General features: G+C 44.8%; 6 protein-coding genes across 6 annotated transcripts; 2 read left to right on the forward strand and 4 right to left on the reverse strand.

The window, feature by feature from the left end:
• Positions 1 to 11,981: 11,981 nt before the first annotated feature.
• On the reverse strand, positions 11,982 to 14,255 carry LOC117855643 (uncharacterized). Its single transcript, XM_034738029.2, has 3 exons — positions 13,531 to 14,255; positions 13,277 to 13,406; positions 11,982 to 13,148 (listed from the first exon to the last, which is right to left on the reverse strand). Exons 1-3 carry the CDS (start codon positions 13,712 to 13,714, stop codon positions 12,365 to 12,367), a joined length of 1,098 nt encoding a protein of 365 aa, XP_034593920.1. The 5' UTR covers positions 13,715 to 14,255; the 3' UTR covers positions 11,982 to 12,364.
• A 9,369-nt stretch (positions 14,256 to 23,624) lies between these two features.
• LOC117855997 (endonuclease 2) lies at positions 23,625 to 26,063 on the reverse strand. Its single transcript, XM_034738401.2, has 9 exons — positions 25,553 to 26,063; positions 25,294 to 25,468; positions 25,064 to 25,168; positions 24,900 to 24,955; positions 24,709 to 24,792; positions 24,530 to 24,622; positions 24,381 to 24,448; positions 24,133 to 24,206; positions 23,625 to 24,006 (listed from the first exon to the last, which is right to left on the reverse strand). The coding sequence occupies exons 1-9, from the start codon at positions 25,667 to 25,669 to the stop codon at positions 23,912 to 23,914; spliced, it is 867 nt and encodes a 288-aa protein (XP_034594292.1). The 5' UTR covers positions 25,670 to 26,063; the 3' UTR covers positions 23,625 to 23,911.
• Positions 26,064 to 26,250: 187 nt separating this feature from the next.
• Positions 26,251 to 30,041, forward strand: LOC117855995 (endonuclease 2). The gene is made up of 8 exons (XM_034738400.2): positions 26,251 to 26,487; positions 26,602 to 26,773; positions 28,755 to 28,853; positions 28,960 to 29,099; positions 29,194 to 29,286; positions 29,382 to 29,449; positions 29,535 to 29,608; positions 29,714 to 30,041. Exons 1-8 carry the CDS (start codon positions 26,356 to 26,358, stop codon positions 29,842 to 29,844), a joined length of 909 nt encoding a protein of 302 aa, XP_034594291.1. The 5' UTR covers positions 26,251 to 26,355; the 3' UTR covers positions 29,845 to 30,041.
• Positions 30,042 to 30,329: 288 nt separating this feature from the next.
• On the reverse strand, positions 30,330 to 32,534 carry LOC117855994 (protein MAO HUZI 4, chloroplastic). The gene is made up of 6 exons (XM_034738399.2): positions 31,595 to 32,534; positions 31,305 to 31,500; positions 31,084 to 31,184; positions 30,862 to 30,990; positions 30,650 to 30,738; positions 30,330 to 30,569 (listed from the first exon to the last, which is right to left on the reverse strand). The coding sequence occupies exons 1-6, from the start codon at positions 32,057 to 32,059 to the stop codon at positions 30,431 to 30,433; spliced, it is 1,119 nt and encodes a 372-aa protein (XP_034594290.1). The 5' UTR covers positions 32,060 to 32,534; the 3' UTR covers positions 30,330 to 30,430.
• Positions 32,535 to 32,677: 143 nt separating this feature from the next.
• Positions 32,678 to 37,623, reverse strand: LOC117855993 (uncharacterized). The gene is made up of 10 exons (XM_034738398.2): positions 37,030 to 37,623; positions 36,530 to 36,667; positions 35,583 to 35,768; positions 34,692 to 34,829; positions 34,470 to 34,591; positions 34,227 to 34,359; positions 34,016 to 34,145; positions 33,839 to 33,918; positions 33,626 to 33,757; positions 32,678 to 33,281 (listed from the first exon to the last, which is right to left on the reverse strand). Exons 1-10 carry the CDS (start codon positions 37,492 to 37,494, stop codon positions 33,045 to 33,047), a joined length of 1,761 nt encoding a protein of 586 aa, XP_034594289.1. The 5' UTR covers positions 37,495 to 37,623; the 3' UTR covers positions 32,678 to 33,044.
• Positions 37,624 to 61,048: 23,425 nt separating this feature from the next.
• LOC117857300 (uncharacterized) lies at positions 61,049 to 69,027 on the forward strand. Its single transcript, XM_034739896.2, has 15 exons — positions 61,049 to 61,515; positions 61,973 to 62,357; positions 62,672 to 62,746; positions 62,820 to 62,927; positions 63,614 to 63,646; positions 63,733 to 63,822; positions 64,255 to 64,380; positions 64,854 to 64,997; positions 65,177 to 65,575; positions 65,690 to 65,821; positions 66,872 to 67,093; positions 67,179 to 67,454; positions 67,629 to 67,766; positions 68,137 to 68,442; positions 68,561 to 69,027. The coding sequence occupies exons 2-15, from the start codon at positions 62,169 to 62,171 to the stop codon at positions 68,777 to 68,779; spliced, it is 2,457 nt and encodes an 818-aa protein (XP_034595787.1). The 5' UTR covers positions 61,049 to 61,515; positions 61,973 to 62,168; the 3' UTR covers positions 68,780 to 69,027.
• The last annotated feature ends 260 nt before the right edge of the window (positions 69,028 to 69,287 follow it).

A 69,287-nucleotide genomic window follows, 5' to 3' on the forward strand; every position in this document is an offset into this window, starting at 1 on the left:
TACCGGTACCACAGGATAAATCGTCGTGCCGAGTTTGCATCCTTCCTAACCCACTCCTTTACTTTTACGCATTTCTTACTTGCAACTTGAGTGCCTTTACATTCTAGAGTAGTGTATTGTTAGGATTGACTCTAGGTTGCAAAGCTCTTTGTGGGTAGGAAGTTTCACTAGATCAACCATATATGCATATCTAAATACTATGATCTAGTCTATGTTTTGATGTATGGTAGTTGAAGCTATAGATTAATGTTTTAAGTTGCCTAATTCGTCCCTCCACCTCTTAGACTACGAGTACCAATTCCTTTTTCTATCAAACCTATCAACTCTAGTTTGCACGAGCCATCTTGCTAGTATCATATAAGGAATGTGTCGTTGCCAAGAATTACGAGTCAAGACAACGGTGAGTGAATTTGTTTTATGCGCGTAAGGCTCGGATGGTTTGCATGAGAGGATAGGGTTAGACTGGTTTGGGCAGGAATAGCCCTACGTCCAGTATGAGAGGCAGCTCGTGTTACTCGCGCAAGGTCTGTAGTAGGGGTTACAAACGAGCGAGAGAGGGAAGCTGTCTCAAGTCTCTTGGGTGTGCACTGATGCTCGTGAGGAGAGGGTGTGAGTTGAGGGGTGTTCGGTTGGCTTGAGAGCTGTCCCCTGCTCGGTCCCCCTGGTCTTCCTTTTATAGCGCAAGGAAGAGATGGGGGTTACAGTTGAGCCAGGAGCTAGGAGAAGTAAAAGAGATAAGCAAAGTAAAGCACAGGGGGAAGGACCGAGTCCTCGGGGTCGCCGCCTTCCCTTCCGGTCTCTCTCTCGTCAGCGTGACCGCCGGGGGGGGGGGGGCTGTCGTTGGGCCCTGTCGGCGACCCTCCGGTCGACCGTCGTGGCCGAGCGTGCGAGATGTGTGTGTGGTGTCTGACTGTTGTAGCCATGCATGGTGATGATGATGTCCAGCCGCCGCAGCCGTGCGCGTCGTGGAGGACGGCTGACCTCTGTAGCCCCGCGTGCTGACTGGGAGGCGCGGCCAACATGTCTCTGCCGCCGGACCGAGCGCGAAACCGAGCGGCACTTCCTCCTGTGCTAGGGGGCGTGGGTAATGAGTGCCCTACTACGAGCAGGGGAGGCAGCGGATTAGGACGGTGCCGCTGTAGCCTGCGCGGTCGTGGCTACAGTGTACTGCCCGAATACTGTGGCGGGTCACGTCGAGGAGCGCGGGCGCCTTTCTGCACGTCAGAGCCGCATCGCATTTATGGCGAGGTTGGAGGGGGGCCCACGAGACCTGCGCTCACGTCCGCTGATCCGCGCCCGCCCTCGGGCGATGCGAGGCCCTGTCTGGTGGGCCCGGATGCGTCCGACCCCCTGCGCCCGGGGTCGGGCGAGGCGGAGCCTTGCGGCGAGGGGTCGGGCGTATCCGACCCTAGGACCGTGGGTCGGGCGAGGCGGAGCCTTGCAACGAGGGGTCGGGCGTATCCGATCCTAGGACCATGGGTCGGGCGAGGTAAAGCGGAATTCTCCGTGTCCATGCCAAGTCAGCGAAGGTCAATGTCACCGCATGTGGGCCCGAGCCCTCGTGACCGTTGTTTAAGGAGCACAAGGAAGTTGTTAATATTTCCCCCTAACAGTATGCACGAAGTAATTTGGTTCCATTATAAACTTCCGAACTAGTTTTTGTCATTTCCAAATACATAACAAGATATTCCCTCTTTTTTTAGATAAAGGTAAAAACCGACCTAGTATATCCACATACATACAAGCAAATGTTACAAGAGTTCTTAAACTCAAATCCACAAAATTGAAGGGAAAAACGCAAGAAAGAAAACTTTAAAACAAACAAAGAAAGTTAGAAGACTAAGCTTCAATCTTCTTCATTGTCCATGTTTCAATGTTGCATTATCTTTATGCACCACCAATCAATTACATCTCTTGTCTTCTTAGAAACTTGATGTGTCTTCTATTACTTGTCCAGCAGATAGACTCCGCTAGGTAATGAATGTCGGTCTAGAGAATCTTCAAGGCAACGCCTCCAAAGAGGACATGGCGTGAAGAAGCCATCCAACAAGCCGGATTTATGCCTCAAGGAAGGGAACGACGCCCAAACAACACCGCCGTTGCTGACCCAACACAACAGTCAGGTAGAGATTTCGCCCAGCTCCTGCACGACAACATCAGCAAAGGCGAGCCATACCCAGGTGAGGAAACGGAGGAGATAAAGCTGCACCGGCATAGCCAGCACTGCCCATCGCCTGAATAGGGCATAGCCACTGCGCCCATTCACTGCGCCACCACCAGGTGCATCCAACACTCTGCAAGTGATATCGGTGGCGGCTCCAGAACTAGTAGCAAACACACGACGGAAGCGGTCCCTGGAGCTTGTGCCAGAGCAGCATCACGCTATCCATGTCATCGGCAACCTCCCGCTCCTCCACCGAGCAGGGCCACGCACAGGGCCTACGCCGGCCGCCGTCAAGGCTAGCGTCGGCCACCGCCGGACCCAGCCCGAGGCACCACCGGGCCGGGGCCGCTCGTCGACCACAGGTGCCAGCCGCCGCCTAGACTCGCCGTCCACGCAGATCCGGTGGGTAGCAACCCGGATCCGAGCCGCCACTGCCGGGATCTACACAGCCACCGACGGAGCCGGCAACCACCAACGCTGAGCACATGAGGATGCCGAGCAACTGAGAAAGAAGAAAATGGAGAAAGGAGGTGGGGGGAGGAAAGGGGGCCGCCGCGGCGGCGGCATCGGCGGCAATGGTGGCCGGCTGGGTCGCTGGTTTGGGGCCGAGCGGCGGCGGGATGTGTCGCCCCCGAGCCGTCTCTCTGAGAGGATGCGAGGGCCTCTCTAGACTTTTCCAACCGGGACATACAGATGTTCAGCAAGATATTCCCTCTATTTTTAAATATACGAAGTAATCTGATTTTCATGTCTATCGAAACTTGCCAATGGCTTTGGAGGTTTGTTCAACCCACTGTTTGTTCTATCTAGTGCATGTCAACTTCTAATTGTCCTGCTGCTATCTCTCTTGTTTCATTGTTTGCCAGTGTCGCTGACTCTGGTTGTTCGAGCTACTAAGCAAGTGCACGTCGATTTGCGCTGTCCTATTGCTATTTTCCTTCCTCGTTAGTGCGTTACTGTCAACGGCAAAGGCTACTTGGTTCTGTGGTAGTGCGCGGCCCAGTGGGCTTTGTTCCCAGGAAGCGACCACATCCTCCTGGGATGATTTTGGACATTGAAGGAGGAGAGTTCATCTTTGTTTTTTCCATTCTTCCTACCTCGTTCTGACGGCCCGATTCCGGATAACGAAAACGCCACCTTTCCATATCATGGCGTTGAAACAGTGCGCATTTTGGCACGAGGCTATTTAGCCCCATCGGCGTGGCCGCCCCTGGACCCACGCACAGGGTGAGAGAGCCAAAAGGTCTCTTTGTCACTGGTCGTGTCGTCAAATCTTAGCCCCAGTCACCCCCTTGTCTTGCACTGCTCTGACCGGTTGAGTCACCGTTGCGTAATCCCGTTGCAGTCTTGCAGCGAGCTGTGAGCTGAGCTGCCGGCGTGCTCATGCAGCATGCTCGGTCTCGTCAAAGGACAGCAGCGACAAACAAGCTCTCCCGGCGAACCAGCTCGCTGCCTCGCCGCCGCCCGTGTGGACGTGCGCTTTGTTTATGGCGTCCAAATGCCCTGCCGTCGCGGCTAATGCCATGCTTTACGAGAGAGATTACCTCTTCCAAAGGTAACGTCTGCTTCGTGATCCGTTGCTAAAGCAAAACGTGGGGAATAATTCCGGCCGTCGTCAGAGCTGTGGTCAAGACTGGACTTGAGATCAGAGAGAGAGTTTCACGGGCTCAAGCAAACATAATTAAGCTAGTGTGAGCTAACCTAGCTAGCTTTCACATCACTTTTAGTTTCTTCCAGTCCACTGCACTTCACTCCTGAACTAACGCTGAGACGTACTTGAACACATGGTTGGTGGTGAAGGCCGGCCAGGGGAAAGTAAGGGTAGTCTTCCTCTTCTACTACTTCTTCTTCTTTTTTGATTTTTTTGCGTAATGTATCGAGATAAATGATATTAGTTACCTAGCACATCAGGGAGAAGAAAGCTTGGAAATTTCGATCTCTGCTGTGTGGTCATGTCAGGCTGGAGTGCTGGACTCCTGCTGTGGCTTTTCTGCAGGTTCGTGTGTCTTGTTCCTTTTGCGTTGATGCATATTGATGGGAAAGATCGATCGGGTGAATTGAACCAGCCTATTGTTTTCCAGTGTGGAAAGAAAATTGCTTATGGGAAAGAAGATTTGGGCCATGTTTAGTTGCTCCAAAACTCCCAACTTTGACACTATGCAAAAAGAAGATTCCCCATCACATCAAACTTGCGGTACATGCATGGAGTAATAAATGTAGATGAAATTAAAAACTAATTGCACAGTTTTGTTGTACTTTGCGAGACGAATCTTTTGAGGCTAATTAGTCAATGTTTGGACAATAATTCACAAATACAAACGAAACGCTACAGTGTGCTACAGTGTTGTAACAGTAATTTGGCACCTCCAAACTTTGGGCAACTAAACAAAGCCTTGTTGTAGTGAGATTAGTGGGTCGCTACTCACTGCCAGACATGGACTATTCTCAGGCAGAGTCTACCAGAGAGATCAGTTCAGTGGTGTCCAAATTATTCAAGGTTTAACTATCCTTTTGATGAGGAAAAGAATATCCATACCAGTACTAAGTTTTGGAGTGGTCGTCACTGGCTTAGTTACTGCGTCAGGTTATTCCTGAAAAGCTTTTGAAAATAAAGAGCTTCAAATTGGAGAGGAGATGATGGAATGGAAGTCAGTTCTTGATCCATAGCTTGGCCTACAAGCATGCTCCAAACCAATGAACTGTGTTGAAGAGAAGTACCCTTAAAAGTCCGGTGCATTGTTGCCTATTATGATTATTATGCACGTTCAAAGTTAGGCAAGCAGTCAAGATTCACCTTTAAGGGTCAGGGCAAACGTGCAGAAATATCAGAATGGAAGCTAACATCGTAAACCTAGTATAAGTAGCATGTTCCCATGTAACCGCTGTGCTAGCACAAGTAGCTAGGGCAATGCTCTTGTTTCCACAGGTTCAATGAACATACTCAGCACGACAATTTGACTAAGACATGACAAGGATGACTTCTGTTTTTTCTTGCATTGACTCTTATCCTGAAGAATGTAAAGGCTACTTAAAAGTTGACACGCTTATCTTGAAAGACTCCGATCACCAAGTTGGTATGGTAGCAACAAGCTAGCACAATAGATTACTATGGAGCGGAGCTAGCTTCTATGCTGTTTTTTTCTTTTAATTTTTTTGGGGCAAAGTGGTTGTATTACGCGAAGTTACCTACGCCTTTGGTTGTTGTCTTAGATTTTATGATTTTCTTAGAAATAAGAACAATCTGCGACAAGTGACATGTAGTAAACTATCTGTGAAAAGACATTTAACTAACAGTCTAACTATTGCACTTATTATTGTTTAGTGTCCTTACATTTTTCTCATGCATTTTCTGATTTGAGCACCGTACCTAACCTGAAAATCTTGTATGCTTAATTTCGCCATCATATATACTCTTTGCGATTTTGTACAGGATTATATATGCTCTCTCTCGCCTATTCTTTTTCTTCTGCAAGCTAACACAACACAAAAGCTAGTAATATGCAACTATGCAAGTTGTTAGCAAAAGCCAAAAGCTAAGGAGGCCCCTGGCCGTGTGGCCCTACTACCGGTGGACACCTTTCTTGTTTCGAAGAGTTGAGTTCAGTCGCTTCAAATGAGTGCACCAGGGGTGGGTCAGAACAAGATGACAATGAGCGGTCGATTTCGGATATGATCCTGACTTGATTGAATGGGATGGTTTCCCTGTTGATGCGATGCGTGCATGATGGAGAAATTCGTCCTGACGGAATAATAACGCCGTTTTGTCACGTACTATAAGAGCTATAACTATAAAGTCCAGTTAAACCCGTTAGCTATAACTATTGCCTAGCGCTAGATAGCTAATTATTCCGTTCTGTTGGAGCCTTTGGTGAACCAGCAGCGTGGGGGGTTAAAAAATGTTGGATAAGAATTGTTGAATCAACATTTTTTAGAGAAATGTTGAATCAACATTTTTTCAGAAAAAATGAACCAACATTTTTGAAAGAAAAGTTGAACCAACATTTTATTGAGAAAGTTTAGCCAACATTTTTTTTAAAAGTTGAACCAATATTTTTCGGAACCTTCTTCTCTGGCGCCGTGGCAGGGCCAGGCTGCAGGGGGCGAAGGTGCACGAGGTCACGATGGCGGTGGTGGTGGTTGGGGGGGGGGGGGGGTGGCGAGGTGACGACCAGCGGCAGCAGGGGCGCGCGACGGTCGGCGCGGGGGTGGAGAAGGCACGGGCGACGCGCGGGAGTGGAGGAGGCACGGGGTCGGGTGATGTGTGTTAGGATTTGTGGGATCCAGCGGTGTGAGATGTTTTGCACAAATCTCAAACACTAGAAGGTGAGGGAGAAAAAAATCTTCCGGAAGATGGATAGGATTTCTGAGGCCGGACACACGTAGAGGAAAATAATACAATGCCCATTCAAAAGCATCGCCAAATTCATTTAGGACCAATATAAAATCAATTCTCTCTTTCAAAAAATAATCAATTCTCTCTCTTTTTTTTGCTATTAGTTTTGGCATTATGCTTTCCGTAAAGAGGTATTTTAGGTAGGTTTCAAATTAATATCAATAATTTGTAGCTAGTACTCAGGTGTGTATAAATGTTGAACATTGGGATTTGAACTAGACCTAAGCAAAATAGGCCCGGACTGACAGCCCAGCCTGAACCCGAAGAGCTAAGCTCAGCCCAACACTCATTTAGGGCTGGGCGTGGCGCTGATTTTGTGGCCCGAAAAAATGGTGGGCCCAAGCCCAACCCAAATAATAAAATGAATTAAATTACACTAGAAAATGATGGCGGCTTAGCCCGAGCCCAGCCCGAATTAGTCCCAATTTTGTTGGTCTGGTGGAGTTAATAGACGGGCTTGGGAGGAGATTTTGGGTCGAAAAAAACCAAACTTTTTGTCGGCCTGACCCGAGGTTTACGCAGGTCTAATTTGAACTCTGGTGGTGGACGCCTCTCGTGACCCCACCGTAAGATTATGACGTGTGCATGACATGAATGGCTCACTTCAACCGCATAGAGTTTAAAACCTTATGAATTTAAAGGGGACATCCAAACTCATTTCCAACACGTTGTGAAATGTATGCTGCACGTAGGTACGGACTGACCCGTTGGAAGAGAAGGCACAGGGGCAGTCGAAGTCAATGGTAAACTCTTCATTTTTGTTTGGAGGCTCTAATTAACTGACTGGATTGGTACAGGCGGCCTATATCCAACTTGGCGTTTTGCGTACGAAGACGATGTTAATGGCTGTCTATTTTGTCTGTTTAATTGGACTACTTGAAGTTTGTCTATTTTGTAAAATGATATATTTTTAGTACAAGCATAACGTATATGAACAATCATATTATCAAAATAACTCGATCACTCAAAGATCAAACTAAATCTAAGGGAGTAATGGTGTGGGAATTCAGTTGACAAATAATATAAAAAATAAAAAATCAGGCAAAAGTTATGAATATAATACTATATAGTAGAACTGTTATGGTGTGTTTGGTTTGAGGAATCAACTCATCCTAGATGAGATTGTCTATCATGAGTTAATCCTATAAAATTTAGTGGGATGACCCCATTCTTCATGGTTATACTATTTATTAGTTTGTGAGGGATGAGGTGGTGAGGGATCAACTTATTCCATTCCACAAACCAAACAAAAAAAAGAGGAGTGAGAAGATGAGGGATGACTCCATTCCTCAGACCAAACACCCCATTTGGATAACCCCATTAGTTATCCAAGCATGACTATGCACAACAAATTGCAGGAAGATGAATGTTTAACATGGCTGTTTTCATAAGAGTGCAATACAATTTGTTGACCATTTCTATATTTAGTAAGTCTCCTAGACAGCATATGATATATAGAGCACTAGCTACCTCCTACTTGCCCTTGCTTGCAGGCATGTGCTAAGTGGAAATGATGACTTTATTGGGTCAGATGGATTTGATATGAAAAGGACTCGGAAACAATTCTCCTCCACACATAGCAGAGACCAGAGAACAAGAAACTGAAACCTGCTTATTTGTCAAAAATGAGTTAATTTCCTTTCCTACTTTTGATTTGGGCGTCACAGATGTCTACCTGTCGATCGACATCCTGCAATATAAGCATGCTGCTACTGTAGCATAACAGCGTACAATATAATCAATCACTGTATTCAGAAACTGCTCAAGTGCATAATTTTGGTCGTGCATGGAACTATGGAAGCATTTGTGGAGTAATACTTTGGAATAACAGGGATGCATAAGCATAAATCCGCTATGGAGTTATCAGCAGTGCCCTGCAAAGTTTGGACATGTGTGCTTGTCCCCGGTGGTCAAGATGAACAAGCTGGCATGGCCGCCTGGCCGGCGGGCTAGGCTTGCATGATGCGTGTAGCTGTAGCGTCTCCGTCCATTCCGTGAACAGGGAGAATTGATGGATGCGCGGAATATTTCTGTGTTTGTGTCAGATCGGTCCATGCATCTAGTAGCTCGGACAGTCCCTGTTTCTCGCGACGCTTGTCTGTTGCTGTACTTGCTGTCGGTTCTCGAATTAGCACAGCTTCGAAGACGCACTTCAATTCTTGATCCTGCCCTGAATTCGCAGCGAGTCGATCGACGGACTTCAAACGCGGAAGCAACAGGTGGGCTCGGCGGGCAACAGGCTCACCTGTCAGCAACCGGACTCCCTCTGCTGTTACTGCAGAGGAGTCTCGTAGCGGCCACGGAAGTCCGATCCTGTGTCACAGTGTCAGCACGCTGCTGCTCCGATCCTGTACGAGTATTTTTCTTTTTCGGCTTTTAGGGCCAAAAACTTTTTTTTTAAAGTTCGACCAGTTGTTTAAAAATTTTTGTCTGTCATTAAAATATTTTTTATAATAATATAGTTTAGGGTCCAAATGTTGATTGAATATAGTATAAAAAATGAAATACGCACGTTGAACTTCTTAAAAATAGAGATATTCCACAAAAGTTGACTAGTTGCACTAGCTAAAATAATGTCCCAAGCCAACCAAGAGCTATATATGTAACTTAACTTATTCCTTATCTGTATCCAAAATTTTGCGCATCATGAAATTTATCGTTTCTTTCACTTACAAGTGTTGTTTTGGTTATTCAACGTATCCTGAAATCTTATTTACTGAATGTGTATTCAAGTTTTGTTGTTCCTGAAAGTTCTTTCCCGTTACTTCATATTCAGGAAAGGAACTTGCACTGGTTCTCCAGAGAGCAAGAAAGTAATTTAGCTTCTAGAATACAATCGTTCCAAGACAATTTTGTGTAGTTTCTTTTTCCTGCTCTTTTTTGGGTTTCCTCTTGCACATACACTCCTCTAATTTTATAAAATAGCTTCCACTGTGTGGGGGCACTCTCCCACAGGTTTTCGAGCAAAAAAAAAAGTTAAAGGGGAGGAAAAGGAATCCATCTTAACTTATCATTCTCTCCAATCAAGGCCTTCCCTTTTCCATCTGATCACAACACTTTTATTTCCTTTCATTCTCTTTCATATACCATGTCCCACCCCCTTTAAGAGGAAGTCTACTAGTACAGTGTGCTTGAAAGCTCCATGGGTCTTATCAAGTCATTTTTCAAGTTGGAATCAACTATAGTCTATAGGTACGATTTTCTTTTCTGCCTTTCCCCATCCATACAAATAAATAATGAAGAAAGGAAATCTGTAGCCATTAATGCAAAATTATTTGCCCTCTCATTAGATTTGATGTGTTGATATGTTACATCATTTTCTTCATCATGGTACAATTGGCATTTTCTTGATAAGGACTGTATGACTGCTACTGAAAGGCAAATTTGTTCCTATGATAATGAGTAAAAGTACGAAATAATTAATTTCAGTATAGTTTATAATTAGCTAATAATACAAAATAATACTACCTCCGGTTCGTTTTACTTGACGTTGAGGACAGAAATTTTGGCCTGATCCTAGGTCTGTTCCCTTGTCTGAAACGACAAATAAAATGAATCGGAGGTAGTACTGGTTAGAGCTAATGGAAATGTAGAAAATATGAATCTTCACATTATACTAACAGGCCTGGTTTGTCTCAAAAGTGGACGTTGCTAGAGCATTATACCATCTGAATATGATTATCCAAAAAAACGTATCCCTGGGAAGATTATAATCCTTGTCCTAACAAGCTCGCATCGAGCAACTGAGACATGGCTGACGCCTGACGGTAGGTCCAATTATAATAATGATGCACCATTCATGAAAGTTGAAGTATCTGATAGCTTATTTATTTCAATTTGAAAGTTCAAACTCTCATTCCCATCCAAGAAACTGAACACTTATGGTCACGTGGCGGTCTTCTCTGTGACATGTGTTGCCCGACACATCACCTGCCAGCATGGATGAAGCCACGTCATGTACCAACGTGGCCGACGCCACGTCACTTGCCAGCATGAACGATGCCACGTCATTTGCCACCGTGGACGATGCCACGTGGATTTGGAAGTTCTGTGACGAAATTCTCGATTTGTCATAAACGGATACGGTTCTATGATGAAAGTCGGTTCTATGATGAAAGTGTGTTCGTCACTAATGGAAACAGTTATGTGACTTTTTTACCAATTCATCACGGTAGTACAAACATGATGCTCCGTCTTTAAAAGAACTCAATTTTTTACTAATTCGTCACATAACTTCCTTTGTGATGAATTTGACCTTCACAATATCAAAAGTTGTTTGTCGCCAAAGAAACTATTTCCACTAGTGAACCCTGCCATGCCATGGACATCTGACGGTCTTCCTTAACTCACGGCTAATAACATCCTCTGGCCATCATATCCTCTGCACCCGCATCCATGTCCACTACCACAGCTGGGTTGTCTTGCCACCTGGCGACATCCCTTTAAGCCCGGCGATGAAAAATTCTCTTTGAAGAAAATCTCACCGGCCTTTGCGCATTCTTGCATCATTAATTGAAGGATCCATTGAAGCATATGAGGTGTGGAATATCATCCTATGATGAGAAAAAATCGGCGCAAAGTAGGCTTAGCTATGGCTATGAAATAAAGATAATTCAATTTCGAGTAAAAATGGGTGTGAAGTAGTCTTAACTACTGCCATGAAAAAAAACCATTCAACTTGGAGAAAAATGGGTGCAAAGTATAGTAGGCTTAGCTAGGGGTGTGAAAAAGAATAGCTCTAGTTGAGGAAGAAAAGGGGTCCTCCCAGTTTAGTGTGTGGAGTGTTCAAAAACCTAGAACCCGCTGCTCATGCATGATTACACTCTAAATCCACGGACAGATGCAGTCCAAAGCTGGGGTGAGCTTGATCGATCCCTCCAAAAAGCAGTTGCCACCGGCTGTATACTGTTGGGGAAAGCCCCATCATAACCGGTGTACTAATATACAACCTTTAGTACCAGTTGTAACCCCCAATCGGTATTAAACGTGGTTACGGGAGGCTCTTGAGGAACGAGGTACTAATGCTCCCATTAGTACTGGATTCAGTTGTAACCAGGTACTAATGCAGTGGACGAAAGGTCGATTCTTCAGCAGTGGTAGTTTGGCAACCACACGAGGATGGAGAGAATCCATCTCGAAGCGACATGTCATTGCCGACTTTCCCTGGCGAGCACGCAGGTACGATCGAGACCATCTCGATCGCTCACGTACGTATCCGATCGATCCGACGATGCCATTGCACCACCACTCACCACGTACACAAGCCCCATCAACGCACAAGACCACATCGATCGATCTCTCTCATCTCTCCATCGATCACTTGGGGACAACGACCTCTCGGTCGTCGCTCCCAGATGAACACCAGCACGTATATAGTACGAGCTTTCAACAACGAAGCGGATCACATGATGATGATGAAGCCAATGGAAGCAAAGCAGCAACGCACACGAACCTGGATTACGACTCCAAAATGGAATTGAAATCACGCGCCATTGAAAAGTGACAACACGTGTACACAACTACACACACATATGCGTACGTGCACCATCAACTACAGCTTCTACACAAACCATGAAACGATCAAATTAACAGCTGAGAATCTCGATCAATCAATCGATGGATCGGTCCGGGACGTCTTGATGATCGCCACCAATGCATCTAGGTAGCTGCTAGCTTAGCTCCACTAGTTAACTAGTGTGACATCCCGATCGTCGCTTTAGGAGAGAGAGACGTCGCAAGAAGCAACCTGATGCACCCATCGTGCTTCTGGCTAGCTAGCTAGCTAGGCTTTAACCTCTCGATTGCTTCTAGATTCCTCCTCCCCACTGGTGATCGCCGAGCTTCCTCGCCGCCGCCTGGCAGATGTCGTCCGCCCGCCACGACGACCCGTAGTCTCCGTCCTGGCCGCCCATGGCGCCGCCGCAGCTGCTGTGGGCGGCGTTGACGCCGCTCATCATCGTCGTCATCATGGCGCCGCCGCCGGTGCAGCAGGTCGAGTTGAGGTAGTCCAGCAGCGTCGAGTCCGAGTAGAAGTCAGAGTCGGCCGGGCCCAGGTCCAGCCCGTCGAGGCCGAGGCCCCCCAGCGCCGCGGCGTCGAACGCGCCGCCGTCGAGGTCGGCGTAGGGGCTGTACTGGTCGACCCAGCTCAGCTCGGAGAAGCAGGGCACCGGCGGGAGCGCGGCGGCCGACGTCGAGCCGGAGCCGCCGGACGTCGACGTGCTCGGGCTCGGGTCGACGGGGTAGCGCTGGGGGCCGTGGTGGCCGTACCCGCCGCTGCCCGGCGCGTTAGTAGCCGCGTCCTGGTGGCCGCCGACGTGGACCGGCGAGGAGGCGTCGGCGGAGGCCATGCCGCCGGCGATGTGCGCGGCTGGGTGCAGCAGCGCCGGATCCACCTGGTGCGCGCTCGTGGCGGTGGCGGCGGCCATCTTCTCGAGCAGGCGCGGCATCCAGTAGCAGCGGACGGCGTCGCGGAAGACGGCGCTGTTGGCGTCGACGCGGAGCTGCCGCGCCTGCTTCTGCACCCGCGTCCGCCAGTAGTTCTTGATCTCGTTGTCCGTCCGCCCCGGCAAGTGCTGCGCTATCCTCGACCACCTGCACACATATGCATATACATGTTATTTTTTTCAAAGAAAAAGAAATCATATGAACTGAATGATCCAAATCAATGTTTTACATGCTCATACTACAAATATAAAACTCTATGCTTATTGATCAGTTACCTGTTTCCCCACTTGGAATGGAGCTCAAGGATTAGGAGCTGCTCCTCCGGCGTGAGATTGCCGCTCTTGATGTCAGGCTTGAGGTAGTTGAGCCACCGGAGCCGGCAGCTCTTGCCGGTCCTCTTCAACCCTAAACCAAGCAGAAAATCAAGATCAGATGGCTTGCGAGAGAGAGAGATGCAAGTAATTGCTGAGAAATAGAACAAGCAAGCAGTGTGCGCATGGATGCAAAGAAGAAAGAACAAAGAACTCACCGGAGCAGCGGGCGAGGAGATTCCAGCGGCCCTCGCCATGGCAAGCAATGTAGTTCATGAGGAGGTTGTCCTCCTCCAGCGTCCATGGGCCTCTCCTGAGCTCCATCATCTCCTCCTCATGCTTGCTGGTCGCCACTGCAGCCATGGCGGCCCCTTTCCTCTGAGACATGATTGTGGCCTGCATGCCTCCCTGCACCTTGTAAGGTGATGGATGGTGATCCCCTGGGAGGGTGCAACCTACTTATAGATGCTTATATATAGCCATGCACTAGCACTAGCAGCTACCTTAAAGTTGTGGGTGGGTGTGTAGGTGTAGGGGATTTGGAAAAGAAAAGGTGGGGGGTGATCAGCTAGAAGAAGAAGAAGAACACCAACTAGTTGAGGAGGATCGAGGGGCCTAGCTGCATGCAGAGACAGAGGGAACTTATTGGTCGCTTCCCTTTTATAATGACTTGTGGCAATCATATGCAGGGATCGATGTCTGATCAGGGGGCAGCTTCTGATCCCAAGTCCTAAGACTTGAGGACTGGGTAGGAGAGGGTGGAGGGTTGTTTGGTGGCTTGCTTGGCTACCTTTGCTTCTTGTGCTTGGAGAAGAGAAGGGGAAGAAGGCCAAGTGTAGTGCTAGTGCAGTTACACACCAAAAGGGCCAAAGCTTCCGACTCTGTCTATGAGAGAGAAACCAACTCTGAGAGAGAGAGAGAGAGAGAGAGAGAGAGAGAGAGAGAGAGAGAGAGAGAGAGAGAGCTTTGTTGAAATAGTGCCCACTCTTTAGATTCCTCTACATGAAGCGTGTTTGACTGAACAATTTGTCACCCTTGCACTATTGGGATTAGACGAGAGAGGGGAGTGACATGGAGAGATGGGCAAATTGTTGGATGTACACACATGCTGGAGGTGAACCGCACCTCCTTCCTTTTGCACTGAATGACTGGGATAAAGAAATCGCGAAAAAAAAAAACAAACTGGCTAAATACTATTCCTCTTTTTCTTTGAGGGTTCATTACTACTCTTTGTGATAAGATCAAATCTAAGACTTACACGTACACATGCATGCTACAATCACATTTTATTTTTATTTCTGCCTCATATCATTGGTATGTTAATTTGTCCAAAGCAGACACACATACACTTCCATGTCCATAGTATGAAATGCAGATGTTTCTTCACTCAAGCAGCCGCCTACGAGCCTATGATCGACACTGAACTGTCTTGAATCAGAACAACGTGGTGCGTAATAATTTACCGATTTGGACACGAATTATCTGGCCAGAGACAGTCTACTTCAAGCAAAGAATAAGCAATCAATCAGCAGGGAGACTTCTGCTGGCAAAGCATATAGCTTTTGCAGCTCTGTTTTCTCAAAAAGCTAATGAAACACTGAACTTTGGAGACAGCACCCTGGGGAGTAAGCAAAGATTAGGTAGGAATGCTACATGTTTCCCGGATAATGATATAAAATATTCGTAGAACCTAATGATTCTTGACCTAACTGTCAGGCACGCTGGTAAAAAAAATCTATTCAAAGGTTTAGCAGCTTGAACACAGTTCGTCCATATGATGTTGCCACAGTTGCATGAATGACATGGGGTGTGGCGGTCAAATCCTTGTGCTGCACCTAATGTGTCGTCCGAAGTGGTTGTTTTGCGGCTTCGCAATTTGCAGCATCCTTGACTGAATTTTCTGTGCAACAAATCACTCTAAAGTCTGAAGAGAAGTTCTACTTGGAGCATGCGTGAACGTACTTCAAAATTTAGTCAAATGAGAGGCCACTGCGCGCGTCATGCATGAACATCCCGATAAAGAATATTGATTTTAAGCAGCAAGGGGCATATATTATATCATTAACCATTTAACCCAAAGAGCAATAAATTATACAAAAAATGTTCGATAAAAAATCATAACAAGTCAACAAGTAACACACATAGCTGCAGTTGATTGGAAGTGAACATTTGACCATAAGGGTTCGTCAGAATGGGCCAAGAAATTAGCTCTAAACCATTTGGGTTGGGTCTAATCCCCACCTACTAAAACAACCCCTAATTTTGCAAGACAACCTAGTTGCTAAACTGTTTGTGTACCAAATTTGATTTTGTTGCTACTACTTTGTTTAGACGGTTGATTTCACATGTATATGAGACATCAAATAAATCATATAATCTTATACTACCGCTGTATCAAAATATTTGTCGCAGTTAATTTTTTATCGTGATATTTGACCATCCGTCTTATTTAAAAAAAGTATGCAAGTACTACCTCCGAATCAAAATATTTGTGATTGTTGACTTTTGGTCATGACGTTTGACTATTCAGTCTTTTAAAAAAATTTATGTAAGTATCATTTATTTTATTTGTGACTTACTTTACCATCAATTATATTTTAATCATTACTTATCTTTTTTATATTTGCAATAAATTTTTGAATAAGAGGAATGGTCAAAACTTGCGAGGAAAAATCAATATTAACAAATATTTTGATGGAGGGAATATCATTTATTTATTTGTAACTTACTTTATGATGAAGGATACTTTAATCATAACTTATTTTTATATATTTATAATAATTTTTTAAATAAAACGAATGGTCAAATCTTGTGAGGAAAATTCAACAGCAACGTATATTTCAAGGAAGTATATACCTAAGTTGTCGCGGGCCTTGCGATCCATGAATGTTTCAAAGCCCAGCCAGCACTTGGAACAAATCACACGTGTGTGGCACTGGCACCACACCTTGCTTGAAAACTTTTGTACTCCTTTCATCTCAAAAAGGGTCACGAGTAATGCCTTTTAGTCTAACAGGTATTCTATGAAAATAAGCATCATTAATGTAAACTAGGAAACGCAGGACTAAGGATAATCATGCGTGTGAGTTCGCAAAAAAAAAAGGATAATCATGCCTGTGCTACAGTATAAACCTACCCCAGCAGTTTTGTCTAGAAACACAGCGTACCCAGGTGGTATGATCAGTGCTAATTTGCGGTGACCCATTGCCTTAGTTCAATCAATTATCAGTTGCAAAACCTGCTTCTTTAACAACTGTCCATAATCAATAAACTAGAACATGCGTGATGGTACAGATCATCTGTGTGTACATAGCTGTAAAATGGACCAGCCTAGGTTGCTGATGGATCGAGTACTCTAGCTAGGAATACTCGCGATAATTCTAGCCAGCTGAAAGTAACAAACAACAACTAGCTCGAAAGGAAAAGAAAAAAAATTACAATTGGTGGTCCAAAATTTTACACTTGCTTATATTGTGTGCCAGCAAACTTATGCAATGGACCACGCACTACCGTGACCAAGGAGTTATCATCCGTGTGCATCACGAAACGCTCACTCCATAATAGGCTATAGTTAACTCTATTGCAAACTACTACAAAGCAATGTGAAAATTAAATAAACATGTCCATCAGCATGCACAGGAGTCTGGATACAGGCCAGCTTACAGCTTTTTTTTAGACTCTGGAAAAAATTATTTTTAAGGGATAGCTAGGACACGTGAATTGTTACTTTTTTTTCTTTGGCGTTATACATAGGTGTGTGTACAGTAGTTTTACGTGCAGAAATACATTTGTGATCATCTGTCTCATCAGAATGCGTCCAATTGCAAGTTTTGTTCTGGCTCGTGCGTACGTGGTGCTTTTTTTTCGAATGGTCCATGGTTAGTTTTACGTCCTAACTAAGCCATGATGCCCCTTCAATTGACATGCAAGTTGCATGTCACATTCGAAGTTAGCAGCTGCAGCTCAAGAATCAGTTCTCTAGCTCTTAAGCCCGTTAAGACACTGACATGGTCTCCAACATCACACTTTGACTAGAAATATCTATAAAAAATGTAGAGTTTATATTATGAAAGTTTTTTAATAATGAATCTAATTAATAGTGCAATTCTTGTGTTGTCAATATATATATATATATATATGTATATAATTTTATATATTGATAGTCAAAATTAGTAGACTAGTTCTTGATGGTTTAAATTTTAATGGTTGTAGACATACGGCAAAAACTTCAAGATTATTATACATGACTCGATATCTAATCTCGTTCATAAATGATTGGCACATCTTGTACTCCAACATATTCTGCATGCAATGTTTAAACAAGTTTATAGAGCTGATAAATTATACTCCCTTCGTACCAAAATGTAGGTCGTTTTAGCTTTTTTACATGCATAGATTTTGCTATGCACCTAAATATAGAGTTATGTCTAAATACATAGTAAAGTCAAAACGACCTACATTTCGAAATGGGGGAAGTATATATCCAATGCTACAGATCAAGCAGGTCTGGGATGACCATGAGACATTACAGATCCAATGTCACAGATCAAGCAGGTCTGGGATGACCATGAGACATTAACTTAGTTTTAGTAACATGTCCTTCTTGAAAAGGAATGTCTCCGGTCACCACAACCAAGTTCTCACATCATTTCTAGCTCAAATGCTGATAAAACTAATAGGAAAAATAGTGCACAAAGGAGAGGAAAAAATCATAAGCAAAGTCTATTGTTGCTTCACCATCCGTTTTTAGCGAAAATATCAAAGCAACGACTTGCTTTGCTCGCCAAGCGGACTGTCTCCTTTATATCAGTGTTCAAAATGGTAGCTAATATGTCCCTCGAAAAGTAGTCGCCTAACATGTTTAGAGGTTCGAAAAGGATTTCCACACCATACTAGTATATGATGCCCTATTATTCGTTAGATTATATTCACTACTCCACATTCCTGTATCACCGCCGGTCCTAAACCAAGCATCACTGCCGGTTTTGGGTACAGTTGGATTAGGGTCGGCGGTGATAGGGATTGCTATCACCAACGGACTGGGAACCGGCGGTGATGCCTTTTCTCCAAAACAAAAAAACATTATGCACCCCCCGCCGGCCCCTCGCGCTACCGGCCGCCCTCACAGAGAGAGAGAGGGGCCCCGCACCTCGTGCTACTGCGCCGTGCTTTGCCCCACGGGCTGCTGCTCGTCATCCGCCACTGCTCCTCGCCCCGCCGCTACTCCTCACGGCCCTATGCGAGTGAGGGGTGAGCGGAGGGGGGAAGGGCGGGGATTGCGGGGAGGGAGGTAGAGGGACGGGTGGGGAGGGAGACGGGCGGATAGGAGTGGATAAGAGGAGGATGGGCAGACGTGTGTTGTGCAGAGTAGATCGCAATTCACTGAAATTTCAGGTTTGCGGGCTTGAGTTTCACCGTCAACTCTTTTTACACACCAGTGGTGATACGTAATACAAACTGACTCCCAAATAGTGGCAAATGGTTCCCAAACTAGATTCTGGGAGGATATATGGGTAGGCTCTACACCACTCAAAGAGCAATTTCCCACTCTATATAATATAGTATACTATCCCCACGTAACAGTGGCAAATGTTATGAACCAAATGCCGCTAAATATATCATTTCGAAGAGCTTTAGTCGGAGATAAACTGACTGCCCGGTATAATCTTGTAGCTAAAGTAGCCACTCACCAGCTTTCTGATGGGAGGGATAATTTTTCCTGGGATTTGCATAGACAAGGTAAATTTACTGTTCAGACTATGTATCAATATCTCATTAACTAGGGTACTCCTTTCATCAATAAATTTATATGGAAGTTAAATATTCCTCTAAAAATAAAGATCTTCCTTTGGTATCTCCGACGTGGTGTTATGTTAACAAAGGATAACTAAGCTAAGAGGAATTGGACTGGAGTCAAAAATATTGTTTCTGTGATTGTAACGAAACAATTAAGTATCTCTTCTTTGATTGTCAACATGCTAAGATAATTTGGAGGGTTGTAACTATAGCTACTAGGTTAACCCCACCAAGATCAATACAACACATGCTTGGAAATCGGTAGACATGCATGAATAAAAAAGATAGAAATTTGATTTTCGTTGGGGTTGCAGCTTTGATGTGGGAAAATTTGGTTTACGTGTAACGATATGGTTTTTGAAAAAAATTATTAACCTCTTTTATACAGGCTATTTTTAGGGGAGCATATTGGCTGCGATATTGATCTCTATTGCAGCCTAAGGAAGCAAGGGAGATGCCTGAGGAAGCAAGGGAGACCATCTGTTTGGCAAGAAAGGCGTTGGAGATCATCGCCCTGGATATCTTTGCCAAGAATGGATGGAGAAGCAATAATAAACTTTGCTTTTGATTCTTCCTGTCGTTTGCGTACTATTACACTTACTTGTGTGATTAGATGATGTTCTGAGAATTGAATATTGTAAAACTTGGCTGTGTGCGGTTGCAGAGACCGGATATTTATCCATTTTCTAAAGAAAACGTAATACAAACCAGTGGTGATACCTTTTCACTGCCAGGTCCAATTGTAATTTGACCCGGCAGTGAAAAGGCATCACCTTCAGTCACCTAAAACTGGCGGTGATGCCTATTTCTGTAGTGGTCAGGAGCGGACCCACAGGGTATGCCGGGTGGGCACAGCATACCCTGGGGCCCAGCTATACCCCACCCTCGCTTTGATTATCCATGCAGGGATGCCGTCATTGTCTTCTCACAAATCACGGACTGTGGCTGTCCCTCAACATCCGTTGGCACACAAATATTGCATCGATCAGTCTCTCATATATCGCCTCCCTGCCGATCGGACCTTCTCCACATCACTCTCTGCGCCGCCACCCCTTCGTATGCCACTCTACCACTAGCCCGCCGATCGGATCTCCTCGCGCCTGAGCTCGTATCGTCCTTACAGAGATCCAATTCCAATCTTCCTCGACCGGGTGCTACAACTGCAAGCCGCGTCGCAACCCCGGATCCCATCGCTCCTCCCGTTGTATAGTTAAATTCATATCTTGTGAGGCTGTGATTTGTAAGTTTTCTACCCGAAAGTTTAAAACATGATTCTATCATTACATGTTTGTTTGGTTGAATTTTATCCTAAGGACTTCTCCAACAATGATTTGCTAAAACTTGAATTGTAATTTGATAATTATATTGATGACATGCGACGAGATGATAGCCTCAAGGGTCTAGACAACATCGTTGATCTCTCAGTTAAGCTTGTTCAAATATGGAGGCACAAAGTGTATGATATGGTTTACTTGCTTCTCAAATTGATATTGCTTTTACCAGTTGGCAACAACGAGTGTTGAAAGGGTATTTTCTGCAATGGTTAAAGTGAAAACAAAGTCAAGGAATAAGCTAGGTGATAGTGTTTTGGACGATTATCTAGTCACATTCATTGAGCGGGATATTTTCTTCCAAATGAATGAAGATGATATAATCAAGACATTCATGTCATTCAAAAAGCGATGGGTAAACAAAGCATACAAGTAATATTGTAAGTTTCTTTTATGCTATATTTCGAGCTATTTGTATTTCATTTGAACTATTTATATTGTGATTTGTTGTTTCTAACTTAATCTTTGAATTTAAGACTTATCATTTTATTTAGTGCACATGGTTTACCGAATTAGAATATGGTTTTACCAAATTGTAAAAGGTTTTATTGAATTGCATCAGATTTTTTTTTTCCGGCATGCACTGTGGTAAAATTCTAGTGGTGGTGATTGTTTTCTTCAAACTACTGTGCGAAATACTACTGTTACAACACCACTTGCTTGTCACCATACGTGTACACATCTTTACGTTGATTTGACCTCACCTGCAGGTCCTTGAAACCAACACTTGGTTGCGTTCCACGGTCGACAAATGGCAGCCAGGTTTGCGCTCCGAATGCTGCTGGTTTGCTTCCTCCAATCCCCTCCGAAAGCGATCGCCATTTCCCTGATCTCTTTTTCACTGGTGCAACATGATGATAAAAGGAGAAGAGAGGTCTATCGCCACCATTGAACCTTTCTTCAACTCCTTTTCCATCCCCCCATGCACGGATCGGATGATATACCAACGTCTTTTCCACTTGCCTTTCGCTCAAGTGGTTCTGATCCCAAGAGTCTAAGCCTATGCCATTAGGGTAGGTTACCTACACGCGCACCTCGCGCGGACGACGCCGACGACGACCGTGACGCCGACGAGGGCGACGGCGACCACCGTCGTTCATCGGCATGTGATCGCCTAAACGTGGCAGGAGCTGAAGTGACAAGTCCATGGACGACCGTAACTTGAACACGCTACTTCTTGCTTATGTTCCACGGCCAGCCTTATTCCAGCGAATATGTGTCGTCGATGATGACTATGCGCGCTTGTACAGCGATTAAAGCCTAAATTTGATCGTGCTGCACTTGCACCGGCCCATCTCTTGACTGATGATCATGACCACTCCTTAGTTAATCTCATGCATGCTTTTCCATCACGCATCCAAGAATTCTGCACGTTTCCATACAATGTTCCTGATGCTTGGAGAAACCAATATGTAACATGACATATTCAATTCACACGTACTGAACCGGATCAGGGGTTAGTGGAATCACAGCTAGGTAAATAGCTAGGTGCTAGGAAAAAGAAGTCTGCGCAGCATCCAAATCTCAACGAGAACCAAAAAGAGAGAACCGAAGTAGCTGGAAAAGACGCCCCTACACATTTGCTGCTAGCAGCTAGAGGAGCTAGTAGCTTATTCATATTCGGACGCATCAAAAGGACCTTTCCTCTCGCCACGTTTATTGGGTGTTCATCAATTAAAATAGCCAGGCCAGCGACCCTGTTGCATACACTAAAATCGCCCAGCAGCTACTAGCAACAAGTAATCTTACCGGCCCAATCCATGGACGTAACAACAAACTGCAACGCAGAGGACAACCGCCCATGAGTAAAAATGAAAGTGATTATCCAGGTAGATCGCCATCACCCTGGCCGCATTCCAATCATGCATTGCAGCATTTTCAAAGCTCAAATCTATCCAAAGATGGCGGGGTGTTGTGCGACAATTATGAGAAGCAAGAACATGTAGATGCATGCATGTACAATCTCTTGGACACATGCATTTTGTTTTGACCTGCGGGCAACATGGTATATATGTTCAATTGGATGGATCCGTTTGGGATTACTGACGATTAGTTCCAAGTTCCCATCAGGGCAACCGTCTGTACGTGTACGATGGGAATGTGTGCCTAGGTTAAGTGCCAGTTGGGACGGAGTTGCTGGTCAGGTACATGCATGCATGAACATGTCATATTGTCACGTACGCAAGTTACAAGTTTAGTAGGAAAGTAGGGGACACCGAACTCCTGATTTTCAAACTCTCATCGTCCGTACTGCATGTTGCCAAGAAAAAGCATTCGTTACTTCGTTGAAGGAGGGTACGGTATACGAAACTGAGGTTAACTAATGCCGCCCTTTCCATATGGAGCTGAGCTCTGAACACCCATTTGGGGTGTTTAGCTTGGCACGAAGCGGATACTTTTTTTAATCCAGCTTCGATCGGCCTATGTTATGTTGTGTCGCTCCTAAATTATATCCATTTCCTTCCCTCCTAGGTAGGGTTTGACCCCGGAGTCAGATTGCTTTCTTCTTAACGTTCTCTAAAAAATCATTAATGCTATTGGTAAATTTAAAAAACCGGCCATAGTACTATTCTTTTGCGGGTTAGTATGCTACTCTCTCAGTTCAAAAATTCTCCAAAAGTATAGAGATGCAATTAAATTCTGATTTTTTAGCTTAAATTTTTTTTCTTAAAAATGTTAGTAATGCGTATGGTCTACTTCACCAATTTGAAATCTGCATGCGTTTTTAACTCCTTGCCCCGTTGTCATCGAAACAGACACACAGCAGCCCACAGGGCACAGGCCGAAACTAACATTTAGCACCCATCACGATGAAGCCCGTGCGTGTCCGTGTGGTGGGTTGGGCTGCCCGTTCGTTATCGATCTCCGTTGTCCTCCGGCCCAAGGCGGCCGCAACGCAGCAGCAGCAGGCCAGTAGCAGATTCGGGACTGAAGAGAGATGGGCTAGCACTGAATGACAGAGTCAGGGAAGGTCGCTGCGATGGATTTAGTTTTTTTTTAAAGGGTTAAGGTCCAAATTACCTCCTCAAGTATAGAAAAAGGTAGGAATAACCTTAGATCTATTTTTACTACAACAATTATATTGATTTTCATCTAATTTACCCCTTAAGAAGATTTTCCTTTTTCGTTTCTTCATGCACACGTACAATTTTAAGTTAAATTTTCACAGGTGACAATAGACATCATGTTAAAAATATATATTATAATTTTTCAATATTATTTTTTTAGAAAATTTGTACCAAACAATTAATTAAGTATTAGAAGTCCTAACCTATGAAAATAGAAATGTACATCATTGTTCCTTCGCATTTTGCTCGTCATTCTGTGCTTGTTGTTTTCAGCACATGCACATGCACCCGTAAATACCTTTTTTTTTTTTGGAAACATCATAGTAGTGTATAACTCAAAACATTGTGACACAAACTTGAGAAACAAAAATTAAATTTATCCTCTTGTACAGAAACGTCCATCGTTAACCAAATATCCTGTTCAAAGTAGCAGCTAATCGAACGCCGCCCTGCGCTAGCCTCAAGTTGACGACCGGCAGCCTGGTGGAGAAATAGGCATCTGCAGTGCACCAACAGCACAATTACAATGCAATTAGGATACTCTTACCCCCCTAAACAGTGTCTTTTCGTTAAAAAAAAGTGTCTTGAAACAATTTCAATCAGACGATAACAGCATTCCTAGTACCTTCAAGGGTCGAGTCTTGATCCACACCCTTGTACGCCCAGTCACATGCTGCGGTGATGCTCTCAGATGCATATCTTGCAGCATTTACAACAAGAAACCCAGTCATAAGTCACGAGAAGAATTTGAAACATAAAGAAAGATCTAGACGATTACTGAATTGATGCACGAAATGTCAAGCTGTCGCGACAGCGTACAAAAATAAACTGAATACCCAAGTAAATTCTGAATTTGAAGAAAGGCATACATACATGTCCGGGCATGCAGTCCGGTTCTTGCCGCATTCTTCCCAGCTAGGCACTTGCTCCGACCATTCTCCCTGCAGCATGAATGAAGGTCTCAGTGATCCAATCACTTGGCAGGTGTAAAAAAAGATCAACACATAATCCTAGCTTCACACCGTTATGTTTTTCGTCAGCGTGTCGACATAATCCGCCACACCGTCGCCGTAGAAGTCGTCCTCAGCCGTCTGGATGATGTTGGCGTCCCAAACCTGATAATGGTGCAGAAAACAAGCTCCAGCTCGAAGGTTTCTTCAGAGTCATGGCGGTGTTTGATTAGCATGAACAGTAGGCTTACATGGTGAAGGACAGTCTTCCTTGTGTACCAGTGGACGTCGATGGTGTTCCCTCCTCTGTCAGAGGTAAACCCCACATGAAGTGGCTGTAAAATACAGTAGCAGTTGAGTGTTACAGTCAATAGCTTTTAGTGATAAACTACAGTTCAGGTCACAGGGAGCAGAGCACAGTAGTCTTGTTTCTACTTTCTACCTGGTGTATGTCTCCAATGAAGTGTGAAAGGAACAGGAGCGCTTGCGTCAGGTTATCTGAACTCCAATAGAAAGTTTTTTAAATCACTGTCACGGGAGTACGGGACTATGCAACAACTGAAATTGTTCAGAAGATTGCAGGAGTCGAACATTAGAGAACATTACATTGGGGAGCAGAAGATCTTCCGTATGTGAGGAGCTGCGTGGTGTAGTTGTTGATGGCGCCGGCGACGCACCGGCCCTTGACGCCGTCCTCGTTCTTGCAGTCTCCTAAAAGAAACGGGGAAGAGAAAACGACGCGGGATTGAATCAGATTCGGTGCCGTTTGCGTGCGCGTCAGTTTCAGAGAGAGTTTCAGAAACTCGGAATAATGAGCGGCGCGCTTGGTTGCTTACTGTCGTAGCTGTAGTTGCAGAGGCCGTCGGGGGTGTCGATGTAGTGGAGCGGCGACGACCAGGGGTACCGGAACTTGACGTCGTCGGCCCAGGAGCAGAGGCTGCTCAGGTTGTTGCCGGCGTAGGAGGGCAACAGGTCCCTCACCGCCGCCGCCGCCGCGCCGCTCAGACGGCCCTGGACAGCATTCCCCGTGACTGTTTCAGAAGAATACAGGGTGGATTCGCAGGCTAGGAGTAAATAAGAAATAAGCACGCGTACCTGTGCGATCTGGCAGACCATGAGATGGCCGTCGACTCCCCAGCCGTGCGACGGAGCCGGCAGCGCCGCAGCCAGGAGCAGCAGAAGAAGAAGCGGAAGCGTCGCGGCCGCCTCCATCCTGGGCCAGGAACGAAGTGAGAAGCGAAGGTGGAGAAGACGACGGAGATGGACACGGTGTGAGGGATCGATCTGGGCAGCAAAGCGGGGGTTTAAAACGGGAATGCCATGAGGACTGGTCGGCTGGATGGAGATACGGCACAAATCACAAATGTCGGATATCCCTGTCGGATTACGGGCGATGAACGCTCATCGGCACATCGCGCTCACACCTCGTTGAAATCTGCAGACCGTGTTCAGACTGCTCTCCACTTCTAGCCAGCATTAAAGAACCGGAGCTGCACGCCGCTGCCGGCCTGCTGCATCCATGGGAGCGTTTCCTCTTTATTCCCTGTCATGCTGTCATGCTGCCGCCTGTGCATAAGCGCTCGAGCATTCACACTCCGGAAACTTTGAAAAAAGAAAAAGGAAGACATCCATCAGATAAGGCCATAAAGGCGACCATTGCTACTGGGCCTGAATCCGCATTGACGCTATTCGGCCTTCATCCGGGCCGGGCCCGGCCCTACGCCCACGTACGACGTTTCTTCCGCCCAAAATATTCTCGACCGTCGATAAATACCAGCCCAACTCCATCCTTTCCATCCACGAAGAAAAGGACAGCGGCGTTCTGTCCGTCGTCTCGTCAGCGGCAACGCAACAGAGGAGGTAGGCAGGACAGGAGAGCCGAGAGCTGAGGGAGAGAGATGGCGCCCCCGCCCCACCAGCGGGCGCTGCTCCTGTTCCCGCTCATCTTCCTCCTCCTCCTCCTCCTCGCCCCGCCCCGCGCCGACGCCTGGGGCAAGGAGGGCCACATCATGGTCTGCAAGATCGCCGAGGTCGCGCCCGATTCCACCCTGGGATAGCCAGATCGAAACCGCAGCGCAGAGCAGGGCAGAGTTGCTTATTTCGTTCCTGAATTCTGATGGGGGTGCCTCTCCCGTGGCGTGCAGAAGTACCTGTCGGAGAAGGCGGCGGCGGCGGTGCAGGCGCTGCTGCCGGAGTCGGCGGGCGGGGAGCTGTCGACGGTGTGCCCGTGGGCGGACGAGGTGCGCTGGCACTACCATTGGTCCAGCCCACTCCACTACGCCAACACCCCGCAAGTCTGCAACTTCAAGTACTCTCGTATGTCCCCTCCTCCTCCTCCGCTTCCCTTCCATCTTGCCCCCAGCTTCGTGCACACTGTAAACGGCTCGAGGTTTCATTGCCATCCATTAATTGCTCTAACACAATTCACTAGCCAGAAGCGAGCGTTGTTAAAAAAAATGTTTGGTACCCTTGTTATTTTTAGGGGCCATTCTCCTGAAGTGCAGTAAGCAGGGCCAGCAGTTTAGTTGCATGATCTTTTTTTTATGGTTAGTTGAACGAACTACGTGCGGCCAAAAAGAAAAAAAAAATGCATTCTCTTCAAAAAATAAGAGTAGGCATAAAAGTGCAGCGTGTCAATGGAATTTAGTATCTCCGTGAGTAAAGCCAAGCGGTATCTAGTGTAGTGGAGCCAGGCGTAGTTCCGGGACAAAATTCCTTATTTGCCATTAAAATTTATGTCGCTTTCTTATTTGCCATCGAAAAAGTTTGACTTCCTTATTTGCCATCAGCTCAAAATTTGTTCCCTATAGGCCATCAACAGTGCTAAGTTGGACATGAAAAGATGTTTTTACCCTTATAACATAAGGGCACATCCATTGTAAAATTCGTATCCAATTGATTTTGCGTTCTTCATACCAGCCAAATGTTTATTAAAGATGTGTTGATGACACCATGCATATGCAGCTAGTTAAATTTTACAACAATATGTCCCTATATTATAAGGGTAAAACCGTCTTTTTTTTCAACTTAACTACGTTGATGGCAAATAGGGAATGCAATTTTGAGCCAATGGCAAATAAGGAAGGCAAACTTTTTCGGTGGCAAATAAGGAAGTGATGTAAATTTCGATGGCAAATAAGGAATTTTCTCTAGATCCGGAGCATAATTTAGCCAAGTAGTTGTGCTTTTTTAATAAGACTACAAATTGCCAGATAGATATTTCATCGAAGTGGGACATCTGTTGGACTATCTGACGTTGAAGGAAGTATAACTTCAAACTAAGAGAGCAAATTTCCGTGTGGTTTTGAATTCCCTTAGGTTCATAGAACAGGTTGGCCGCATGTTCTAGTCATTGGCGCATGTCCATCGTAGCATTTTCCCACCTCTTGGTTGCTTGTCTTGCGAGCAATGCAAGGTTCGCTAATGGACATCGCCCGTGGGAGAAGTTGAGTTAAAATTGGTGATTTATGATGGAGATGCAGCGCATGTCCAATCTGAAAACCTGTGCCTTGCCGATTGGCTCATGCACGCTGAGGCATCTTCAAGTTCCATGGCCAGCCAAAAGACTGTTGCTTCTTGGAGAGGACAAGGGGTTGAGTGAAGATGCAGATCTCTAAGCTGCTTTTGCTTCACGCATCACCACATGCCTGGCCTCATTGTTAAGCTCATATCTTATTCAAACAGCCGCTTTCATCATAAATAACACTACTTTTTGCTACCAATCTTAACCCCTCTCAAATTTCCTCTTCTTGGTCCAGTGAAATGCCGGTGGGAAAAAATAATTTTAAAACAAAACAAAAAAGGGGGTGAACTAATAATTGCACGTGGACAAGTGAGACAGCGAGACAGTTGTGTCTTTCGTCCCGGTTCAGAACAGGATATTGTTCGTGCCCTGATATCTTTGGCCCACGTTCTTACGGGACCAGGAATGTGACCACCGGCGAGCACGTCGCCGGCAACCGGCAGCCACATGTGCACGCATAATCTCTTGTAGTCTTGTTATAGTTGGATACGCTACATGTGATGCTAAATGGCCTGGAAAATCCGATTGGCAGTGCAAGAGGATACTCGCTGAATGGCTGAATCACTTGTTTTAGCAAGTAATTATCTGTTACTTGAGGTAATATTCATGTGGCAAATCAAAGAGACGTATCTGGCAACCCAGAAACTTAACCAGACACAGACAGTGATAGACTGACGGAGATGTTGAAAAGATCCAGGCGCAAGGTTAAAAGAGATAAGCGATGGTGTGAAGCAGCGATAAGCATGTAATAAGGCAGTTAAATGTACCTTTCAGGTGATTGCCACAATTCTCGTGGCGAGAAAGGGATGTGCGTCGTCGGGGCCATCAACAACTACACCGAACAGCTCTACAGCTATGGCCAGAAGACTTCGTGTAAGTGTGTGCCGAACTCTTTTCAAGCACGTGTCAAAACTGTGTCCATTCTAGCACGCTGAAAGAGAACTGATTCTGATTCCTGAACGTTCATATGCATAATCAGATAACCTGACAGAGAGCCTGATGTTCCTGGCACACTTCGTCGGCGACGTGCACCAGCCGCTCCATGTTGGTTATGAGGAAGACGAAGGCGGGAACACGATCATCGTGCACTGGTACCGGAGGAAAACAAACCTGCACCACGTCTGTTCTTTCACCTCTCATAGAAATTAAATTTACCTGCATATGTACTCTGCTAGATATTCAGTCTGATAGTCAGACCCTTGTGTTTTTCTAGGTGTGGGATGTCAGCATCATAGACACCGCAATCAAGGACTTCTACAACAGAAGCATGGATACCATGGTAGAGGCTCTCAAGATGAACCTTACAGTGAGTATACTAGAGCACTTCTATGCCGATATCTTGGTTTCTTTTTCATGGATAAGCTAGGATGCTTTTCTAGTTTCTAAGGCTGTAAGTTGTAGGGTGGATGGTCTGACGACATTACACATTGGGAAAATTGCAAGAACAAATGGGCAACCTGCGCAAACGAGTAGGGACTCAATTCCGAAATTTCCAATATGGTCATGAGTACTACAGTTATAGACAGGAACTGACATTATGAACATATCATGCAGCTATGCGATTGAGAGCATTCATTATTCCTGCAACTATGCCTATAAAGATGTGGAGCAAGACATTACTCTAGGAGGTAAGCAACGCATACATCGCACACTGATATGAATGGAATCACGCGGCCATCTCGTGTTTATGTTTTGGGTAACAATACTTAGAAATTCTGCATTCTGGGTTGCAGATGATTATTTCTTCACTCGATATCCGGTTGTGGAGAAGAGGCTAGCACAGGCTGGCATCAGATTGGCGTTGATACTTAACCGGATCTTTGATGGGGATAAAGCAGATGATAGACTATTGCAAGTACAGTAATAGTTATAATCAACAGAAATATAGGGCTGATTATCCTTTGTTGCCTCTATTACAAGGATGGGTCCATTACTACTTTAGTAATCAGCATGAACTCTGATAAGTAAGCATATCATCCAGAGAAGTGATGCATTTCTCTGCATTTGTAATTATAAACCTTATTTTATGTATTATTAATTTATACGTAGGCATTGTCCTTCTGTTGTTCTGTCAAGGTTAAGTGCAGTAGTTTTTTTAAAAAAAAGTTAAGTGCAGTTCAATAATGTAATTCTTTCCACTCATTTCCTGGCTTATTGGTATCTTAAATTTTTTGGTTTGTCTGAGATCACATGAATTTACTACAGTATATGTAATCAGTAGCTATTGAGAAAGTATAGACTATTACCTGCAAAAAAAGGGAAAAAAACATAGACTATCATGAACTGCTAGGAGACCCTAACGTAACGATAAGTAAATTCAGTTGGCGATAATTGCTATGAGCCTGTATATGAAAAGAATCGGCACACTGAATCAATTTTATTGATATTCAAATCACAAAATCCACCAGCTAAACAATGGAATCCTACATACAACCACCCAATTCCAATCATCAATGTGAGCGGCCAACTGCCCCTGCCAGTACCTTGGTAGCCACATGAACCAGGATCCCAACCGGGCAGAAGAGCAGGCAGAGCGAGACCGAGTGCCTGGTCTCGATGTTGTTCTTGAGGCCGTCGTGGTACACCTGCCTGCATTACAAACACAGAAACACAGATGTTAACAAGTTCTTCAGTGTTTTGCGATGACATGATTCAGTGGCGTGCCTGACCTTGCCGCGAAGAGGTCGACGGCGAGGAGGTGGATCCACGCAGAGGCGACAGTCATCTCGCTCGCGAACATCCTGACGATGCTCGGCAACTGCAGAATGCACGAGATGAAAGTGACTCATTTCTCTAAGCAGCAGCTAACAGCAGCAGAACATTCAGACAATTCGTAGTTCAGTTTTCAGTGATGCTGTTGTAGCAGTGGTAGTACTAGTACCTCAGGGAGCCAGTACTTGCTTGCGAACATGGCGCGCAGGGTGTCCGGTGTCCATGACAGGTAGAGAAGGTAGGCGTAGAGGAGGCCGAGCGCGACGTAGGGGGCGCTGCTCTCCACGGTGCGTTTGGTCTGCGCGCAAAAGAGCAGGGAGATGAGGTGACAGCGAGCATGGAGGCCGCCATGGTGTGTGCTGTTAAGTTAGGAAGGAAGATAGTGACTTACGATGTTGGCGTTGGGGGCGACGACCATGAGGGTGTAGAAGGGGAGGACGGCGACGGTGCCCCATGTGAAGGCGGCACTAGCAATCTGGGACGTCGTCATCACTGTTGTTGGAAAAGGGAACGATTCATTTCACCCAGGGAAATTCAAGCAAATAATTCCAAGCTTTTAAGCTCGCGCTAGCAAAATCGAACTGTTGAAGTCCGGCGAGGAAAAATGCGTACACGCGCGAGGCCGGAACAGCGGCGGCGCCCTGCCAGCGCCGCGGCGGGTGCCGGCACGAGGGGACACCGCGGCGAGCTCGGGCAGCAGGGGGCGCGACCACGAGGAACACGCGGCGGCGGTCGACGAGTGGAGCCTCGCGCGCGGGCCACGCGACTCCGGCCGCGGCCGCAGCGCCAGCGCCAGCGGGAGGCTGACCTGCAGCGAACCAGAGCCAGAGCTATTCAACTAATTGCATACCCCGGATTGAGACTGTAAAACAGGCGAATTCAGTCTTGAGTCGGCTACGTACCCGCGTGCCGGAGGTGAGCGCGAGGGCGGACGGGGACGCCCAGGAGGGCGCCATGTCGTCTCGGGAGGAAGCCGAAGAGGAGCGGGCGCGGGGGAGGACGTCTCGGGAGGAAGCCGAAGCGGAGCGGGCGCGGGGGAGGACAGGTGGGGGAGGTGGTGAGCTGCCATTCGAGCCGGGCGCTGGTGAGTGGCCTTTGTAGTTGTAGCTTGTAACCGCTGCGACAGTGCCGAGCACACTCAGGCGACCCGGGCTCGGCGTGCCGCAGCACTCATCTACTAGGCCACTCGCGCGCGCTGCCTTGCCATGCTGGGCGGGGCGGTGGAGGGGGCCCCGCCGGAGGAGGTCGGCCGGGGCGGTGGCGGCCGACGCGTGGGCAGGGCGCACCGGCCGCACCAACCCAACCCAGCATCTTGCTGGCGCTGACTCCATTGCATCACGAGTCAAGCAAAAGCAACGCACAGCCATGTGAGGGGGCGGGGGCTACCCCCTGCCCCCTGTCCGATCTCCGTCCCCGTCCGGCCATCCCTCGCCGCCGGCACGGCGCCTCCGCCTCGACACGTCGCTGCCCAGGGGTAAATGATTTCCCACAAGGAAAGAATGTCTGGGTTCACGGTATCTGAATCCAAACTTGTCCGTATGGTCATTCTACTTTTAACCACAAAAAAATCCAGAGCTGGTCACTGGCCTCAAAAAAATGGGAGATCACGGGCAAATCCGTGATATTTGGTCCAATTTCAGATAAATTGCAGATAAATAGTCATTAAGTAAACTTTATCATCTACATCAAGAAATACTGGACCGACAGGGCCATAGCCCATAGACAGGTCCTTGAGATTCAGTCCAATTCATCGAGATCCCAGAAATCCACCAGACAATCTTTATCTTCCTCGTCCAAACACCATCTGGAAATGTAAGATATTGGACAAGTCACTAGACACCGTGACGATCCATCCAACATCACACCCCTGCAAAAAGGAAAATCTCGGGCAAAAAAAGCACACCAAACATGGGCACAGCATCACACGCAATTTAACCGGATATCAACACCAACAGATACATTTTAGCCGACCAGAACACAGCACATGGAATACGATTCAAGATTCTAGATTTAAAAAAGCAAAACTGTTTGCCATCATCATCTCGTATGCAGAACGAGACAAGCAAAGTGTTAGTCCTCTGGTTGAGCCCATTTGACCGAACCTTCTTCGCACTCATCAGTCTACCGATTACCCCAACTCTCTGCAAAGTGACTGCATCTCCTCCCAGGCTCTGATGCTGTTGGGAGGAGATGCGGGAAAAAAAACAGGCAACTCACGAAACTATATCCCCTTTTGGTTCTAGCATCTATCCCCTCTTATTATGTCACACCCCCTGAGCTCTCTTCACTGCTGAGCGAGCCATCCCATTTGGACGGCTTGTATAACTTTGATGGACATCTGGACGGGTATGTTTAGAACGACAGGTGCGACGAGACCATCGCCTGGAGCTTCTCCAACTCAGACTGGAGGTCCATGTCAGGAGATAGCATGAAGCCAGCAGCAACAGCAAGGGCGATCACCACCAGGCTGCTCTTCAGACAGGTGGCACCACGCGTCAGCCTTCCAAGGACCACCTTGCAGTGCTTGTCTGCTTCTTTGATAGATGCCTGTTTTCCAGCATCTGTTGCTGTCTCTAGCGCTGCATCATTCTGCAATAGCAACGATGAACAAAGTAGAACACATGAATATCTGGAGATATAAATATACTGAGAGTTCAAATTAATAATATCGTTTGCATCAATCAAACTAAACCTGGCTTTGCATAAGGTTCAAAGTGGAAAGTTCCTGACAGTCACAGATATGCATCTCATTTTGACATCATAAAGCCTTTAGGTACTTCGAAGTGACTTAAACTTAACATTCATCGAACTACTCCTGAAGTTTCAGATTTCAGTGGGCAACATAAAGTTGCACACAAAGCAAAACTTGGATGACGCAAACATCTAAACTGTACAAGGTTAATAGTCGAACAAAGCAACTTATTTTGTCTTACCTTAGCCTTTAAGTTCTTCACAGTTGCCTTAAGAGCTTCACCATTGAGCTTAGGAGACACATCCTTCCAATCAATCACAATCTTGCTCAGGACAGCAACACTGGCTTCAATATTTTCAGCATAAATTCTTTCCTGAAAATCAAGATTATTCAGTCACAACTTTCTTTCATGGGGCTGGCAAAAATACAAGACCAAACAGGTTAGACTACTCACCCACTGCTTGTAGGACTCTGTATTTTGAGTCAAGCACCAAACAAATACATCAACAGCCTCCCTGGTGAGCTCTGCATTTTCTGAATATGATATCACAAAAGGCTAATTAGATGTGTATCAAAACAAGGCAAACAGACTATATGTTGCAAAGCAAGTTAATAAAACACTGTCACTCACTATCTTGCATTGCCTTTGTACACAAAGGCAAAAGCTGTTGCGATGCTTGTTTCACAGTTTTAGAGCCAGGAGGACCAGCAAGAGCCAACTCCTTGACTGTTGGGTAGGCCGCTTCAAACCTTTCTGTAGCCTACAGGATTGCTTTAGGAGTTCAGGACAAGAATCATTTGAAAGTTTAGTAAACAGGAGCATAGAAAATAGCAGAACAAACCTTGATCCGAGCGTTAGAAACAGGAAATGTGGCTCTCATGAACAAATCAAATGAAACAGGGGGAACCAGGCGCTCCCCCTTTCTAACAGCTCCATTCAATAAGATTGATCGAGCTTTGGGGACAGACAAAATTCTACACACAAATATTTTTGAAGTGTATTAAGATATAACAAGAATGTGCAATATAGCAGAGAATATAGCAACAGCACAATGCAATTAATCAGATTTTACATTAAGCAATACCTTTCAAGCAACTGCAAAACCAAATCTCTTGCCTGGGGATTACCACTTGACTTCGCACATAATGTGGGAAATAGGGAATGAGCCCAGCAAAACATGCCAGTTACTAGGTCACCTTGAGATGCCTGTGGTATATCAGAAAAGAATGGTGCAACAAAATTACAAAATGGTAAAATTTACGGCAGTGTAAGTAACTAGCATAAGTGGTACCACGCAAAAGTGTACCTGAGCAATAACCCAGACAATGATGGGAAGCTTTTCCTGTCCAAGATATTTATTGTTTCCCATTATCTTTGGCATAATGTTTGTTAGTACCTCAGGCTTCCTTCTTAAAGTCATGGCAAGAACAACGAAGATTGCAACCTGTCAAAAGTAACATTCAGTAAAAAATTACCAGCCAAAAAGAAAGATGAATCTGTGCATCGTTACAGACGAAAGGCCAATATAATTCAGTGAGTTTTGTCAAAATACAAAAACAACAATTTAAGATTTAATCATATAACACATACGACTGATGCAATCTTGGAAGACCTTACAACAAATATTTTGTAACTGTTAATAATTCAAAACCACAAGTCGTGAACACAATTATCGCTAAAATTTCAGGATAAGATGATGAAGAAAAGCACACTAGATTAAACATTGGAACAGTCCTAGTGAATAGTGATCATCTGATCGAATAACTATAATAACATCCAGTTATTTACTCATACAAAAAGGAGGTCTAAAAAGAACCACAGCAGGCTATTTGTAACTGTTAATACACAATCAGAAACCTGATGTACATGCCACTACAAAGCGTATACTCCTAGCTATCCAAGTCTATAAATACACTAGCACAATAGATTACTGCTGGACCTCAGTAACAGGGATCCAGTTTAACATATGATTAAAACAAATGGCATGCCATGTCCATCTATCCATTTTCTTATATTAAGTAGCAGATGAATAAAGTTAATTAAATCAGATGTACATTTCATCTTTTCCCCCAAGATGCTGAGAATAGCGCAGTACAGTAATATCAAACAAAAAGAATATGATTCTAAATAGAATATTATTTACACTTAATCACATCTACATTATACCTCGTATGTGAGACTCTAAATTTATAATTACCTGAGCCCTTGGAGACTGTTGGACAGCCTTCTTCGAACCCTTAGTTCCTGCTGCTGGGCCTGACAATTCAGACATGATGCTATCGATACACCACAAGACAAAGTCTCCCAGGGCATCAGAAGACCTTTGACTGATCCAATCACTAGCCGTCTTGATGACTGGCTCAGGAATATGGCACAATGGGATCTGCTCAGTACAGCAACTAGTTAGGTGCAGACCAAAAATAAACAACGAACAGAAATCAAAGGCATTACCATGCTTAAATATTTTCAGTGCAAGGTACAAATACAACCATGCTACCCAAGCCAAAAACAGCAGTGTCCACCACCATCAGTATACGGAAACATTAATTGCACGCATAGCTACCCATTTAGCGACATAGAAGGCACATAGTAGCAGATCAATGAGATCAATGAAAGACTATTAACTCCATCCTAATATGAAGCATGTGGCGTAAATAATAGTTGTTAAATGACCTGATCCAGCTGTATACTGTGATACAATTAATTACACATCCCAAAACACCCAAAATTGGAGTAATCAAGCCGATATTCTTGACATGCACGCTACAATCATCACGTTGATGGCCAATCAGGACTCAATCACACATAATCAGGGTGCCTACCTGCATACTGGTACTGCCACCATGCAGGGAACAGACCCGTGACTGTAATAGTCTAGGGGCTTTGGTTACTTCTTATGGTAGGCTATCTCAGTTTGTTAATGATACGGAGGTTACGACAAAAATACCATAACAGTTTCCCAAACCAGAGCTGCTGGTGCATGGATTTTCTAAATTTTGGCGCGAAAACATAATTTCCAAATACATCAGTATGTATGGCTACACAATAATAATCTACAGCGAAAGCATAATAACCATCCTACAAACAGCAATCGCATCACATGCATAAACAGATCGCTGAATCTCTAGGGAAACGATAACTCACATCAACCATCTTGGACACGGGAGATTCCTTGAACATCTTCGCCCATGGAAACTGGGCTGCGCTTACAGTTACAAATGCCCGGCCAAAGTAGTCAGCAAACCTCATGAGTTGAATGTCCTGTTGATTCTCGTACGATCCCTGCACACAGAACACATGATCAGAATCTGTGTATACATAAAAAAAGAAGAAGGTTCCAACCTTTTGCAGGATCTAATCCTTGAGCCAAAACCCAAAGCTCCCACCGAGATCCCAACTTTACACACTAAGATCCAACTCTCTGTAAAAGCTTGTTTTCACTATAGGAGCTAGATAGAATTTTGAATCGTGTTGATCCGAAACCCCGTCGGACCTAGCATTTGGTCGGAATTCCATCAAACCCCGCGAGATCCAACACTAAACCCTACCCAGATCCGACCCCCAGCAAACGGACAAAACCTTGATCCGTACCGTCCCACCCGAGATCTGACCGCAATTTCAAGGGGACGACAGGAGAGCGTTACCGAGATCTCGATGAGGTGCGCGGCGAGGCTCTCGGCGTCGATCAGCGCGGCGGCCTCGGCGACCGTCACCTTGGGCTTCTTCACCTTCGGCTTCTTGGGCTTCTTCGGCTCCCCCTCCTGTCGCGGCGCCGCGGCCTCGTCCGAGTCGTCCTCGTCGTCGGAGTCGGCGGCGAACCCCGTGGCCGCGGCGATCCGCGCGCCGTCGAGGTCGGCGGCCCTGGACGCCAGCTGCTGCTGCAGCGCGCGGTGGCGCTCCTGGGAGCGCTTCTCGACGGCGTCGAAGACCCCGGCCTTGCCGCCGTTGGCCTGCAGCGCCAGATCGGGCGCCGCGGCGCGGGGCGCCTGCGCCTGCTTGCGGTTGCGCTTGGGGTAGGACACCGTCTGCCAGCCGTGCGACGGGTCGGAGGAGCCGGCCGCCGCCATCGAGGAGGAGGAGGAGGCCCCCGCGACGTCGTCCATCGCCATAGCCGGCACGCGCGCGGAGGGGAGGGGGTCGGGAGGGCGCGCGGGTCAGGACAGGGTCGTCGTCTCCTGATCTCCGAGCAGAGGAAGGAGGAGGCTGGCTCTGGCAGGGGTGAGAGAGAGAGAGAGAGAGGGACGAGGACGCGAAGGCGAGGCGGATTTTATTGCGCCCGGCGAGCCGAGGTGCCGCGTGCGTCGCGTGGACTGCACCACCACCCCCACCCCGGCCCGGCCCCCCTCCTCCTGGCCAGGTCGCCGCGCTCCCTGCTCCCCGGTTTTTTTTTTTCCGTTTCCTTGCTTACCCGGCGTAGGAGTACTCTTCTGGAACTGGTTGCCAAATTTTTTCACCTTTTTTCTCCTGGTGCAGCTTTTGGATCGTGTTGGTTTTGGAAACGACTTTGGTGATGGAGATACGAGCTGGATATGGATATGGTTCCGGCACGTACAATTGTGTCCAAAAGGCTGCCGGCTCGTTTACGGTGGCATCTGCAAGGTCATCACTGACTCTGGTCTGGTGTCCTTGGTAACCTTTTTATTGGCAAAACAAACGTGACGGATATGTACACGTGTATGATACTCACGTAGACTTCTAGCGAGTACTCTGTACGTGTAGATGAGAAGTGATTCACCGGGTGGAATTGAAGGTGGTAGGTGATGAGATGACGCTGTGATCTGTGGCTGTGGGGGGTGGAGGACGCCACGTGCACCACCGCATTTCTACGCTGCCAATCGATCTGGCTGCACGCGTGATGAGGACGAGATGGAATCCTGCCAAGCCATGGCTAATCCCTCTGGATCCGAATCGTGGGAGTAAGCAGATTCTTTCGGCTAATGAATGAATGATCTTGCCGTCCAGAAGCAATTCATGTCAGCCCACATGCCGTGCCTGCCAACGCCCCGCCTGAGATCACTGTGTCCGCCGTGGAACGGGCAAGTACGACCATGCAGCTGCGATTGCGTCACCATGGTATTAAATGGCTGCCCATCTTTTATTTTAAGAAAAATCTTGTACATATGGATGACCAAACCAAAGCCGGGCACAGCAAAAGATACATCGCGGCAATATTACTATTTGTTTTCGCTTTTCTAAATACACATTTTGATACACCTACATCTAGATACATAGTCAAAGTGTTGTAGAAAAATCAAAACAAATAATAAGTGTTGTAGAAAAATCAAAATAAATAATAAGCTAGGACATGAGGGAATCTTGCATTACTAATTTTTTTTTGATACATCAGTAACGTTGACTTACAGTGCCAATACAGTTTTGGTTGGCCAGTTGGCGGCTTCGGACTTGATAACCTGCGAGTCTGTACTTAAGCATGACAAATTCATGCTTGAACTTGATCCAAACATTGCTTTGGACTGACTCTTGATTGCCGGAGATGAAATCATTTCGGGAGATCCGGATACTCCACCCTAGTAAGATGATGATTTCCAAGGAGAAATGTTTCTACTGGTACCAGGGATTTGGCAGAGCTATCCAAATAGCTAGCTTTTAGGTTGAATCCAGTCTAGGAGCCTTGTCAAAATAAATTTGGAGAGGAGTGATTCAAAGTTGCATGAAGTGATTTTCTGAATGAACTAACGGGCTACGAGTTGGAAAAAAAATTAGTTTTCAATTTCCGCTCAGTATCACTTCACACATAAAAATAGAATGGCTTCTCAAAGTAATTAGGAGGAGGTCTACCAAACATGCCTCAAAAACTTTTATAGCTATATATTGTCCTTGTGCATTTATGGGAAAGGCGCAACACATGCAAGATATATTTTAGGCGTTATATTCAGGGAGCTTCATTTTGCTCTCATTCTCAGGGGGTGTTTGGATCCCGGGCTAAATTTTAGTCCCTGTCACATCGAATATTTAGATACTAATTAGAAGTATTAAACATAGACTATTTACAAAAATCCATTGCGCAGATGGAGGCTAAACGACGAGACGAATCTATTAAACCTAATTAGTCTATGATTTGACAATGTGTTGCTACAGTAACCATTTGCTAATGATGGATTAATTAAGTTTAATAGATTCGTCTCGTCGTTTAACCTCCATTTGTGTAATTAGTTTTATAATTAACTCATATTTAGTCCTCCTAATTAGCCTCTGAATATTCGATGTGACACAGACTAAACTTTAGCTCCAGGATCCAAACACCCCCTCAAGCTTGTCACGTCTAAGTTCTAACCTTTCGTACACCACATCTTTCATTAGATTATCAGTTTTCTTGTTGTAGGAGTGGCTCATGGCTTTCCTTAGATATGTGACACATAGAATTCCCTATTTGACACCAGTAAAATGACTTGTTCCTTCCTTGGTCCTGAAAAACCTCAAATTTCATCCCTAAAATGACACCGCAGTCAATTCCGTTAGATAACATCGTTAAGTGCCAGTTGAAAAGATGCTTTTGCCCCTCATATAGTTGTATAACTAAATTCTAACCGATAGTACTATTTGTTGCGCATGTAGGGTACTTGTAGCAATAATGTTGCCCATTTTTTTCAACATTTAATTTTTATTATATTGAATAATTTGTTTCTTTTTTCACCATATTTTTGCATATTAATGAGCAAATCTGCATCATTTTTTGCATCAAGTCCCAGCACTATGGCTCGCGGCCGCTGCATCGGCTCGCCCGTCGTGGCCTTCGGACGCCATGTCGTCCCGGCCGATGGGGCTCGCGCCTGCCGCGTCCGGCCGGTCAAGGGGGCCCACGGCAGTCGCCTCCGCTCAGCCAACAGGGCCGCGACTGCCGCAACAACACACGTGATGGGGCCCACGACCGCCGCCGCAGCAAGGCTGTCAGGGCCCATGTCGTCGTCGTCCATATGTGCCCCGCCGCCTTCGAATCCCCCTGCCGCTGCTGCCTCCCGATTTTGAGGGTGAGAGATTAACGAGTGAGGAAGAAAGGGAGCCAGAAGGGGATTGCTTCCATCTATTCGGTTGGTAGGGGTAACTTTGTCCAACTACAAGAAAACAAGCAGGTCTTTCACGTTGGTAGCTAACAGAATTGACTGCGATGTCATTTTAGAGATGAAAGTTGAAGTCAGTGTCAAATAAGGAAGGAAGAAATTTTCAGCGCCAAAGAAGGAACGAGTCATTTTCCTAGTATCAACTAGTGAATTCTCTCAACATCGTAGACTCAATTTCTTATCTAAATGCAGCATTTCTCTTCTCTTGGCATACCTAATTATTGACGCATGCACATCTTGGTTGCAGGTTGTTGACGCTCATTATTGACACACTTTTAGTACCATTTAACTAGTATTTTCAGCCACTTGGTACCTAAAATAATCTCATATTTGCATATGTGTTGTGTTTTGAACCATATTGCAAAATCACAGGAAATATGACATAAATGAAGGGTTTTTCTACAAGTTGGATTTGGGCCTGGACTTTGGATATTGGAAGGCCCAAACACGAACATTGAACTGCAGGCCCACAGGAGGAGCTGAAACTTGCACGGGTCATATCTTCCTCATCCGAACTCCGATTAGGGCGAATTTATATGGAAAATTGCATAGCTTGACGAGATCTACAATTTTTGTATGAAGCACTCGGGCATTGGAGACCAAAACAGGGCAGGGCAATTGATCTGGTCCGTTTTCGACCCCGATCGTCGTGCCCTTTCGCGCCCACGACGTTCCTAGCATTATTTTCCAGAAACTTGGCTTCAAAGGCACCCCAACTGATGCCGCCAACTATAAGAACTTTCAACAAGGAGAGGAGCCCGACGAGTTTAAACCTAGCCGTCACCGCCACAAGAGAAGAAATAGGGATTTAAATCTGATCAGGAACTGCGTCGTTGAAAGGGACCTCCAAAGGAGGGAGGAAACCCCTAGGCCGATCGGCCTAGGGTGGCTTAGTCGCTTGCGCCTCCCCTTGTCTTCATCTTCGGTCAGGGTGTTCTCCAGGTGCTCCTTACCCTATTTATTTGTCAACATGTGTAAGATCATGTGGTAAAGCATTTGTTCATTCCTAAGGTTGATATGGTCCTTGATATGTAACTGCTACATGTTCTTTATGCCCATTAATGCATCATAGTCTGTGTTGTTGCAATGCTTCGTTTACATATGTGAGATCTCTATCATGTACAACATATGTTCTTAGTAGAGTTTCTGATAATCGTGGTAATTAGCTTAACTCTACGGATGCTTTGATATAGTGTGTGTGTGAGCGAGGTGATTGATTATCCTTGTGTAGTGATAGCATGCAGTGAGGAAAAGGCCGAGCGAGCATGTAACCACTGTAATAACTATTGAGGACAGCATCCATCTGTGTAGTAGATGCATATTCTTGTGAACCTGAATCCTAGGGAGGGAACGCTTATATCTATCTCTATCTCCTAGTGTCAACCTTTGCTATATTGCCTCAATCTCTGTTATTAGTTTAGTTTGTCTCTCTACATAATACGTACACTCAGTTTCGTTAAGCAAGATTGGTACAAAGTGAGAGCTAGCAACTTACTTGTTCCACAGATTGATAAACCTTGGGGGAATACTCTAAGAGAAAAGGTACAACTGATCCGTGCGCTTGCGGTTTATGAATTGACGCGCTAATTGCCGTCAACACAAGTGCATACCTAGGACAATGCATGGTTGCCTTCGCATGGATGAGGTCCACCAACTCAATGCTTCTCCATCCTCCCAAGTCATCTCTTGACTCCCCTCTTTTTGCTTACTACGTCTCTCGAAATCTAATTTGCCTAGCTTCTTAAGAAAAAAAATGCCTCGGATGAAAATATTTTATGAAAAGCTTTCTAAACATGTTTATATAAATCTTTTCCTAAAAGCATTTCCAAAAGATACAGTGAAAAATTATCATGAAAAGAAAAGTCTTTTTGGAAAAAAGTTCATATAGGTGTGCCATTTCATCATGCTAAAATCTACATATATGCAGCCATACCAAATTCCCAAGAAAAAAATCACACATGGGCCGGCGTTAAAATTTGGGCTGATGTTTTGTAAATCAGGATTTTTTGGGGACAGGTGGACAAAGATACGGCCCACGACGATCAGGTTTCGAGCACGTAATCGATGAATAGGCATTCCCGCCAATCTTATCCGCCTTCCGGAAGCCTATATGTTACGTGGGTTCCGGTGTGTTAAGATTCGTGCGAGAAATTACATCCGTTGGATATCGTCCTCATCTCCCTCAAATCAACGTGCTTCACCGCCACCCCTGATGCGCGCCAGGCTCGGCCGCCGCCACCCCGGCCCGTGCGCCGCCGCCCCTAGCGCGCGCCGAGCTCCATTGAGGTTGAGGAAGAAGCTGCCTCAAGGTTGAAGAAGATACAAAATTTTGGAATGTTGATCCTTGTTTGGAAAAATATCGAACCGGGTTTGTCCAAATGTTGAATGTTGGGGATCGTCCAAAAACCGATCAACCTCGAGCGGCGTTCATCGGCAAAGACTAGCTAACCTCGTAAGATCAAGGTCAATGGACAAAACTCTCTTGACCTCGTAGGTTGTAAACAAGCGTGCAAACTATGTTAACCTTGCATCTTCTTTGTCATTTCGATTCCGAGGCTAGAGACTATTTGCTACTGGCTAAAGATGTGAGCTAACTAATCTTGAGCACCGAGTCTTTCGTTATGTTTTCTACTCAGGGTCAGGACTAAACCATACGTGTCGAGGTTGAAGCCACGAGGTTAAGGAGTCTTCTCAACGCGAAGCTAAGGTTACGAAGTTGAAGACTTAGACAAAAGAATAAGCCTCGAGGTTAAGGGCTCGAGGGCGTAAGAAGCGTGACTGCAAGGAGGCGTGAGAAGCGTGACTCCAAGGAGGCGTGGGAAGCGTGAGTACAAGGAGGCGTGATAAGCATGACTCTGTAGGAGAGTACACGTTACCCCCAAAGACTTTTATGTACGGCATATTCTAGGAATGTAGTAGGTGAGAAAGGGTAATCATGGTATGTAAAATAACCTCCGAGTCACTATAAAAGGAGAGCCCTACCGCGTTGTAAAGGTGAGATGTTTTTCAAGAGATTATAAGTTGTTCACCCATTTTGAGACCAACAGGGCGCCCACCGTGTTCTCAGCCACAAAAAAACCCACGATGCCACCCTAGAAGAAGAAGAAGACTATTGAGGATGAGAGAGAGTAGGAAAGGCAGCTTGTCCGGGTTGAGCAAGACAACACGAACAAGCTAGAAAAACTAAAAAGAATAGAAGCCAACCTAAGAACAAGGAGTGAGAAAAAGAGAATTGAGGTAGAGACCTCGAGCCAAACACAACCATAAGTAAACGCACAAAATGATCCACTTGGAGAAACAGAGAAGGAGTTAGCCTCGGTGCTAAAACAACTTGAAACATTGAAAAAAGAAAAAGAAAAATTTTCTCAAGAACTACAGGCGCAAAGACTAGCAGCCAGCTAGTTAGCAAAGTTAAACGAAGCAAAAGGATAGCTAGCAGAGTTGCAAGAAGAGCTGGACGAGCTGCAATACCTGCACACCACGCCACCACAACCGCCACTTCCAGGACATGCCACGAATGACACACCTATCCCACACCCAAATCCCAACCTCGTTGGACACAACACCCTAGCGATAACAAACACCTACACCACAATCGACAAGAACCCTCCACTATCCCTGGGCTTATAAACAACCCCGTGGCCCACAACTTATAAGATGGTTGCATTGCCAAAATTCAATGGAAAAAATGACCCTCACCAATTCTTGATGAGCTACGAGGCTACAGTAGCGTCTGCTGGAGGAGATGACGTGGTCTTGGCCAAGTTCTTGATTATAGCCTACGAGGGAGCTGCGTTCAACTAGTATTCACTGCTTCCACCACAATCAGTATACAGCTGGATAGATCTCAGGACCAAGCTGATACAAAATTTTCAAGGTTTCCATTAGGCAGTTTCTGACCAGAGCACCCTATTCCTTTGCATCCAGAAAGACAAAGAGCCTTTGGCCAGCTATGTTAAAAGATTCGTTCTGTTGAAGTCACAAACTCCTGATGTAGACGAAAGCATAGCCATAGCTGCATGCATCAAAGGGCTAACTCCAAGCCCAACAACCTCTCATCTAACAAGAGAAAAGCTAAAAACCATGGACGCTTTGTCTTTAGAGCTAAAAAAGTATTGTAGATCATATGAAGATCACAGAAGGAGAGTGACGGAAAAAAATCATCAAAGGCAAGCAGAAAAAGATCAGAATTGGCAAGCCTTGAGGTACAACTACGTGCAGCAACACCACCGCCCATATCCAGCTCAACAAGTGCTGTCGATCGAGGGTACTCAACCCTCGCAACAAAATTAAAACCACAACAGGCAGCCTCAACAGCAATCACCACTAAACTTTGCTAGTGGCTAGAGAGGCGGTTACGCCGGAAGGGGAAGAGGCCGAGGCCCGAGGCATAGGGCCTCTGAGGCCGCATAACCAGAACAACCAACCTCGAATGTTCTACTGTACCTTCCATGGCAAGAAGCTTGACCACGCAACTGATTTTTTCCTAGAAACCAAAAAAACCTTTGAAAGAATAGCCGAAGAGAAAAAAGCAGCTGCGGCACCCAAAACCATCCACCATACTACTTTTTGGCCACAACAACCATACTTCTCAAACACTAACCTCGCAAACTTTCAAGCCGCCATGATGTGGCAACATTCACCACAATTCCACCCTTAAACTCAGCAAGCCTCGCAAACCGCGAGCTTCACGCCTTCCCAGCCTCTACACGAGATACTGCTACCTCCATCAAATCTTCCAAACTAGATTCCAAAAGCCGAGTCCAACAACTCATAGAACAACAACCCCAAAGCTTTACCCACCTACGGCATGATAATGCCAATTTCAGGGGGATCCACGCAAGTCGAGCATCAAGAAGACAGCCAAAACGCCTTGCCTACCTATGGCATGATAATGCCAATAGCTGGAGGATCTTCCCTTGAGTTCAAAAATAAAAGAGAAAAGAGAGATTACTTCAGGCAAATGATTACAATCATACTTGATGGGCTTCCAGCCAAGCCAGAGTGGGCGCACATGCCTATCTCTTTCACGGAAGAACATTTCAAACTGAAGACAGCCTCGCATAACGATGCGATGGTGATCGAGGCCATCATAGCTGGGTGGAAAATTGGAAAGGTCCTAGTTGACAACGGAAGCTTTGCGGACATCATCTTCACAAACACATTTAGAGAAATGAAGATTAATCCTCATTTACTAGAGCCAGCAGAAGTGTCATTGCTTGGCTTCGGGGGGAGGCTAGTTAAAGCCTTGGGAAAAATTTCGTTACCCGTATCATTCAGAAATCTAGACAACGCCAGAACGGAACGCATAACGTTCGACGTTGTCGAAATCTACTACCCATACTTTGCTATCCTTGGCAGAGGGTTCATCAACAAGTTTGATGCGGCAATAAGGTAGCTGTTCCTATGTATGAAGATCCCAGCCCTAAAACGGGTCATCACAGTTTATGGCGATCAGCAACCCGACAGAAACACTGAAAAAGGTGAAACCCCCAGCTAGAAAAATGTGTGCCATTTGACAAGTCCCAACGAGGCTGAGCAACAAGAAAGGAAAACGCCATACGTTGAGCATAAGAGGGACAAAGAAAAAGTAAAAATAAGCGCAGATGGCGAAACAAAATGAGTCCTCCTAGATGATTGCATCATGGATAGATATGTGACGATAGGGGCTAACCTCGAGCCCGAAGAAGAGAATAAACTAATCGAGTTCTTAAAATAAAAATAAAGATGTCTTCGCTTGGTTTGCCAGTGACCTGCAAGGGGTTGATAGAGATATAATCGAGCACGAGCTCGAAATAAAGAAAGGCGCAAAGCCAAAAAAAATAAAACTCCGAAAAATGTCAGAAGAAAAAGCGCAAGTTGTAAAATCAGAAGTTCAAAGACTTCTTGATGCTAATGTCATATGCCCGGTCGTGTACCCAGAATGGCTAGCCAACACGGTGCGAGTCAAAAAGAAGAATGGCAAATGGAGAATGTGCATAGATTTCACTGACCTGAACAAGGCTTGCCCAAAAGATGATTATCCGTTAGAGAGAGTAGACAAAGTGGTAGACAACGCTGCAAATAGTGAGGTGTTGTCATTGCTGGACATGTTCTTAGGATACCACCTAGTTAGAATAAAGAAAGAAGATGAAGGGAAAAAAAACAAGTTTTATAACTCCTTTTGGAACTTACTGCTTCGTGAGAATGCCCGAGGGGCTCAAAAATGTGGGGCAAACTTTTTCAAGAATGATAGCAATAGTCCTGTGCAGGCAGCTCCAAAGAAACATCTTGGCCTATGTTGATGACATTGTCGTGAAAAGTGACAAGCTAGAGAACCACATACTCAACCTCGCAAAAACTTTTGCCAACTTGAGAGTAGCAAATCTAAAGCTCAATCCAGAAAAGTGTGTATTCGGAATCCAGTGAGGCAAAGTCCTAGGATGCCTAGTATCAACAAAAGGTATTGAGGCTAACTCGGACAAAACTGAAGCCCTTGTCGACATGAAAGAGCCAACCTCGGTGAAGGACGTGCAAAAGCTGACAGGGAGAATTGTATCCCTCAATAGGTTCATCCTAAAGGCAGCTGAACGAAGCTTACCATTTTTCTAAGCATTGCGAAGCTCTAAGAAATTCGAGTGGGGAGAGCAGCAGAGCAAAGCATTCCAGTAGCTGAAGAATTATTTAACAAACATGACAAAGTTGTGTCCGCCTGAGCCAAAGTCCCCTTTGCTATTATACTTATCAGCCTTGAGCTCAGCGGTTAGCACCACCTTAGTCCAAGAAAAGGAGATTGATGGCAAGCTGAAACAAATTCAAATTTACTTCGCATCGGAGGCATTGTCAGGAGCAAAAGTGTTCTACTCGAAGTTGGAAAAAATTGCATATACCGTAGTAATGGCAGCCCGCAAGCTAAGGCACTACTTCGAGGGTCACAGAATTGTGGCAGTTACCAACCAACCGTTGCATGACCTCTTCACAAACGGAGAAGCCTTGGAAAGAATAGCTAAATGGGCATCAGAGTTATCAGAGTACGTTGTGGATTTTGAAAGAAGATGTGCAATCAAATCTCAAGTTTTAGCGGACTTCATAGTAGATTGAACATCCCCATGTGTTAGCCAATTGAGGTCGAGGTCCCTTGGATCATGCATTGTGATAGAGCCTGGTGTGACAAGGGGGCTGGGGTCTCAGCTATCATCACCTCACCATCGGGTGTCAAAATGAGATACACTGCAAGGCTTGACTTCGCAGGTGACGTGAGGTCCACAAACAACAACACCAAATATGAAGGATTGCTTCTGGGGCTAAGAAAAATGAGGGCCCTGGGACAACAAGTGTTCATTGTAAAAACAGACTCCAAAGTAATTCAAGAGCATGTTGAAAAGAATAGCAAGGCTACAGAGCCAGAGCTCATCAAGTACCTGACCGCGGTAAGAACGATGGAGAAATATTTCAAAGGTTTTACTGTACAACACATCCCAAGGGTGGAGAATGATGAGGCAGATAGGCTAGCAAAGGCAGCACACAAAGTCAGCCCATGCCTCCTGATGCATTTTACGAGACCATCTGTATGCCATCAACGAAAGAGCTAGCCTCAAAAACTGTGAATGCTATCACAAGATTTGACTGGAGGGTCAAAATCATGACCTATCTCAGGGGACATTTCGAGCCTCATGACGAAGCTGAGCTGAGTAGATTGAAAAAAAGGGCCAGGGGCAACGCAATAGTTGATGGAGAGTTATACAAATTAGAAATATCATCTCCTTGGCTACGGTGCATAACCGTAGAAAATGGGAAAGAGTTGCTAGCTAAAATTCACAAAGACTTTTGTGGCTCGCACATTGGAGCCAAAGCTTTGGTAGGCAAATCTATAAGACAAGGATTCTACTGGCCTATTGCAATCCTTGATGCTCGAGGCTTGGTAAGAAGCTGCGAGGCTTGCTAGAAAATAGCAAATCAACAGAATGCACCCTCGCTTCCAGTACAGCTCATTCTGCCAACTTGGTCGCTGCAAAGATGGGGCATGGACTTAGTAGGACCACTGCCGACAGCTCAAGGCAACTGCAAATTTTCAGTGGTGGCAGTCGACTACTTCACCAAGTGGATTGAAGCTAAGCCACTAGCAAACATAACCTCGAGCTCAGTACAAAAGTTTTTTTTTGGCAAAACATCATTTGCAGATTCGGAGTTCCTAGAGAACTAGTAGTGTACAATGGCAAGCAATTTGACTGCATTGATTTCAAGGAATTCTATGCAAGCATTGGCACAATGGTACAATTTGCCTCGGTGTATCATCCTCAGTCAAACGGAGCTATGGAAAGAGAAAACGGCTTATCTTTTCAAGCATAAAAAATGTCTGTTTGATCAAAAGAAAGGACAGTGGGTGGATGAGCTTCTGAGGGTAATCTGGTCCCACAACACCACAACATCAAGAGCAACGGATTTTACACCTTTTTGGATCTTATTTGCTTCTAAGGCAATCACACCTAAAGAAATAAAGAACAAAAGCCTCAGAGTGCTGAAAATCGAGGCTAGCTCAGATAATGAAAAAATTGAAAAAGACATGATAGAGCTTGACATACTGCAAGCTGCAGAAAACCTTGACAAATATCAACAAGAAACAAGAAAGTGGAGGGACAAGAAAGTGATCCAAAAGGAAATCAAGGTGGGTGACCTCATCATCAAGAAGAGGAAAAACTGGGAAAACCTCGGAAAATTGCAAGAAACTTGGGAAGGACCATATATTGTCACTCGGAGTAACACGCCAGGATCTTTCTACCTCGCAGACCAGCTTGGAGCGGAGTTGCGACACACATGGAATGTGGACAACTTGCGCAAGTACTACCCTTAGCCATCACGTTTAGTAGCGCCATCAACTTGTGAAACTATAAACAATGTCGAGGGCAGCAAATTTACTTTATCGCATTTACTTTCTCACAAACGGACTGCACTCTTTTCCTTGCTAGAGGGGCTCCATTCTGGAGGTAAGGTTTTAACGAGGCAGATCCTTGTAAACTTTCTACTGTTTAATGAAATGCAATTCCCCCCAATGACTCTCGATTATTGTCTCAAAGAGACTATTAACTTACGCTATCTCATCTCAAAAGCAACAACAAGTTGCCTAGCCTCGTATTTCTGTGCAATGAAAAACTTGTGTTTCTACGCAAGTGCTTCAAAGCAATAACAAGTTGCCTAGCCTTGCATTTCTGTGCGATAAAAAACTTGCGTTTCTGCGCAAGTGCATCAAAGCAACAATAAGTTGCCTAGCCTCGCATTTCTGTGCAATAAAAAACTTGTGTTTCTGCGCAAGTGCATCAAAGCAACAACAAGATGCCCAGCCTCGTATTTCTGTGTGATGAAAAACTTGCGTTTCTGCGCAAGTGTATCAAAGCAACAATAAGTTGCATAACCTCATCTTTTATACGCATTATACATGCGAAGATTCGTTTCTATTCAAATGCTACAAAAAAACAATAGCCCTCAGTAACCGAGCCTTGCACTCTTTCATGTTAAAAAATTCATATCTAACCTCGCGGGTTTAGCAACGGAATCAAGTTAATAAAAATCTATTAAACCTCGAGCCCTTATAAACTTTATGGTCGAAGAAACCAAGGGTTGCGACATCAACCAAGCTCTTGCTATATTGCTAAGTCAACAAAACTCGAAAACAAGTTTTTGTCGACTTAAGTTATAAGTCAACTAGAAACCTAAAACAAAAAAAATCAATTTCTTTCACGCAAAGGAATGAAAGGGGGGGTTGAGATTTTCTAACAGAAAGAAGCGTTTCATCCCTATACATGAAAAAAGGTTCCTTTACCTCGAGCAAACACGCCAAAGCTTTGTTTGCTCAAGCAAAACCCTCGCACAAAGGAATAGGTGGGGGTGACATTTTTTCAAAAATAAAACGATGTTCATCCCTTTGTCCTCAGGATTTTGCCACAAATCTAACAATGGTTTTTCATCGCATAGCTAAGCATTAAGCCTAGAAACTCAACAACCCAAAAGGCAGTAGTCGCGGATGCTCAACAACCTCGGCAAAAGCCTCCGCATAAAGGAACAGGGGGGTGACATTTTTTCTAAAGAAACACGCCGCTCGTTCCTTTATGCTATGAGTTTTGCTGTAAATCCAAGAAAATCTCGCAAACAATCAACCTTGGAGCAAAAGAATTCGTGAAAGCGCGAAAGTCAAAAACAAGGCAATTAGCACGAATACTTAGCATTGTTCAAGGATCTAAAGCTAAATAGCTAGTAGTTACATCACAATTTACAACCAAACCAATAGCCACAAAATGTTTCACAGCATAAGCCTAAAACCGCTACAATGATCCCTCGTAGCCTCGAGCACTATTCCTCTTGGCGCCCAGAGCCTTCACCCTCGTCATCAACCTTCGAGACCTCTCCTTTGGCCTAAATAAAAAGCAAAACAAGATAAGTTATAAAAGCAATCAAGAGAAATGCAAAACCAAAACAAACAGAGATAAAAGAACCCTAACCTTTGCAAGACGGTCTTGGGCAACTAGCCTCGTGTGTTCACATCCAGAAGTAGCCTAAAGTTGTTTATAGAAGTTCATCTTTACAATCCTAATGTTCTTGGACTTCTCCTGTGCATCAAGCTCTAAAGCCAAGTGAAATTGATAGTTATGTGCCCCAAACTTGAGAAACTCGGAACAGCTCTCTTTCTCCACAAGCTTAAGCATGCTCTCAATACAAAAAGAAGCAGCATAATCGCTAGCTCCAGTTATGACACCAGGTAGACTCTCGAATTCCTGATCCATCCAATTGAACATCTCCTTGGCACCCTCGTTGGTGGGGAAAGGAAGAGGTTTAGCCCCAAACTCCGCTAGAGCTGCCTCGTATCCTTTGTAGATCTCTAAGAATCTATTCTTTAACACTTGTTCTGCTTCTTCAACAAAAACCTTTTGCTCCTCGAGGCTCTTGGAAAGAGTTTAGATCACCGTATCTCTTTCCTCGCAAGCTTTGTCTTTCGCCGCACAAGCTTTCTTCAAGGACGAGATAGTTGTTGAGTCCTGTTCTATAGTGTTTCGAAATTTCTCTAAAACACCAAGATTGTCCTGTGAGCTCTTCTTCACACTCTCTACTGTGGTGGAACCGTCCAACTTAAACTGGTTTAAATGCGTCTAATTGCTGCTGATGCAGCAATTATCCGAAACGCACTTAAAATAGTATAAGCCTGGTCGTCCGTCGAGTGTCCCTAGGACTCCTCGAAGGATCCACGTCGTGTCTCATAGCCATACATCAGGATTGTATCCGCGATGGGATAGCATCAACAAATATTACATTTTTACATACATATATGAGGTACGAGTTAATACAAGACGTAGTTTGAAGCAAACTTAACAGTGCAGTGTTAGACAGAGTTCTAGGATTTAAACATAAACGGTTCGGTGGAGATGAGCATTATAAAACTTCTTCTAAGGGTATTGTGAGACTCGTAACAATACCCTAGGATTTCAGGGCTTCCTCCTCGGTGGACTCCTGTGGTGCTTCTGAAAATAGCCACAAGGGAAAAACCCTGAGTACGGGGTACTCAGCAAGTCTTACCCGACTAACCAATATAATAGTTTTTCTTGGAAATATATGATAGCTTTTTCGGTGTACTTGGCTGATACATTTTTGCTGAAAAGCTTACTACAAGTGAGACCTTAGTTTTATCTTTTATTTGAGTTAAGTCGTTACCTAACCATTCTAGATGATGATAAAAGATTAATTGCGAACAACAAGGTATTAAGTCATACACCAAACATTATCATAAAGATATGACATTCATGAATTTATGCTACGATGCTCAACAGTGATCAAGTGCATTCATAACCGAGAATTGCAGCGATCCGGATCATATTACATCCTGCAGGAGAGTACCCTGATCACCAGTTATATACGACTGTCCAGGTCGTACGTAACAACTTTTCGATTAGCAAAATCAATGATTGGGAATAAGACTACCCGGACCCAGGGACGCACCCCCACATGGGACCCCACGTCTGGCCCGATCACCATGTGAGTTTCAGGCTACGCCCCTGCCAATCTCCAGCACGTCAAGCACGGGTACGAAGTATTCCCGATCAGAGAGTTTACTAACCTACTAGGCTTTACTGGTCCCATACCCAGTAAGTGATCAGATGATTATCACTTGACCAAAGGTTAAGACAACGAATCGGCCTTAACCAAATTAATCTAGCAGACAGAACTACATCCTTAGCTTCTGTCCGCTTCTCAATTTCCAAGTCATCTTTTCATAATTAACATGTATGACTCAAAATTTTTCCTTAAGGTTGGTAAGCCAAGCATTTAAGCACTAGGCAATTCTAGACTTGGGTTATCTACTAAAGGTTTGAACAAGTGGCAAAGATGTCCTTAATACAAGGTATGATAATGCACAAGAATGGGTTTCAAGCAACTCCTAGACTTAGTGCATACATATAGCAAATAACCAATAATGGACACATGAAATATTGACTCCAAAATAATAGGTATAATGCACCGGGGCTTGCCTTGTTCGCTAAAAAAGTTAGCACTGTCCGAAGGCTTGGCCTCGTAGGGGACCAATTCAAAGATTTCCTCAAACTCCGGAGATCCTTCTGAATATTCCGGAAAATCTCCTTCTGGTGCTTCGGTGTCTATAACACAACATATGCAGGGGTTAGGAATGCAATTTTTTGAATACAAGACTATACAACTTTCCTTCATGATAAAGTTGCAAGCCAACAAGGACTATACAATTTATCATGATAAAGTTGCAAGCCAACACACAAAAACCCGAAAAGATTAGCCCACAATTTTTATTTTCTTAATTATCCTTACTTAAGGCCTTTTCTTTTATTTTTAGAAAATGTTATAATTATTTTCTAGCTTTAAAACCTAATTTCCTATGAATTAATAATAATTTGTAATTATAAAAATATTATTCCATATTTTATGCATTTAATAAAGATTAAGTATTTATTTAAATACCTTAAAAGAAAGGCATTAAACAAATACTCAAATTTTTATTATTTTTCTAGGGTATAAAAATTTTAATGCATAAAGGAAAATAAAACAAGCCTAACAAATTTGGTTTCACTAATTTTGGACACTCCTAGAAATTTCTGTGATTTAAATGGTGAGATTCGGATTTAAACTAATTATTCTATAAAGGAAATCTAATTTTTCCCGAAAAACACCCCCGGCAACTTTTCTCATGCAACCCTACTCTACCCCCTCTCTCTTGCGCTGGGCCCGTGGCGCGGGCCCACCCTTTCTCCTATTCACCTTACCCGCCGGCCCCTTTTTCCTTGGTCGGGCCCTACTGGGCCGATTCTTCTTCTCCTCTTCAATCCGCAACCCAGCATCGGCCCAACGGCCCGTTCTTTCTTTTCTTTCCTTCCCGCGAAACCTGGCCTGCTGATTGCCTGGGCCTCCGGCCTTTCTTCTAACGGCCGACCGCACCGGCTCCTTGGGCCGCCGGAACGCTGGCCCACTAACGCCCGCGCCCGGCCTGCCTCTCTCCCTTCTCTCCTTTTCCTCACTGCCGCGCGGGCCCGCGGCTCCAGTACCTTCTTCCTCCTCCCGCCAAAAACCGGCGCGACAGGGGGCGACGCGGCTCGCCGGCCGGCGCCCTACCGGCGACGGGGCTAGGTCGGGGAAGCATCCCTATACCCTAACTCACCCGTGCGCGGTGACAGCTCCCCGGGAGATGGCCGGAGCCACTCCCTCCACGGCGGCGGCGCCTACGACCGGTCATGGCTACGCACGTCGACGGCTTAGCTTACCCCAACGACTCCCTCTACGGCTTCCAAGCATCCCAAGGACCCGCCTACGACTACCCAAGAAGAAAAAGAACAAGCGCAAGAAGGTGCTCACCGGGAGCAGGAGGTGCGGCGACGGCGGACAGAAACGACGGCGGCATAGGGTATACCGGCAAAGATGCTGGACAACGACTCGACTGGGGTGTAGCTGGGGTATCTGTGGAGGAGTGGGTGAGAGGAATCGGCGGCGGTGGCTTGGTCAGAAGAGCGGCGGCGGTAAAAGAACGGCGGTAAACGGGCGGCGCGGGAGTGGTAGATATACGAACGATTTACTGCACGCATGGGCGACACCGTGGCCTACCTATGGACTCGCGTGGCAAGGAGGTGGCGTAGCTGCCGCGCTGGCGGGCGACTGAAAGCGCCGGCGGCGACACGTCGAGCTTGACTCTGTCATCCTCCCCCCCTTTATTTCTGACGCCCGAAATCTTCAGAGCTCCATTACGGTCGAAAGTGCATCCAACGGCCCACAAGTGTCTTAACCAAAGTTGTAGATAATCTTGAGCTTTTCAATTCATATATAAACCTTTGCCCGAGATAAGCATCCAAATGTTTTCAAATTTAAATTTTTCTCTGGCAAGCAACTGAACTTTTCTGTTCTTGTATTCAGTTCGTCAGTCATTCGGCAGCTTCATTTACTCGACTTTGCAAATGATTTCAGTGGTCCAAATCCTTTCCTTGCAGTCCAACTTCTTCCCAAATGTGTTCTACAACATCCAAGGATTCCATTTTGCCCAAAAACACCTATATCCTTTACACTAGATTTTGCTGAAATTGGCTCCAAACTTGACTACATACTGCTGTTTCAGACTTAGCCATTTTCAGCAATGCTGCCTACCGTGACAAAGTGCTGATTTTGAGCTTAAATTTGAATGTGCCCCTCTTAGGGTTCCTGATCAACAACACCCAAATCTATTTGTCCAAAGTCCATACTTCATCACTGTGTAGTTGTCTCGGTCCACTTACTTGGAAAATTGGTCGGAAATTAATTTCCAAAATGGACTCTGCTGCTGTTTTTCTGAATTCCTTATTGTCGGATGGTGAACAGTACTTGGGTTTTTAATTTCTTTCTTTGATTTTTCTTGAGGTATTTGGAACCAGGTCTTGTCCCAAATCTTGATATTTAAGTTCTAATCACCCTTACACCTCCATTCCATATTTTTGCCGAATGTTTCTGAATTTCGAATTCAAAATTCAAATTTCGGTCAAATTTGACCCGAATTTGTTTTTTAGTCAATTTCTTCTTCTTTTCTTCATGAATTGCTTCCATTTCTTCAGAGTCACTTTGATGACTAAAAATGGCAGGTATTACATCTACCCTCTGAACGAGGTCACTACATGTCTTCACAAGCAGATCATTATTCTTCTGCAGCTCAGTGTTGGCTTCAGAGAGAGAAGTCCTTAGGTCGTAGAAAGCATTGTTCTCTTTCTTTAGCCTCGCAACCTCGGACTCGAGCTCTATCAACCTGGTACTGCGGCTGAGCATGTCTTTCTCTTTCTCCACAAGCCTTTTAGCAGCAACTTTGCTAGCAATCACAGCCTATTGGAGAAAAGCAATGATAAAGAAGTAAGAAAAAAATTGCGAGAATGTTACCTTGTATTCGAGGGTAGCCGTTATCCTAGCCAGATCATCAGGATCGAAGCGACAAAGGGATTTCTCATACTCTATCAAAATAGGACAACATGTAAGAAAGATAAACAAACAAAGAGCAAGTACAGAGAAAGTTAAGGAGGAAAAAAGACTAATTTGCAGGGTCAAAATTTGTCTTCACCATCATCCTCAATAGATTTCTCAGCCGTTTTAGAGACCTGAGGGATACTGGTCTTGTCTTTTTCTTTAGGTTCCTCCTCATGAACCTCGTCTGCGCTACCCTCAGCCTTCCCTAAGGCCGCCCTTGCAACCTCATCTACAACATGGAGTGAATCCTTAATACCCTACAGCAGTGGTGGATTGTAAGGGTCATCATCCTCACCTGACCCAGACACATTGATAGATAACAATTTTTCTTTAATATCAGTGCCAAACGCCTTGTTATAGCTGGCAACGGACGGAGGCAGACTGGAGCCCTCAGAAAATGGTTCCACCCTAAGAAGCAACGCGGGTTCACTGTATGCTTCTCCAGCTATGCCAACAATATTTTGTAACTCCTTCGAAAACTTAACTGAAGCGCCCCTAGAATCAACAAGGCCTAACTTAGGCAAAAATTCAGCAACATTTTTACCTGGTTCAACAGGCACCAGACCACGCTTATCTGTTTGTTCATCAGCGGCAGCCTCGGGCGGCACATATGTCGAAGGAGGATTGGCTTCAGTGCGTGGAGGGGCAACAACAGCCTCGAGTTGGGTTTTCTTCGGTGGAGATTTAGCTTCAGGGCCCTAAGATGAGGCCAGGGACAAATCCTCATCCAGAAAACCCTTGTTTTCCTCTTCATCCACGGCTTTGACAATTCTAGACCCCCCGGCTGTTAGCTTGCTAGTTTTCTTCCCAGCTTTCTTCACCTTCATACCAGCAAGAGCGCCGGCAGCCTTGAGTTCAGGCCTTGTAACTGTTGGCCTAGCTTCGGGATTGTGAGTCACAGGCGTAGAGTTTTTAGCAGTCTGATCGCCAGAGCTTTGGCCGAGCATCCCTTTTTTCTTAATAGCCTCGAGGCTGGAGGTCTTGGATTTTTTCCCAACCTCAACCATAGGTTTAAAAGCTAAGTCTTTAGCCTTCTTCTTCTTCCCTTTGCCCCCATTCCCAATCTCAACTAAGCCAGTCGCGCTAGGCTCGCGCATCCGCTTAGAGAGCTTACGAGGCTTGACGTGAGGCTCAACCTCAATACCCATCTTCGAAAGCACACAATTCACTAGGAGACCGTGTGCAACAAGCTTATGAGCAGATGTGTGCTCATTCACATGGCAGGGTCCAATAATATCCACGACCCATCTCTCGACCTCATCAACTAAAAGGCTGGTGTTAAACCCTTCTAGCAAGGTCAATCCAAAGATAGGATAGGTGACCGGACTAGAATACCAAGTCACAGACTTCATAACAATTTCCTTTGGCTCCCATCCGCTAGAGAGGGGCCAAATGTTCGCCACCAAAATCTCCTCAAATAAATCTCGACTAGTGATCAACGACGAGGCCACCACAAAAGCGCATTCTCGGAAAGACCCATCGAGGTGTAGAATGGATAGAAAGGCTGGCCGAAGCCAAAAGCTTGAGACATGTCGATCTTAACATAGAACCAATATTTTAGCCAATCATCATCCCATCTATTCTTTTGTGTCAAGGAAAGCTCAACCCTAGTAATCTTTTTGCTCTCGTTCTTTCTTCGAGTTGTGAATGTACAACAGCCAAATTGAGTTTCAAAAATGCCATCCTCATCATCAAACTCTACTCTCTTCTTCTGAATGTGAAGCTCGAACAGCCTCGCAAACCCATCAACATCAATTGCACCATCGAAGGTACGTTGAACCTAGTATAACTTAGAAAGTGCAACAAAAAAGTTTGGGGTTAGCTAGTGAAGCTTGACACTGTAGCTTTCCATAATCCTAGGCAGTGTCTTGTCACAGGGAAACCTCAGGACGGCAATAAAAAAAATCCCTAAATACAACAGCGTCACCAATCTATGGTGTCGGCACCAACTCATCACCAGGAGACCTAGCAACACCCTCAGGGAAATATCCTTTGCTAATGTAGAAGTCAATAGTGTTTTGCGAGATTAGTGATTTCCTAAAGCGCAAGGTAAAAGGGTACTCTTCCTTGCCAGCCATCAACTCCGATGGGTCAGCTTCCACGTTCGAGAGATCCTCACCACTTTCAATACCAGAAGAAACCAAAATTTGACCAACCTCGCCTGACTCGTGCCCCTCGGCAACGTCGTCGCGTAACCTCGCTTGTTCAGCATGTTCCTCGGCAGACATCAACCTCGCCGTTTGCATAATACGAGCCAGCTGAAAAGTACAAAAGAAGAAAATTTAAAAGAGTAACAAAACGAAGTCAAGAAAGAATAAAAAGTGTGAACAGCAACAGTACCTTCAAGGCATTGAAGCTCGAGGAAAACAACAAAGTAAGCGCGAATCCTAAAGCGCTCAGTTAACGGTGCGCACAGTAGCAGCGAAACACGAAGGCAATCTAAAAGCGACCCGCACCCTCCGCCTTTTATAGGCACGCTAGCAGGCACGAAAGGGCGCCTTGAACCTCGAGCTGAAAACGAACCGCCAACCAATCGGAAGTCAACACGTAGGGCAAAAAAAGTAACTGTTGGCTCATCTCTCCTTCGACGCTCGATGGTGACATTTTTTGGTAGAGCGATCCTTTGTCACGGGTTCATCCTGTCGAAGTCGACCGTCGCCCACGAGGGGCTATTGTTGGGGATCGCCCAAAAACCGATCAACCTCGAGCGGCGTTCATCGGCAAAGACTAGCTAACCTCGCAAGATCAAGGTCAATGAACAAAACTCTCTTGACCTCGCAGGTTGTAAATAAGCATGTAAACTACATTAACCTCGCATCTTCTTTGTCATTTCGATTCTGAGGCTAGAGACCATTTGCTAATGGCTAAAGATGTGAACTAACTTACCCTCGAACGCTCAAAGCTAATCTTGAGCACCGAGTCTTTTGTTATGTTTTCTACTCAGGGTCAGGACTGAGCTGTACATGTCAAGGTTGAAGGGACAAGGCTAAGGAGTGTTCTCAACGCGAAGCTAAGGTTGTAAGCTGAAGACTTAGACAAAAGAAGAAGCCTCGAGGTTAAGGGATCGAGGGCGTGAGAAGCGTGACTGCAAGGAGGCGTGAGAAGTGTGACTACAAGGAGGTGTGGGAAGCATGACTACAAGGAGGCATGATAAGCGTGACTCTGTAGGAGAGTTCAATTTGTACGCATTACCTCCAAAGACTTTTATGTACAGCATATTCTAGGAATATAGTAGGTGAGAAAGGGTAATCACGGTATGTAAAATAACCTCCGAGTGACTATAAAAAGAGAACCCTACCCTGTTGTAAAGGGTGAGATGTTTTTCAAGAGATTACAAGCTGTTCACCCGTTTTATCTGTTGTGCTTGAATCCTTTTGAGACCGACATTGAAGTAGAAGGTGAAAGATGTTGAAAGTAGTTATTTTTCCAAAAATGTTGAATGTACTATTTCTAAATGTTGATCTATTACTCAGAAAATATTGAATGTAATCTTCCGAAATGTTAAATTTATTTATCTATAAGTTGGGCTTAATGAATTCTAAAGCTATGTTGCTTATCCAGCACACGGAAGCAGCCCAGCATTCCGGCACGGGCTCTCTCCTGAGAAAAAGGAAAAATGAATTCAAGAAGCACGTATAATCAAGGACAAAAGAAAGACAAGAACTTCTCAGCTCATCTGCATGAAAAATCAGCGTCGTAGTGTTTAGATGCAGTATCTGTCATGCATTTGATGTGCACAAAGCTTCCACGACAAAGGATTAACCAAACAAACCCCGTTTCCAAGGATCATCAAAGAATTGACTTGCGTTTGATGCTAACCTAACCAACCTCCCAATCCATGCCATGGTCAGTCTAGCAGCAGCAGTATCAGCCTGCTCCATGAGGCGTGAGCGGACACATAACACCCTTTGACAGTATATGAAACTAGCGGCGTTTCTTTGCTGCACCAAGAAGCGTTCACATGTGAAAAATGTAGCAGCTACCGATGAACCTGTTACGAAGCTTCTCCGTTTCCGTAGTCGACAAAACGCAAAGGCCTCGAGACGAGACGACGACGGCCGGCTGGGACGTTTATTTTCTAGCTGTCGAACGAACCCTCGCCTTGACGTCCGTACCTGATAGCACACCGGTTCCACCCAAACCCGTCATGACTAATCGATGCTGACCCATTGGACGATGGATGGCAACTAATCAAATAGGGCGGCCAATGGCTCCATGATTCATTCAAGAACATATGGTGCCGTTGCTGTTGGATCCTATAGGATTGAAAGGTTCCGATCCTTGCTTACTTTTCAAAATAGCCGCTAGTTCATCGATAAAAATCTCACAAAATGACGAAACCTAAATGCGCTTTGACATTGACAGAACAAGCAAAAGTTATTAATTTCTTCCTTTGTTTCCAAAGAACCTTTGTGGCTTGTATAAAGTTATTACATCAATTCTGACTATATATATATGTTGCTTCAGGCCATTGCAAAAATTCGATGGGGGGACAGTCCGCGTATCGCTGTTTGTGGGACCCACCCCCGATGAACGCCCCACGGCACCTCCAGCGATCGGACGCCCACTGCTCTCTCGGCTCCCACCCAAGAGGGCAAAGGCACGAAGTGCAGTGCTACGAGGCTTTTAGGCTTTGGATCACGTACGCTTACCGATTATAAGCAGAAACAAACGGGGTCAAAGGAGATTGGTTACAGGCTGTCCGATTCGAAAGAATGAAAGATACCCGACTCGACCCAATCCGATCGCTGGAGGTGCCATGTGGTCCGAGCCCGGTAGATTTTGGCTCGTTTACGCTAGCTGTCAGGTCGAGTGTAGTCCGTAAAAACCAGTCAAAAAAATTCGGATCAATCTGAGCTCGCCCAAATAATTAGTTTCATTTTTTTTATTAAAAAGAACGGAATGTCCGACCTGAAAACTTGACCCAGCAACATTCATGGATCAAGAATTTTCGTCTCGAAATGATCTAGTAGGTTTTTTTTCCCCACCCAACTCAGGTCGCACGCGGCGTTCATCGGGGCAGGTCCCCACGAACAGTGATGTGGGAGTTAAGTTCCTGCTCGAATCGTATAAGATGTGCTCAAATCTAAGGAAACAGATCTCACTGTCACAGTCGATTAATTAACTCCCGCAAAGAAAAAGAAGGAAAACGGCAGCGAGCACGCGCGCGGCCGCGGCAGGCGATGAGTTCCAAATTTGACGCCTTCCAACAATGGGGGTGCCAGAAGCCCACTCGATTCCGCCCTCCCAGCGTCCCAGCCCCAACCCTCCTCCTCGATCCCACCAGTAGAGCCCTCCTGTCCCTTGCTCCGGGCTCTGGGACTTTGGAGCCGCTCCAACCCTGTGAAGTTTGATCCTTTTTCTGCCTTCATCGCGGATTAAAAAGGTTCGATCTTTGCCGGCCTCTTCGGCTTCTAGGGCCCAACGAGTGGTATCTGGGCTCGAGAGGAGGCTCCGCCGGCAGCAGCGGTTCTTGTGATTGGTTCTGGGATTTGGGGTTTTAGTGCCCAATCGCGTCCCCACTCCCCAGGGGCGTCCCCGGCAAGCTGGATCGGCAAGGAGGTGGTTACTGGAATCTACAGCACTCAACTGGTTCGTTCTATCGCTGGAAGCCTTGCGTCTTCTTTATTTTGCTTTCATGGAGGAGTTGCAATTTGGCTACCCTTTGCCGTTCTGACCATCAATCTTGCTCTGCAACTTCAGCGATTACTGCAAGCCCATTTTTTTGAGTGGCCGATTCAGCTATTCTGGACGATTTGGTGTGTTATGTTAGACTTCATTTCTTGTTTATGTGATCTAGAAGACATCTATTCTTTGTGTCGTATAATTAATCTGTTGACTTGGCTGAAGAGATTCTTAGGGTCAATTTCTTGTTCATGAGAGCCATTAAAAAAGTCAACACGAGAGGATAGGAAATTTGAGGTCCTAACTCTAGAAGCTGGGATGTGAAAGATCTGAACTAGTGTGGGGGCAATGTGTCGCACTCATCTAACATGCGTTTTCTTAGGTGTCGCTCTTCTCGTGGGTATTAATTCGGCCTGAATTGTAGGTGGACAGGTACCCATTACTCTCAGTGCAAAAGGGGGAGAGGGAGAGGGCTAGGGCGACAGCAACTCAGGATCAAGTGGAAACAAAGGCATAAAGCGGCAAAGGTATCTGTACCAAGGTGAAGGTGACTCCTACAGGAGAGGTGTGATTTGTGAAAAGGAGCTGGTTGCTGAAGCTACAGAGACAAGGGAGGAACCATGGTGAAGAAGAAGCTGAAGAAGCTGTATGGCAAGGATGCTCGGGAGTTCTTTAACCAGGTCATGGTGGAGCAGCCCTTGCTACCCTTCCTAATCCCACTTGGCCTCTTTGCGTGGTTCGTCGAACGCTGGGTTGTGCCATTTTCCAACTGGGTTCCCCTCGCTGCTGCCGTTTGGGCTACCATTCAGGTATTTGTTTCTGCCATGTTGTTTCATCTGAATTGATTCAAGGATGGTGATGAATTTTGCTCAGTCTCTTTAATACCATGCTTAATTGGTAGCAGCAAAGTACCAATAGCACGAGCAATTTCTCCTTTCTTATTCATGTTGAAGTCCTGATCTTCCCTTTGGGTTATCAGAAGTGCTCATAATTCCAGGGGAAAATCAATGTCAAGCAACCTTATGCTTTCGCTCCTACCTCATTTTATTCTCATTAGGAGTTGTTTCTCTCCCTGTTACTATATTTTGCTTTGTCTTCTTACCTTGTTGTATTATTATTGCAGTATGGGAGGTTTAAAAGGAGGATAACTGTAGAAGATTTGAACAAAAGATGGAAGCATCTGATACTGAATACAACCGTATGCTCCTTTACCCCTATTTTTATTGGTTTCTTTTCATAAATTCTCAGTTGTATTACTTTTTCTTCTATAGCCTACCACACCGATTGAGCCTTGCGAGTGGTTAAACAAACTTCTAACAGAAGTTTGGCCCAATTACATGGAACCAAAACTATCGAGGAGGTTTCAATCTACTGTTGAGGTCTGTTTCTGCAATCTTGCTGAATATTTGTTCTCTATGGCTCTTCGCTGAGGAGTGCATTTTCTTTAGCTATTGAGCTCCAGATACTAAGGTGCTACATGAAAGATGTCAGTTATACTTAGGGTCTGCTTGACGGTGGATACTGGTAATATTGTTTTTAGAACTGCTTTTAGAAATTTAGGTTCTGGCTAACTGCTTTTCTTTTAATTTAAGTTACAAACATATATATAGATTTGTTTCAATGTACCAATAATTGTGTGAGAGGCAAGGGTTGTCTAGCAGACTTTGTACAAACTTAGTTTAATTTTCCGACTAAACTGAGGTTTTTGACAATTGTTTTTCAGCCACTTCTTCAAAAAATAAGCACAGTGGCATCAGTACAAACTGACCCTTAGTAATTTTGACCTTGGGGGATGTAATCTAAGGAATGAACTTTAGAGGTTCTGAATTTTTTTACTCCATTTTAGTGTAAGTTAATTAATTGTTAACATTAGAGGGAAGACATGCTTTTGAGTAGGTTGTGTTATTGACATTTGTTGTATTTGATTCTTGGAAGTGGATAGGTCCCAGATAAAGATACTCATTAGCATGTTCCTGTATTTGATGTATTAAATATGTATTGGAACATATACATGTGAAATCTTGCATCGTCCATACACAGCTAACAGAGCTCTATGATTTTGCAGAGACGTTTGAAGAATCGAAAACCAAAATTAATAGTAAGTTCCTTTTTTTCTAATTTGTTTCTCTTTTCATGTGTTTATCATCTGATTTCAGTACTAAGGTTTTGTTTCCCTATCACCAGGATAAAATAGAGTTACTGGAATTCTCACTTGGCTCTTGTCCACCTACCTTGGGAGATGAGGGGATGCGCTGGATTACTTCGGGTGACCAGGTTAGTTGTGTATTATTCTGAAATGCAGGTGCATCTGAAAGTTTCACTTGCCCATAATTTCGTTAAGACGGATATGGAGGTATTAGGCAGTTTGTAGTCCTACCAAATTATATTACAGTGATTTAGCTTGTTGTCAGTATGTTGGCTATTTTATTATCAAACCTAGTCCTACATCATAAAGGTGAATCATTTGGATATTTTACAGTACTGCTAATTACATCTTTGTTTATTCTGTTGTCAGCTTTGTAATATTTGTTTGTACAAACAAGTAGCTCAGCTCTTCCCCTGTAGCTTTAGTTGTTTGACATTTCCATCTTTAATATATTTCCTAAGAAGCTAAAGAGGTTCTGTATTTCTGCACATAATTTTATGGGGTATGCAATTTAGTAGCTACATTTTGTCTAATATGAACTCCTTTTTTCTCTCTCGCAGCAAGTCATGTGCTTGGGTTTTGATTGGAATAGCCATGAGATGAGTGTAATGTTTTTGGCGAAATTAGCAAAGCCACTGATCGGGACTTGTCGCATTGTCATAAACAGCATTCACATCAAGGGAGATGTATGTTCTTTCCTCTTCCATTGTCTTGTTCCTTGACTTATTATATATTGTTTTATATAATTATGTAAATTACTTTTCTTAATTCCAAAAGCTGAGAAATTCCGTCACTGTGAACGAGTTGAGTAGGCTACTACGAGCAGCAATGATAAAAAGTGGTCTTGTTGAGCTATTTGTAGTTTCACGTGGTTAGGAAATAGTGGTGTGACAACAACTGATTTGATGATAATTGGTACACCGAGTGTGTTATTTCACTGAATATAGTAATAAATATTATCTCTTTGCTGCAGGGGAGAGAATTTTGGGTGCATAAGTACTTTCATCACTTTAAAGCTTACAACTGTTACGCTTTTGTCCTTGTATCACGCTATATGTACAATTAGTCTGAATTTTGAAGTGACGATTATTGCATCATCCATTCGTCTGTGTCAGATTGAGTTTTTGCACTATCTCTGATTCATATTATATTGTTGCAGCTTCTACTATCACCCATACTTGATGGTGAAGCTATACTCTATTCTTTTGAATCTACCCCGGAAGTCAGGATTGGAGTAGCATTTGGAAGTGGTGGAAGCCAAGCAATTCCTGGTATGGAGTTGCCAGGTGTCTCGACATGGCTGGTGGGTTTGTGCTGGCCATTTAGGGCCAAAATTCCAAGAATAAGGTTCAAATTGTGTAAAAAGTTGTTAATACCATGTGATATCGTCACCTTCATCAATGGCAGCCATTGCATAACATAATTTGGATGCTATATCTGAATATCTAATGATTTGTAGTGCGTACTTCATGGACCATGCAGGTAAAGCTTTTGACTGAAACCATAGGGAAAACAATGGTTGAACCACGCCGACTATGTTTTTCTTTGCCAGCCGTAGATCTAAGAAAAGAAGCAGTTGGAGGTGTTCTTTCAGTTACTGTTGTTTCAGCTAGTAACCTCTGTAAGAGCACAGCTAACCGTCAAAGCTCAAATGGAGGGACCATGCCTGGAATTGCTGATAACAAGGTATCACAGACATTTGTTGAGGTAGAAGTTGGCAATTTAATGAGGAAAACAAGTACCAGTAAGGGTCTAAATCCTACGTGGAACAGTACATTTAACATGGTACTGCATGGAGAGACAGGCATTGTCAAGTTTCTTCTGTATGAATTGGATTCTGGTGGTGTCAAATTCAATTTCTTGACAAGCTGTGAGATAAAGGTATTCTAGATATAAAGCTATTCTTATTTTAGTGAATATTTCCCCTGTTCTTGTGACAACTGTGGTTCTTCCTATATATCCAAGGACACTCAAGTAAAAAAGTAATGTAAACAGGTCAAGTATGTTCATGACGGTTCAACAATATTTTGGGCTATAGGACATAACTCTGGTGTTGTCGCAAAGCATACTCAACATTGCGGACAAGAAGTTGGAATGGTTGTTCCATTTGAGGATATCAATGGCGAGGTACCTTTCCTATTCTTTACATTCCTACTTTAATTTTTAAACATGGTATAAGATTATAAGACATGAATGATCGATTGATAGAAATTTAATAGCATGTGCTGGCTAGTTTTCTCAAGTCATCACCATACCTGTCTGGTCTGCCATTATGCCACTTGTTTCTAGGAGATTATCATCTACACATGTTGTGAAGTAACACACACGAAGGACCTATGTAACTATAGTTGTAAACTTCCATTGCTCTCCAAAGTTCTACATTAGTTTTCTGTTAAACTGTCACTCTGACAGTCATTATTGTTGGAACTTTGGATATATTATATACAAAAATGGAAGTTTTGCTGATTTTTTATTTACTAGCACTTTTTGAAGCGGGAAATAAAGAGAAAGCATTGGAGAGAAATTCATCCACGTTCAAAGAACCAGTGGAAGTAATGAAATTTCATTCAATTAGACTTCACAAACTCTGTAGATAATTCCTTAGAAACGGCTGAATAACTAGGTGTCATTTTGATGATACAGTGCAATGCTGTGTTATATAACATGGCTATTAATCCTTCCTATTTCCAAACTGTTGATAGTAGTAGTGTACATTTACCTTGTAGACTTGTGACATTCGGAAATTTCAAAAAGTTGCATCCCACTATTTGTTTGTTTAAGTTGTTACTTGACCAGTTGACCTCTTCTTTAAAAAAAATTCCTTCATATTCAATTAATGTCCTAAATCTTACTCATGGTGTGCACTATTTTTTTTCTCGAACACAAAGGAGAGCTGTGTATCATTATGTTAAGAAAAAAAGTCAAAATGACATAACTAAGAAATCGAACTAGGTGCACTATTTCGTTGGATAGAATCCTGATTGTAACAAGAAGAAAAATCAAACGGGCATAACAATTAGAAATGCATTCTTACTTGTTTGACTATGTACTGGGTAACTGTAAGAAAGACGAGCAATGCCATTTCTTGCCTTGTTCCCCTCCCCCCTCGTTCTTGCTTATTTTGTCTATGAGGTATGAATGATGGTATGAAGCTGTTCTGAATGCTTTTTATTGCAGTTAACTGTAAGCCTTGTGCTAAAAGAATGGCAGTTCTCAGATGGGTCAGTTACATTGAGTAATTCTCCGAGCAATGGTCATCAATCCCCATTTGATGGATCACCAAATCTTCAGTCCGTAACAGGAAGGAGACTTAGGGTCAGAGTTGTTGAGGGTAGGGCCCTCACTGCAAACAGTAAATCTGGAAAATGTGATCCTTATGTGAAACTTCAGTACGGAAAGGTTAGTTGTGCACTTGCTGAAGTTTAGTTCCACAAACTATTGGGTTAAGGTAATTTCAAATTCTAATATTTTATTTTGCTATTAGGCTCTATACCGAACAAAAACGCTGTCACACACTGTTCGTCCAGTTTGGAATGACAAGTTTGAGTTTGATGAGATCGCTGGTGGTGAATGCCTGAAGATTAAATGCTATAATGCAGATATATTTGGTGATGAAAGCATTGGTAGTGCAAGGGTTAACTTGGAGGGACTTTTAGATGGTGCTAACCGTGATGTTTGGGTCCCACTTGAAAAAATAGATTCGGGAGAGATCAGGCTTGAAATAGAGCCAATAAAGAATGATCACAACAATAGCATGCAGGTATATATGTGCTCTCCTCTTAAGCACTAAATTGGATTGTGAAGAGCTTCCAACATTATAAATTTGAATATCAGAAGCTTGCAGCAATGCTAGTTCATTGATAATTACACTACCCTTGTTAGTTGCAAATCTTCTTTTCTGCATCTAATTTTTTGTTTGTCCTTCCTTTTTCAGAGCTCAAGTAGTAACGCTGGAGCTGGTTGGATTGAGCTAGTTATAATTGAAGCTAGAGATCTTGTTGCTGCCGATCTGAGAGGCACTAGTGATCCTTATGTCAGGGTGCAATATGGGAACAAGAAGAAACGTACCAAGGTTAGATGACAAATTTATTGACTTATTATGTTTGCACGAGATCTCTGCCTAATGGGAGCTGCTAAACATACTGATTTTCTGAGCAACTTTGCAACTCTGTGCTGTAGTAGCATCTGGCATTCCTGTTGCTTAGTGGTTACTTCAGATTAGTTTCTCGTAGAGAAAGTATAATAGAAGCACTTTCTTGGTAATGCGAGGAGGCTTGTTACTTTTTAGTTTACACCCTTGCAGCCATGGCTCTGCCATTGTTTTTTCAGCCTCTCGCGTTGGGTTCAGAACATATTATGGCCGCCTGGCTGGCCTAGTTCTCGTATATGCTATGTATGGAGAAGTTGCAGTATGTTGAAGCTGTCTCGTTCTTTATGTGCAGGTCATTTACAAAACACTCTCTCCGCAGTGGAACCAGACGTTTGAGTTCCCAGAAACCGGAGAACCCCTGACTTTGCATGTCAAGGACCACAACGCTGTCCTTCCAACTGCTAGCATTGGCCATTGCACTGTCGAATACAGCATGCTATCTCCAAATCAATCCGCGGAGAAATGGATACCGCTCCAAGGGGTAAAAAGTGGAGAAATCCGTGTAAAAATCGCACGAAGGGTGCCGATGTCAGACTCGGAAAAGAAAACCACGCTAGGGACAGATCCATCTGGTAAAGGACACAAGATAGCAACACAGGTGCGAAGGCTTGGTTCAATTGATTCTGTTTGCTTGCGCTACACCCTTCTGAATACTCTCCTTTTGATATTCAGTTTCTGATAGTGTGATGAACATGCTGTGTTTTTTCCCCCCACAGATGAGGGACAGCCTGAAGAAATTCACAGGCTTGATTGACGAGGGCGGTGACCCGGAGGCCCTGTCTTTGGCGGTGACAGAGATGGAAGGTATTCAGGGTGAGCAGGAAGAGTACATAGAAGTGCTGGAGCGTGAGAAGGCAATGCTGCTGCACAAGATACACGAGCTTGGTTCCGAAATCATTAGAACATCATCAGGCCCTCCAAGGACGCCGTACTAGGTTTTTGTTTCTTGATGAAAGAATGCGCCCCACTGAACATATACGTATGGGCAGGCCAAGACCTCATTACACATAGAACTCTTTGCTTCGATCTGCATATAGTACAAGTGAACATTATAGTTTTGTAAGTAGGCCAGGTGAGTAGAGAAGTGATGGATGGAGCTTACTGAAGTTGCCCCACTAATGTACATGGAGCCTGAAATCTGAATTGATGATCCAACGGTCAGATAAAGAGATGATCCTGTAAACCTGCAGGTGCAATTGGTGTGGTACGAAGAAATGATGCGTGTGCTCCAATGGCCTGCGTCTCTTTTCAGGCATGCCTTGCGCCGCACAGCGATGCAGCCCCCCCTTCCTACACCGATTGGAATCCACATGGCCGCGGCCTGCCGCCAGGTTTCCAGGGGCGGTGTCGCCGGCCGGACATGGGCTGGAGGTAGGTATAGGACGGCGAAAGCCTAGCGGGGCATGCAGCGCCCGAACTGGAAAGCGCTCCGGCACAGGGGAC

This window comes from Setaria viridis, chromosome 5, assembly GCF_005286985.2.
Source record: "Setaria viridis chromosome 5, Setaria_viridis_v4.0, whole genome shotgun sequence".
Classification (NCBI taxonomy): domain Eukaryota; kingdom Viridiplantae; phylum Streptophyta; class Magnoliopsida; order Poales; family Poaceae; genus Setaria; species Setaria viridis.

Excerpts from the sequence above, each read along its gene's own strand:
- LOC117855643 (XM_034738029.2), bottom strand. The coding sequence starts at position 13,714 with ATGCAGGCCACAATCATGTCTCAGAGGAAAGGGGCCGCCATGGCTGCA. Across the intron at positions 13,407-13,530 it reads TCTCCTCGCCCGCTGCTCCG|GGTTGAAGAGGACCGGCAAG; the intron begins GTGAGTTCTTTG and ends TGCTTGGTTTAG. Across the intron at positions 13,149-13,276 it reads CATTCCAAGTGGGGAAACAG|GTGGTCGAGGATAGCGCAGC; the intron begins GTAACTGATCAA and ends ATATGTGTGCAG.
- LOC117855997 (XM_034738401.2), bottom strand. The coding sequence starts at position 25,669 with ATGGAGGCGGCCGCGACGCTTCCGCTTCTTCTTCTGCTGCTCCTGGCT. Across the intron at positions 24,956-25,063 it reads AAGATCTTCTGCTCCCCAAT|ATAACCTGACGCAAGCGCTC; the intron begins GTAATGTTCTCT and ends ATTGGAGTTCAG. Across the intron at positions 24,007-24,132 it reads TCAAGACTCGACCCTTGAAG|ATGCCTATTTCTCCACCAGG; the intron begins GTACTAGGAATG and ends GGTGCACTGCAG.
- LOC117855995 (XM_034738400.2), top strand. The coding sequence starts at position 26,356 with ATGGCGCCCCCGCCCCACCAGCGGGCGCTGCTCCTGTTCCCGCTCATC. Across the intron at positions 26,774-28,754 it reads CTGCAACTTCAAGTACTCTC|GTGATTGCCACAATTCTCGT; the intron begins GTATGTCCCCTC and ends TGTACCTTTCAG. Across the intron at positions 29,100-29,193 it reads GGAAAACAAACCTGCACCAC|GTGTGGGATGTCAGCATCAT; the intron begins GTCTGTTCTTTC and ends GTGTTTTTCTAG.
- LOC117855994 (XM_034738399.2), bottom strand. The coding sequence starts at position 32,059 with ATGGCTGTGCGTTGCTTTTGCTTGACTCGTGATGCAATGGAGTCAGCG. Across the intron at positions 31,501-31,594 it reads CGCTCACCTCCGGCACGCGG|GTCAGCCTCCCGCTGGCGCT; the intron begins GTACGTAGCCGA and ends GGTTCGCTGCAG. Across the intron at positions 30,570-30,649 it reads GTCGACCTCTTCGCGGCAAG|GCAGGTGTACCACGACGGCC; the intron begins GTCAGGCACGCC and ends TTTGTAATGCAG.
- LOC117855993 (XM_034738398.2), bottom strand. The coding sequence starts at position 37,494 with ATGGCGATGGACGACGTCGCGGGGGCCTCCTCCTCCTCCTCGATGGCG. Across the intron at positions 36,668-37,029 it reads CGCACCTCATCGAGATCTCG|GGATCGTACGAGAATCAACA; the intron begins GTAACGCTCTCC and ends TTCTGTGTGCAG. Across the intron at positions 33,758-33,838 it reads CAGAGTCCTACAAGCAGTGG|GAAAGAATTTATGCTGAAAA; the intron begins GTGAGTAGTCTA and ends CTTGATTTTCAG.
- LOC117857300 (XM_034739896.2), top strand. The coding sequence starts at position 62,169 with ATGGTGAAGAAGAAGCTGAAGAAGCTGTATGGCAAGGATGCTCGGGAG. Across the intron at positions 65,576-65,689 it reads TGACAAGCTGTGAGATAAAG|GTCAAGTATGTTCATGACGG; the intron begins GTATTCTAGATA and ends TAATGTAAACAG. Across the intron at positions 67,094-67,178 it reads TGAAACTTCAGTACGGAAAG|GCTCTATACCGAACAAAAAC; the intron begins GTTAGTTGTGCA and ends TTTTGCTATTAG.